Source organism: Coturnix japonica, chromosome 2, assembly GCF_001577835.2.
Source record: "Coturnix japonica isolate 7356 chromosome 2, Coturnix japonica 2.1, whole genome shotgun sequence".
Lineage (NCBI taxonomy): Eukaryota > Metazoa > Chordata > Aves > Galliformes > Phasianidae > Coturnix > Coturnix japonica.
The window spans coordinates 91,375,347-91,447,435 of record NC_029517.1 but is presented as its reverse complement, the minus strand read 5'-3'; positions in this window follow the sequence as shown (position 1 = coordinate 91,447,435).

Here is a 72,089-nt window from a genome sequence, read left to right as displayed (position 1 = left end):
TTTGATGACATAGAGTGCTTATTTCATGCAATTCAAAATCTTATAAACATCAGAGTGTGTAGAAATTCATATTGTTGATTCTTGACATTTTCTTTTTGAATACTTTTAATGATAAGTTAAAATTCCCACACACTTTAAAGCACAAAAGGCAAGTAATGTAAGCAAATGAAATGCAGCCTGGCAGATTGCATACACACAGAAAGTAAAAACTTTTTATTTTTAAATCTTATTTACAAAGATCACCTTTCAGGTTTAGTTTGGGCCTATTATGGATACAATACCTTTATGTATGGAAGATGGAGCAGAAAGACAGAAGAGTGGAAGAGTGAAAGAAAGGGGGAGAGCAGAAGAGTAGAAAGAGAGGAAGAGAAGCAGGGGGAAGGAAGGAAGGAAGGAAATAAAAATGGAAAAGAGACTGGATTCTAGGTAGCCTTCAGTGGAGACAGGGGTTGGACTCAGTGGTCCTTGTGGGCCCCTTCCAATGCAGGAAATTCTGTGATTCAATATCAAAGTGCATAAATGCCATTTTGGAAGCAGAATTTGTCCTAGTGGGCACCTTGGGACCTAGAACCTTCATAATGGAAGTATGACAGCCATGAAAGATATAAATGGCATAATCAGCACAAATTCACTAGAGTCTCAGCTCCATCTGTGGACAAATGGCCCCAGTGTTTCCTCTGATCTGGAAACTCAATCAGACATAATTTCCTTTACATTTAGCTTAAACTGCAGTAGCAAGAAATGGAAGGCCTCCTAATGCTTTTTCCCAGGCTTGACCTCTCATCGTTGGGCCTTGTAGCTATTGGAGAAAAACAGTCACAAGCAAACTCTGCTCATCACAGCTATGCTGGGAAAGGATGCACATCACCAAGAGAAGCTAACACAACAGACTCAGCTCTTTTTTGTGGCCAAATGACTTTGTCAAAAGTGCTTTATATCTTGGCTAATAGAAACTGAATGTTTGCATCATGCAGAGGGATGAGCTCTGTCCAGGATGGCGTGTCTAGACAGCAGTGTGTCACACTGATGAATTAGTTCAGGGCACAGAACTGTTACAACTGCCTCATCCTGGCACCATGCCCAGAGGCAATTAATAATCTTGCTTTGTAGCAGGACTAATTAGTCCAGGGGAAGTACGAGCATAATCATCAGCATCAAAACCAGAGCTATGTTATCGAAGGCTTTTGTAGATCATTCCACATTGTGCTGTGTAAAATAAGCACAAGTGAGTGGCAAGACTTAGTATGAGGATGGGGATCTGAATTTCACCTATATTTAGGTTCTGGAGTAAAGCAGGGTAGAATCAAGTATGACTTGTCTCTTGGGAAGGAGGAGGTTAACAACCAGGATGGTGAGAAAGAGTCTTGGAGTAGAGCTGTGTCTGGGATCTTTGCATGGAGGATGCATGTACAGAGATGAACTTAGCTGAAGTTCTTGGTCAATATGGAGATAATAAACAGCATAAGAGAAAGTTTGGTTGATATGGAACGATTTACAAAAGTTTTTCATCCAGATGATCAAACTGCTCATATAGCCTTAGGGAAGTGAGCTGAGCTGGGAGCAGGAAGGGACGCAGAGCTGTTTGTAGTAGATAGTGAGACTGAGCACCATGATTTACAGTCACAGTGATCTGCAAGGAGTGGAAACAAACAGAAGTGGACAAACTGTGGTGAACAACTTTATTTGTAAGCCTTCTAAAAGCTGAAAGACAAGAAGGTCTTTATGATTGAAATCTCCACCTTGTCATTTAAATGCGGCACTTAAGACTTTCCTACTTTCTTATCTGACTTTTATTTCCCTGTAAACAAATATTAATGTGTTTATTTCAAATTGTGACCCCAAACTTTTCCACCAAGATGTCCATGATTACTTTATTCTTAAGTGGAGATACACGCTGAGGTATACAAAAGATCAAGGAGGGCCCCTACATGTCAGCTGAAAAATAATGGATTCCATGAAATTGCAGTTAAACCTGCTGAGGGAAATGAATGGTGACTGCTAAAGAAAACTGCTGTATCATAATAAAGCAGAACAAACCTGAGTTTCAGGACCTGTAAACATTTTGAGGCAAAATTGGGAGAGACAAGAGGCTTTTATCAGCAATATAAGAGCTGCAAAGTGGGTTTATGTGGAAATAAAAGAGAATCTTAACTCTTTTATGAATCATGTTTTAATTCATTTTTTTAAAAGTAATAGTTCAGAGGTGGCAGAACTACATTAAATTTACCAGATGCTAAATGAGAAATGATACGTTCTAAAGAGTTGGTGTCACATTACAATATTTGCATGCAGGCAAGTTTATACCAAAATCAGTATCAAAATCTGTGTTCTAAAAAATGATTTGAAAAAAAAAATACAAACTTCGTATGTGCTCTATACATAATATTCTCTGTGTATTTCTGTCAGTGTTTCTGGGATCCTCATAAACATTGTATGGGTCCTTATTCACAATGTAATTAATTTCTTCTCACACTTTATGAGGATTATAAAACATATCTGGATTTGATTTCTTTATTGTCCTTAAAATACTGGAGAAAGACTACAGCAAAAAGAGCAAGCCATAGTTGTAAACTACATTCTACTATTTTCAGTTCAGTTTTAATCTCGTCTCTTCATTTTCTTTATTCACCAAGCTCCTTTGTCACACTGCAGTTTCACAGGATCTTAAAGAATTAGGACATACAAAGAGTTCAAAAATTCTGATATTAAAATTCTTGCCACAGATGTGTCTGTTCTGCAAAGATTTATCAAAGACATCACCACTGTTCCACCACTGCTAGCCTTGCTGTTCTGCTGGAATGCTTGCAGGTACCCAGAACTAGAATCACAGACAAAAGTTGCAAGATTTCTTAGGTTTTAACTATTGAATATTTGAAACTGTGATTACAGGATTCAGTATGATCCAGAAGCCATTTCAATTACGTACTGTGGCAGAGATCACAGCTGCTGTTTTTGAGCAAGAAAAGGTTTATTTCTGCTATAGTGTTTCAGAGGAGATTCTGTGCTCATCCATACCTCAGACTCTCAGAGTATGCTGGAAGTGCCTAAGCCTGCCTGCTGTTCTCAAGTACTGTGCCTAACTTCTCCCGGAATGAGATTTTGGGCAGTGTTTTTGCTATAGAAAAGGCAAGAAGGGCAATGTGTCTCACATGTCAGTAGCATTCTTATAACCTCACTTGGCAGTTCAGATATGATGAATATTGTTTGCACCTTTAGAATTACACATCTTGTAAGGAGTAGTACAAAGAGATTAAGAAAAAATGTGAATTGCAAATGGCAAGTCGTGATGTACAAGGCTATTTGCTTTCATGCACACTAATCCTCACACAGCACAAGGAAGATTTGTCTGTCATCTGCGTAGTTGTAGGGCAAGTACTGGAAGATTTAGAAGATTCTGATTCTACCACACGAATAGCCTGGGTGTCAGTAGATGGAGTTAACTGAGTTGTCACTTGATATTCTTTAACTGTGAAAAACAGAAAGCATTACAGTCAGGGAGCTATAACAGAAAAGGATTATGCTGGTTTTCAAACAGCAAACTTAGTAGTAATTACAGAAAACACTTTGGTGCTGCATGACTGTGTCAAGCCATTAGGAGCTCACTGTGACTTCACTATTCAGAGGGTTTGTTGCTTTGTGTCAGCTCATGAGTAAACTGTACTTGGCTACAGCATGAGTTTTAAACGCATTGCTAATGCCCTTTCTGAATACAGGGAAAGTACTTTGGTTTGGGAGGTGTTGTACAAGATGAAGTAAAGAAGAAATCACAATTTTTCATAAAATCGAATGTTGTCAATTTGTAGTAATAGCAAGAATTTGAACTTGGAAAGTTCTAACAGCTTTTCTACTGAAGAGATATTAACAGAATCACAGAATGGTTGATTTCCAAAGAGGAGATTCCACAGCCTTTGGGCAGCCCGTGTAAGTGCTCCATCACCTGCCCAGCACAGAAGTGATGCCTAGTGTTCAGAGGGAACCTCCTCTGTTCCAGCTTGTGCCCACTGCCTCTTACTCTGTCACTGGGCACCACTGAAAGGAACCTATCTCAATCCTTTCTGCATCCTCCCTTCAGGTATTCATGCACACTGATAAGATCCCATGTGAGGCTCTTCTTTTCAGGGCTAAGCAGCCACAGATCTCTCAGCATCTCCTCACAGAAGAGATTTCCAGTTCCTTCAGCATAGCTTTGTGGCCCTTTCTGGACTGTTTCCAGTATGTCCATGACTCTCTAGTACTGAAGGGCCCAGAACTGGACCCAGTATTGGAGGGCCTCCCCAGTGCTGAGTATAGGGGAAGGGTCACTTTCCTCAACCTTCTGACAATACTTTGCCTAATGCAACCCAGGTTATCATTAGCATTCTTTGCAGCAAGAACACATTATATACTACATTGATCATTAATATCTTGCCACAAAACCAGGTAAACAGCCCAGAAATACCTGCAAAGTAAGTCAGTTTTCTCCTGAAATAATAGTTTACTTGATTTCTTTTCAATATAATTATTATCTGGTGTTCTTTCCAATGCAGCTGTTAGTAGTTCTGTTTCTTTCAAGCACTTGTTCCTTTCCATCACCAGTTTCTCAGCTTTGGGAAGCTGAGATCTGAACACTGTGCTCTCTCTTCACTTATCCTCCTAAATCATCTCCTTAGCAGTTACAAAGAAAGGATCTTTTAAATTCTCAAAATATCATTAAAATTACTGAAGAAACATCATTAGACTTAAAGGATTAGCAAATATATATATACACTGAGGAATATGTATTAGCATTACTGGTAAATATTGCTTAGTATGGATCAGAATTATCATGACATGGGCGTGGATTCAGAAGGCAAATTTTGCCTTCCAAATGACCCTCAGGGAAATTCATCAACTCCCAGCATGTTGAGGAGATGAGGGCATTCATCTAAAGATTGTTTCCATGGTGACTGTGCCAATAGAGGGAAAGAGGAATGGACCTTCAGGTGGTACCAAACTAAACAATTCTGCAGCATCTGCTACATTTCATACAGGAGCATGTGGTTTTGGCTAGCAGAACAGCTCTGAAAGGGTTGAATCCTTAAGGAAGTTAATTGCTGTGGGGAAGATCCTATGCAATCCCATGTGCCTTCTCCAGAGTAGCAGCAAAGCTGCTAGGGATAACCTGTGCACCTGTGTGAGGGAAAAGAAATGCGTCTCTCCTGGAAAGGGTGAAGATCTATTAGAGTTGGCAAGCTAGTATTAAATATGAAGACTATGTCTGACACAAGAAGGGCCCTTTATGCTGGTGTAAAATTTTGTGTTCTACATGAAGGCCGTCATCACTGCAGGATTTTGCACAACCACTTCAGGGCAAACATTCCACCACATTCCTAAGGATTTTGTTCAAGAATAGTAAAATAACTATTTTTCTTTTGAAATAAATATTATTTCATTGAAGCAATCACTCATGTTTTGTTTGTAATGTTCATTTTTATTTTTTTGATTTTTAGTTTTTTATTTATATATATTTTTTGTGGGTTTCATTCAAAACTTGTGGGATTTTTTTTATTGCCATTCTCTTTCTATTTATAATGCATTGATTCACTCCTTTAGGGAATGTGCTTACTTGCCCATCATGAGCATGCCTTGGAAATGTTTCTGTTGTTAAATCTCACTCTTATTTCAATTGACTTAAAGAGAATGTTAATGTTAATGCTACCTTAACAATGTTAAGGTAAGCCAGCTACATTAAAAGGCTATTTCTTCTCCTCCCTTTCAAGCAAAAATAATTGTTATCTTGAATAGGAGACCAGCACCAGGGAAGAATTACCTGGGAAGGGAATAGATGGGTAAGTAGTTGTCAAATCCATATAAAAACTGAAAATTTGAGGGAAGGGGTGGGGGAAAAGCACAAGTTGGAGTTAAAAACAGGTACAACAGTTTATCTTTCTTTCCTTCCACATTAGGTTCCATCTTGGATAACAAGAGGACAAGCAGAATCCAGAAAGCAGCTGGTGAGTGCTATTCCTGCTTCCACATTTCCTGCGGTGGCGGGAGTGGGTGAATGGCTGCGTGCTGCTCAGCTGCATACTGGATTAAACCACAACAGTGGCACTCACTCAGATAGATAGATATATATACTCAGACAAAACACTGAGTTGATATGCATGTAAAGTTGAGTGAATCTGGGTCAGACTTAGATATAAGAACATGTAGCCTAGCCCAGATGCGAGCAGTTCTAGAGGCAGGTGATTTGGTAAATTGCAAGAGCTCAAGCATTTGAGGAGGGAAACAGAACATGACAAGTATACTTCTGTCCTGAAGACCAAAAATATAGAAAAGAAAACTATATCTGTGCAAACTTTATGTTTCTGTCCCATTCCATGCTCCAATATGTTGGGTGGTTTCTATGTGTTCTACATGGAACTGGCTTCCAACCAGCTTAAGAAATTAAGTAGATCAGAAACAAATAATTGAAGATTTTTCTAGTGAGTGAAATTGTTGGCATGGAGTGAAGACATCAGCAGGACCCAACCATAATGATTTTGAAAGCAGATTATCTACACTAGACAGCTGATTTCACATAGTAAACGTGACTTTATCCATCATTTCAAACTCTTATGTGGAGGATCTTCTGTGAAAGCTATTCTTAAATTGGCACTATTCTCATATTGCATTTTAAATCCCCAAATCAATATTCAGCCTTTGCCTTTTTTCCCCCTTTAGCATAAAACCATCTGTTTCAGCCCATTATAAATTTAACACCGTAGCACAGTTGCAAAGCTGGTCCAGATCAATGGCTTGTAAGTTACAGACCCTAATGATTGAATATTTTCTTAAATATTCATGAAGGAAACTGAGAACCTGCATTCCCCTCCTTTCTAGTGGCTGTAAAAGAACCAACTACATTTCACTGATTAATCATGTGCATTTCCTTGTAACAGAGGTGTACTACCTTGCGAAGCTTTTATTAAATTTTAGAGAATTCATTCACTATTAAAAGAAAATAATGGTATCATCTAGTTTTTATATATGTGGAAGTATATTAGCACCAAACATACCTATTCTTTGTAGCAGCTTTTCAGCTGTAATCCTCCATGGGATACAGGCTAGATCAGACACAGGGATCTGTCAACATAAACCTCTGCCAGTCACAGACTCCAAAGCTCGTGAAGCCTTTGTGGGAAAGGATCAAGGACAGCATGTGCATACAGAAATGCCCTATGAAGAAGGAATGTTACAGGAAATGTACTGACCGATGAGAACCATTAGGTATCTGTTGAGAAGACTTAGGATTCTGTAAGGAAAGGGTGCATACTAAGATATGCATTTTGCACAGACCACTTCCTTTCCTCAGACAAGTACATGCCCTCCCAGATTCTAAGCTGACAAAATATTTAGTAATGCAAAGCACACACTGCTAATCCTAGCAAGCGACCTTTGCCAGGAATCACTGTTTGGAATGTTGACACCCTGTAATGCCAGGAGGCTTCTTATTGTCTGCAAACACCCTGAGATGGAATTAAGTCATCCTCTTCTGCCTTAATTTCCTGTACAAAATTTTATTCTTTTTAAGTTATTGCTCTTTAAGCATCAATCTGGGGGGAAAAAAACATCAAAAGCCACAAGGTTGCAGGCAGTAAAAATATCTTCCCACACTTACCAAACTAACTGCTTGATAAAATAACTAAATCTGTGAGGCTTTGGCTGACTCAGCACTCAAAATGGGCCTGATCTGTAAGTTGTTATGCAAGCGATGATCTCCGCTGAGATCAATGAAAGCATTGCCTGTGCACATCCTATGAGATCAGGACTCATCTATGACTCAGAGTCATTCTCACTCCCCACTTTCTTCCCTTACCTCAAAAGATCCTAAATTTGTTACAGCCATAATGTCATTATGTTTAATCTGTTTCAGAACACACATCCAAAAGTTAACAGATCTCAACATATACTGCTGCATTGCCCTGATTAAAAGGTTTCACTACAGCAGCCACCCTCATTTTTGCTCTTTCTTGCTTATTTCATAGGTCAGAGCAAAACAAAAGACTCACTCCTGAATTCCAGCCAGAGGACAACTTCTAGGGAGGAGATAAAAAAGTGTATCCTTTGTTTGCCGACAAACCACAGGGTGGCTGAACTGCGACTCCTACAGAAAATGGAGTGAGCATCTGGAGCGTTCTGCAGAGCACACTCTGACCTCCTTGCTCCTTTTGATTTGCAAAGGTCAGGCAGTTTAAGATGATAAAGCACAGCCAGTAAGAATTCACAGGAAAGAATTTGTCTCAGTCGACAGAGGTAGTCTTCTCTCTAGATATGTTTGTGATGAACAAGAAGCTGCTGTTTTATAATCTAATCACATCAATAGGCAATGATTTTATAAATGGTGAACACAAACGAGGCATGGAAATGACACTGTTGTGTGACAAGTTGTTTGTCTTTCCTGCAAAAGTAAGGACTAGCTAAACAGGGCATAACTAGGAAAGCAACAAAGAGTGAGGATAAGTTTTTCACCTTGGCAGTTGCAGAAATGCCATCCAAATAAGCAGGCAGGGAAGGAGTGCTTGCATAAGAGCAGCCCACTTCCAAGCTGTGACACAGATGTTGGACACTGCAGAGAACAGCACTGTTGTCACTGAACAGCTCAGAAGTGACTCGTGCTGCTACAGGTGTGGTGGGAAGGTTATAAAAGGGTCCTGAACAATGGAAAGACCTTTTCCTTGACACCAGACAGGGCAGAAATGGCTGGTGAGCATGAGACTGCCAGCTGCTGTGCAAGTGCTTCAGGACACAGAAAACCTGCAGGATCACCATATGGAGAACAGACATATGCTATACAGCCTAGACGTAAATACAGACAGTTTATTGAATAAATGATCTAAATAAATTCTGCTTTGTTTGCTGCAGGCTGTTCATTTACGTAGGTCTGTATATATCTTTGTTAATTCAAATCTCCTGTTCATTTAGAAATGCTTAGGCTAATTTTGAAGAAACATATTCTGAGTACAGGTTGCAGTCTGGGTTAACCTAGTCTGAGTGCAGTTACATGTTGCTAAGCAAAGCCTCAGAAGCCGGAAGAAAGTAAGAAGACATTCTCAGTGCCGTGGCTTACTTAGCCCTGCTGAGTAAAAGGTTAATTTCAGAATCACAGAATCACAGAATTTAATGAAGGAGACCACTGAAGGTGTTACAGATCGTCTCTGGGGTCAGCTTCTTCAGGTATATTTATTAAGGTATAGGTTTAGACAGGTTATGTGCATACAAAAAGCCTAAGAAAATGATTTATTGGTCAGATCACACAAAAGGTTTCATCAAGCCATTATGCAAAGCTTTAGTGCAGGGATAATCCATGCCTGACATGGCAACTAAAACCTTTGCCAGGTAGGCAGGAGAATTAGGGGCATTTCCAAGATTCCATGGGACTGATCTTCACCAGAGCTGTAATTGTCATCTTTACTGGCTCCACCAATGCAGATGGCATTAATGGCTTAACCAAATAGATGACTACTTATTTTATTTCTCTGTAGAATTTCATGCCTTTTCATATCAGTGTTTTCCATATTGAATCCTTGAGTTTTTAGATTATCCCATTCCCATATTCCAATTATTTTTTAATTCAGCAGGCAGAGGCTAAACACCTGAAAGCATATAGAATCATTTTGTTTGGAAAAGGCCACTAAAATAATTTAGTCCAACTGTCAACCCAACCACACCATGCCCACTAACCCTCAGTCCACATCTCTATATTTCTTGAACACTTTCAAGGATACAAATTCCACCATTTCCCTAGGCAGCTTGTTCTAATACTTACTGATTCTTTCTGAAAAGAAACATACTCAGTGTTGAAGCCAGCAAAGAGTTTACCTCAGTGATAGTGAAAGGATCCCCTGTGGTTTTGGCAAGAATATTTACCTATGCACACAGCTTTGCATTCTGTGCTATCTGGGCAGGTATCTCTGTTTCTGCATCATTGGCAGTCTATTAATACATTACCCATCCTTTGCAATGGATTACACAGCTGGTGAGTGGGAGTGTGTGTACAAGTTAGAATTCTTGCTAAGGTGTCATTTCCAAGGTGTTCCTGCCTTCAGGCTTCCAGTCTGCATCTGAATTTCAAGGGTAATGAGTAAGTGAGGAAAATGGAGCAGAAAGTCAGTGGGCACAGTGACTGTAATAACATGCATTCTTGAACATATTTTGCATTCGATAGCATTACTAGTGTTTTACTGAAAAGGACATTTGATTTTCTATTCTTACAAACACCATTACTTTTGTACTTGTTTCGGTTTTTGTGGCATTATCATTTCAGTAATGGTCACATCAGCCTTCAGTGTTGGCAAAAAGGTGAAAAATAACATAAAGGCTTGTATGAGCCTTTTCCACAACTGCTAACATTGGACCCTATTTTCTAAACTTATTAAAACTGAATAATGTCTAAGAAAGAACTTATTTATTGGCTTTTCAATTAATTGCATTCCTCCAACTTACTTAAATCTTCACTGAGATGGATAGAATGGACAAAAAAAAAAAAAAATCTATCTTCCTGTTTCTTGACTACTAAAATAAATAAAAAAGAGAAGACTCAGTAACAAACACAGCAAGTCATAAATAAGCTGGATAATTTAATGAGAAGTTGTCAAAATTCCTTACTTGATATATTTTATGTTATAATATTTCATGTTATATTAAGCAAGTGAAATGTTCAAGGGCTTCTTATGTAAATAAAAGACTGTAAATAGCAACACTGGATTGCATAAACACAGATCTTGTCTATACTTTTGTGCAGACAAGAGTATGTCTGCAATTTTATGTCAGTATTTACTTTATAGTGTATTGCTACATCATACAGATCTAACCATGTCAATATAGATAACGTGGTAAAACATCTTCAGTCGCCTTCAATATAGACACAGCTGCTTTACTCTAAATCCACCTGCATCAGTGGAAGCTATTCCTATAAAAGCACAATGAATAAGCAATATCAGAATAGTGCGATCTGTTTTCCAACTTTAAAAAACATAATTTTAAACTTTATTTATCTGTTTATTAGATATGTGTGAACTGGGCTCAAATCCATCAATTTTCTTCATTTAATGTAGAACAAAGGCAATAATATCTTCTGTCCAGCACAAAATTAGAAATATTTTGAGTTACCTTACAATAAACAGACAAAGTTTGAGAGTATTTAACAGATCAAATTCAAATATTAATCCAAGTGCTGAAAAGACAGTCTAGAAGAGCATAAATTTAATTATACTGATCTATTTACATTAAGACTTCTTTCATGTGCTAAGGAGTTTAAAAAAAAAAAAAAAAAAAAAAAAAAAAAAAGCAGAGTAACTCATACAATTCTAAGAATTGATATAATTATGCAAAGATACTTTCAAATTTAACAAAAAGCAAATAATTTTTAAAAAATGCAGGTAAAGATTGCTTGCAGAAAGTTGTATCACTTATTGTACCAACAGCTATTTTAAGAGTTCTGAAATAAACAGAACACTGAAATGTATTCAGAACCACAGTGGTGGTGCTGGTGACGTGCTGGCACAGCTGCCCAGATAACTTTGGAAGCCCCATTCCTAGATCTATTCAAGGCCAAGACGGATGGGGCCCTGAACAGCCTGATCTGGTACACTGCAGCTGAGTACGCTTTAAGGTCTCTTCCAGCCCAAGCCATTCCATGATTCCATCACTCTATGACTCTATGATAATAAATCCAAGCTGCCTTGGGTTGCCAGACTGGAACATCTGAAGAGGTCCATCTCTTTAAGCAAAGTTATGCAAAAAAAGATTGCATTTGACCACGAATACTCCCAGGTTCTAAGAACTCCACACCCATTCAAAGCTAGTTTGGTGGAGGGAGGTCTTAGCTTGATTTTGATTTGAGTCTTTCTTTGGATCTGGTGTTTCAGCTCTCCCAGATGCACATATGAAAAAAGAAAAAAAAAAAGAAAAAGAAAAAAAAAAAGAAAAGAAAAAAAAATCATATTTCAAATCAAAAGACATATTTTGGAAACTATTTTCAACTGGTTTAAATATACACCTCTGGATGCAAGAAATACAGTAGTGCACATGAGCTAATAAAATGCCCTCAGTATGAAAAATATGCTTAAAATGAGTACAGGGAAGTAAATTTATTAATGTGGCTGTGATATTAAGATATATAGTTCTCCTTAAATCTAAGTTATGATGACCAAGAAAAGCTATAAACTGTATAGTAAATGCAAACACGTGGTGGACTCAGAGTTGGTACACAGTACAACTAGTTTCTGTAAGTAATGTTGAACATGAGAAAAAAAAGGATGATTTCATCCATGTCTTCCCCCCCTCCTTCCATCCCTTTTTCATAATTAGATGAAGTGAATTTTTATCGTATGAAAAAATGCTGGCTGAGAAACCAATATAAATCCTTATTTGTGCTAACACTGAGTGGCTATTTTAAAATGTGCTTCAAGTCTTCCAGTCAGGTGAAGCAAACAACTGGAAGCCCTCTAGTAAGCAGCCATCCATAGAAAGCAACAAATGAAGAATAGTAGAGTCAAAAGAGTAATCCCTCTCAGGCTTTAGAGAATGATTTAAAATATCAAAGTAATTCAGGTGATTCATCCAATGGATGAATTTAAAATGAGAAGCTGATTTATATAGTACTAAGATGTAGCCATATGCAGCCAGTGGAAACAAGAGAACTGTGCACATAAACAGTTCACTGCAAAATCTGGGCCTGCTTTATTTACTCATATTAATTTTGGTTGACTACATCTTTAGTAGAAAAATTGCTGCAAAACTCATTGAGAACCACACTGACTGCTAGATGGCCTAATGGGAAAGTATCCCAGATGGCTGAAGCATCTTAGGGTAGAGTTAAAGCAGCCAATAGACAGACAACAGTTATAGAATAACAGTCTGGAGCAAATGAAACCGTTAATAACTAGCTTACTTTGATATGTTTGCTTCTTTTACTTCAGCTGACTTGGCTTGACACAGGTACAAGTCATGTAATTAGAGACCTTCAGCCACTAAGAATCCTGTACCAAGTGACACTGGACTCATTTATCATGCAAGAGTCAATAGGCCATGCAGGATTTTTTTAATCATCTTTATCCTCTTAGGAGTTAAAGCACTGCAGCTGGTGTTTGATGTTAAGGATGCTTGGAGGCTTTCAAAGTCTAATTTCTAAACAAATTCCACATGGGAATATGTGATTTAAGACACACTTCTAAACAACAAACTATTGAGAATTTTGCATCACCATTGCTAAAAACATCCAGTTTTACTTACCTGTATGTTACTATAGGTATCCATCACAGGGAATAAGTATGTGGGAATTCAAATATCTGTTTCTTTGAAAAAAAGGAACATAAGTAACTTTTCTTCTTTATTTAAAGTGTTCAGGGTCAGTAGTTCAACTAATTAAATTTCTTTTTTCAGGCACCATTTGAGAATGACTGTAGGAGAAAAGGAAATCTTTTTATATAAAATAACATTGAAATTTCATCTGTGCAGTTTTCTGGTAGACTGTTAAATGAATAATCCATCTTCTGTCATTCACAGATATAAGGATATAATCCATTTTGGGATATTGAAAAGTAGCTGAGGAAAGGTCTCATGTGATTTTTACCTAGTACACATAGGGCAGGACCCTGCTGCCAAGAAGCCAATGTCAAATGTTCTTTTGAAATGTAATAGTGCAAGATCAAATCTTAGATTTGTGATTATTTGGTGAACTGTAGATTTACCTTACTCATAAGAAAACCCATCAACTAGCTAGTAGGTTTTGTTCCTAATAAAGAACAACAACAGCAAAAAGGAAATATTTTGCTGAATTGAATATATAGAAAATATGAATATGTGGAACATATGAAAAAAATAGCATATGGGATACAGGCCAGATTGACTTTCATATAAAGTTGTGCATATTATTTTTTCTTCTAAATCATTATTTTTCCACAATAAAGAGTAAAGCTTAACAAAAAAAGCTAAGAAGCTGTTTGGTTGCAGAGGATTTGTTAGGAAAACCTAGTTTATTTTACATGTTTATTTTTATATAATTTCATGCTACCGCATTGCTAATGTTTCTCTTAATTCTTCACATATTATTCTGTAAGAATGCCTAACATAACACTAAATTGTTCTTTGAGACAGTAACGAATATCCCAGTGTAGTTGAAAGAGGAAGATATAAAATATTGATGTCCTGTGGACAGTTGTTTATCTTTCAAAATACAATGCTCATGCCATTGGTTCTATAGTTCAGACACTCTCTGTTTTTCCTAGGCATAAAGAACACCAAGGTAAATGTGAATTGCATAATTCAACAGCTGTTGATGAAAACAAAAGTAATTATCTTGCTAACATCTATAAAGATTTGGAGATAAAGTCAAGAAAAGCTGCAACCAGACAGACCCAAGAAGAAATGAGAAAAGATGTTACAGACATGCTAAGATCCTCTAGTTTGCTGTCATTCAGCATAAGAAGACTGATCTCAAAACTTTGAAACTCAAAGAGTTCCCAAAACTTTTAAGCTTGCTCAGAGATCATCATGACTGGCAGACTCTGATAATGTATTCACCTGTGCAATTCTTTTTTCCTTCTCAATACATGTTTAAACTAAAAATAAAAGTTTCATTGTGAAGGTTAAACTACTAGTGATAGCAATCAAATAACGTAAAATGAGAGCATCAGAAAATTTGTAATAGGAAATTATCTCAGCTTCTCATTATAAGGTTGGTTCTTTTCTAGAGAAAGGGGAAGTAAAGCTGAATAGCAATAGAGAGGGAGAAAGCCACAAAAAGACCCAAAAGTCTGTTGGAGAAAAAGCATAAATCTCAGAGATTGAGTACTTTTGAGAACCTGAGTGTGCTGAGATGGGGCAGCATCATAGTTCAGTGAAATGTAAGTCCCCCTAAAAAAGGGCATCCTGTTGTCAGAGCAGAAATCATTAATTTGGGTTCTACTTTTCAAAATTTTGGAGAACATAGGAAGAAAAAAGTCTTGAGTTCAAAAGGAAAACACTGACATTGTCGATAGAGAAAGATCAATTAAAGGTAAGAACTTTTAAGTAGAACCTGAGAATAGAAAGCATTTTAGAAAGTCAGAAAGAGTCCAGGTGACCATTAAATCTGAAAGATAACCCATTGGAAAACATTATGGTATATATTAAAGATTATAGAAGAACCTGCTACTTTATCTTGAGTCTCACTGAACAGAAAATTAATTCTAGGAGAGAGAAACAGTGGTAATGAGTTGACAGTTGAACTAGATGATCTTAGAGGTCTTTTCCAATCTAAATGATTCTGTGAAAGGTCTTGGGCTTTATGATCTGCAACCTTCTCTAACATAACAATGATTTCAGATAGCTCACAGCTCCTGTTTCTGTGAGGTGTATTTATGATTTATGTATTTATGTATTTATGAGAAGAGCAGCAATATTTATACTTGCAGATGTACACAATTCCAGTGCATTTCCAACATACCTGACAATTTTCTCTAGCTTTTGAACTGAACTCTTTAACTATTTCAGGCTTTCTTTTCTTATACATTTACACTATGATGAAAACCTTTTTCATGGACTTGGCAAATTTATAATATAGAACAAGAAGGCAAAAAATGAAGGTATGTACCAAATAAGATTTTTTTTTCTATTTATCTAAACTCTATACTTTAGGAGAACATATGGATGTTTTAACTGTATACTGAGCCACTGGTCTTGCAGTATTTAGATATATTTTATTTACAATTGACGTATTTTATCAAGGAGGTTCTGAAAGCAGCAATCATTCAAACACGAGGCTATCAATAAACAGACTTTCTCATGTTGTAAATCTTAATAAGCTCAAGTGATGATTTAACTGAACAGTCCTCCCACCAGAAATGAATCAAATCAGATCAGTATCACCTACCTGTCATCAGTTTTCATTTTTATTTTTTCTTTTTGAAGACTGGTTGCATGTCTGTGGGCTTTTTTTCCCTGAAGCTACATCATGTCAAGGTAATTCTCCAGCTGCAGTGTTTTCCATTTTACACCAGTAAGGTCACAGGAGCTCTCCTTTCTTGGGAGAATCTGTCTGTACCTGGCTCAGGCTGGTAGTAGGACTTCAATCAAGTGTACACAGCATTCCTACACAGAGATATCACAGCTAATTATAAACAGTATGAAAACAGATGTTTTTCAAGGAATCTAAGGCTAGTCTCCTCTCATCCACTGAGGCTATTGTCCTGATGATCTCCATATGCCTGTGTGAGCCTCAGCCCTGGAGACTGAGATATCTGGTCCATCAAGAGGAGGCTGATTAGCATCTCATTAGTAAATAACTATTTTACTACAGGAGACAGATGAAATTAAAGACTTTTTAAGTAGGAAAGCAGATAACTGCAGAAAGTAGTTAACACTGCACAGTAGGAGGCCACAAATAGAATTTGAGAAACCTACAGCAAGCAAATGGTCAGAAACAAGCAGGTAGGACACAAGAGTCTGGAAGAACTGTGTTGCCGTGTGCTTCTATGATTCAACCACCCCTCTGCCCTAAATCTGGCGTCATCCCCTCACCAGGACCATCAAACACTCTCACACCAGTATGATGGATGGCAAAATGGCATTTATTATGGCACAGTTAGCACCTTATATACTTTAATCACTTCATCTATGCCCACTTGAGAGTACGTTTGAAATACGTGCCCAACATACACCATAAGGTAGGGGACGGAACAGGGGAGGTCTTACCACATCACATCCCGAATCCTCACTAACGCCTACAACAGAACTGAGACAAACATATCCATGAGCAAATTAAAAATGTTATGACTCCACTCCAAAAGTGATATTCATACCCAAGACCATTGGATTCATAGAAAAAAAGGTGGCCACACATCACAGGAGCAATGGACATATTCCAAAGAGTATCTAAAAACAAACAAGGAGTCAAAGATGCCAAGGATGACACCGCAGCCACACTGCAAAACAGAAAGTTAGCAAGGAAAGGCCACACCTTAATGTTTCTGTCACAAACAAAATGCCAATCCAAGGTTCAGTGCTTAAGGGCACAGTTTACCTCTTTAGACGATGACAATTCATCTTGCTTAAAACTTTAGTGATAAAGGTCAGCTTACTGAAATTTGATTTAGAACTAGTCACAGAACAACTTGCTCAGAAAGTCCCAAGCAGGACAACCTAGCTGAGAAGAATAATAAAGCTTAGTGTATGGAAACCATGGGCAGAACAAACACTTTAAGGGTGTTACCAGATATAATTTTTGCCCCACTCTGCAAGAATTAAGCTTGTGATCAAGGATGATGTTATACTACTATTGTACATTTTACTGCAACACTGACCTTTCAGTCACTGTGAACTATCATTCAAGATCTACACTATGGACAGCTGTTTAGTAAGGCAAATCATTTTAAACATGTTTTGAAAACTTTGCATCTGTAGCTTAGCTAATATATAATTTTACTCTCTCTCTTCTCCTTACAGTTAGTATGTGAACATGAACACCATTTAATTACACACACAAGTGCTTACAAATTGCTCCAAAAATCATTTCCTTGAACCTTTCTCTAACTCTTCAAGAAATAAAATGGAATTCCAATGTGTGTGAATCTACAAACAGTTTCCATTGACAGGAAACAAAAATCCCTCCAGCCATCATTCAGTCTTCTTCAACCTTCTTCTTCAGTTTGCAGACCTCACTCAGTTGAGATGAGAGAAGCTTAGTTTTTACAAGTAGGTATTACTGTCCATGACCTAAACTTAAATGAAGTTCCCAGCTTTCACAAAGCAGTTTGCTCCATCATGGAAAGATTTAACAATCTAATTCAAGATTTCTCCCCAGTCTTTCTTCCAGAACCATATTTTTATGGGACCACATCTGTTATAATCCAGAATAAAAAGCTCTTTAGCAGGAAGACTACTTTTGCCTCTCCTAGAATTACAAACAGCCAGAAATAAATATGAATTAAACCTGGAGAAGATGACCTTTTCATTGGCTAAAAAGATAGCCCAGAAGAAGCAGAGTCACTTGCACACTGTTTACCAGTCTTTCAGCCTCTCCAACCCCATTTTTGTGGCAGTCATCCTTCAAGATAGAGCTTCAAATCCTACTGGCCAAAAATTAAAAACTAAAAGTTTTGGGAAATGCACTGTATTTTCCTAAATACATGTTAGTATACAGAAGGAAAAGCTGTAACCTAAAACATGTCCTGCTATTGCCTAAAGCAGAAGATAATTCATGTATCTCCACGGGCATTGGACACCAGGCTTTATACAGAAACACGCAGCACACAGCAATGGGACACAAACCAGGCAAGATGATATAAAATAGAAGCAATACAGGAAGAACAGTGAAGAAACCTACGTATACTGAGAAACAACCAAACCTAGAGACAAATTATTTTCTGAGAACCTATAAGCAATACAATAAGATAAAATCTTACCCATTAGCAAAAATTAAATACATTACAGAGTCATTTCAATGCAAGTACTTCTTAGAAGAACATGACCATACTACAGCACTGAAAAATGAAGTAAACAGTTTAAGAACATACTCTTTGTAGGTGTATCAGCACTTTCCCAGGTGAATGCATTGTGTTTATTACTGCATTTGGGAGGAGAAGGTGTGAACAGAAAAATGTAAGCTTATCAGTCTGTGGAGTAAAAGCAGCATCTTCTACTGGAATACAGACACTGTAGAGCAAAAGAAGATAATAATCCACTGACTGGTCCAATGACCCCAAACAACTCAAGAAAAAGTACTATCACTATGCAAAAATAGAGCTTCTTTTGGTTGTTAACCCTTAAATAAGGGTGAGGAGGGGGTGGACCCTGTGTCCACTCCTTCCAGTCACTCAGGTGCATGGCTTGCTCCCTGGGTTAGCCACATTTTCTCACCTGGTGCTCACACATTGGTTTAAGCAATGGCCTAGTAATTCCCGTGCACAGGCACAGCACTGTCACTAGTTCAGGTGACTTATTTCACATTTGCTTTATGTACAGATAGAAAAAGACAAGTTCTTCCTCAGGATTTTGATTATTTTCTTTTTTCCCCGGATTTCTTTGTATGATTCATTAGGAAACAGTCAAACGTAATCACATAGGATGAAGACTGTTTCAGGAAGCTGAAAGGCTTCAAAAGATGCTCAGGCTTGCACATTATGCTGCTGTTATCCTAACCAGCCCTGGAGATATGCAAGGTTCCTTAGGCCTTCGCAGAAAACAGACTGTCAAATTCTTTTCTTTGCACCTAACTGCATGGACTTCCTCAGCAGTCACAACTAAATAACATGCAGGTATCACAGAAAGTGAAATTGGCCCATGCACCATAACATGATAAAGCATTTCAGGAGTGCGAGTCAGACAAAAGAGCAACTGGCACGGCAGATACTTTTTTTCTGCTCTGTTAGCAAAGCTTAAGCAGCAGCTGTTCTAACAACATTCACTTGCTCCCAGTAAGTGTTTCCCAGCAGTGTAAGTAACAGTAGTACTGTAACTCTGGACTTCACAACTGTCACCCTTAGGAGAAATCTTTCTTAGGTAACTTCAGTGCCAATTCATCCATAGGCTTGATTTGCAGTTCCTGTCACATTGACTCTCCCTTTAATAAATATCTCCCAGGTACTTTTTTTTCCCTCACTAAAATAAAGAGAGAAGGGAAAGATCCTACTGTATTGGATTTCTATTTTATCCTTTGCACTATTAGGTTGCCCAGCAGCAAATCTATATCCAGACTGGATGTAATTCAAGGAAATCCCATGGCTGACCAATAATTAGGACTGCAAACAAAGATGGCAAAACATCTGCTATTAGCAGAAGTGAACCACCCAGGAATTAATTACACATGTGAGGGGAATATTTATGAAAGTACTGACATTTTGCATCTCACTGTCAGTACAAGGAGAATCTCGACTTATTGCAGACAGCCCTCTAGGCTTTTTTTCACTTCAGAGAGCTCCTTTAGGGTCACCTTTATGGCTTCTTTGGTATTTCCTAAGTGTCATGGGAAGAAAAAAGAATATATAAGAACATGAAAACTCTCTGTTTGCAGCTTAAGCAAAGTAGAAAAGTCCTTCCATGGCCAACTCTTGCTGCCGCAAACAGGCTGGACCAATTCAAACCTGGAATACAAAAATTATTTGTAAGATGGAATTGTGCATTATTTTTAACCATTGATTTGTGGTTTCCTTGACTTAACCCCAAGAGTAAGAAACTGAGAATGGGCTATGTGATGCCTTATGTCCTTGATGATCCTGATTCACACTCTTAACTTAGGGACTCATGCCATCTGTCTCTACAAGTCTCTTGATATCGATGGTGGAATACAATAGCATGATACCTGTACTTACACAGCTTGGTCACTACAACCTTCATCATGCTTTACGACACTTCTCTCCTTGTTGTGGTTTAACACAGAAAGCAGCTGAACAGCACACAGCCTTTCACTCACCACCCACCCTCACTCAGTTGGGATGGTGGAGAGAATCAGAAAAAAAAGAGTAGAACTCTTAGGCTGAGATAAAAACTATTTACAAAGAGAGAAAACAAACAGAGAAATAACAGTAATGGTATTTATGTATATAAATATATATGTATATATATATATATACAAAACAAGTGATGCACAAAGTAATTGCTCACCACTAGCCAACCTATGCCCATAAGTCCCTGAGCTGCAACTGCCCCCCAGCCAACTGCCCTCAGCTTTATGGTTTTCCACATGACATCATCATGGTATTGAATATCCTTCAACCAGTTGAGGTCAGCTGTCCTGATGGTAACCTCCTTGCTAGTAGGACAGTACAAGAAGCTGAGAAACTGAAATGTTCTTGGCTACATACAGCACTGCTCAACAACAACTAAAACATTGGTTTGTTATCAACACTGCTCTTCTCCTAAAGCTAAAACACAGCATCATACCAGACACTAACATTGCCTGAGCAGACTTGTCACTTTTTATGATGGCATAACTGTCAGTGGACAAGGGAAGAGCAAATGATGTTATCTATCTGGACTTCATTAAGGCCTTTGACATCATCTTCCATATCATCCTTCTTTCCAGATAGGAAATATTTAGATTTGATGGGTATCAAACTGTGTGGTGTAGTTGACACATTCATGGGATGGAATGCCATTCAGAGACACCTGGTCAGGCTCAAGCAGTGAAACCAGCTGAACTTCATGAGGTTCATCCAGGTATAAGGCTTTGCAGCAGGGTCGCAGCAACCCATGATTATCAGTATAAGCTCAGGGATGAAAGGATTGAGCACAACCCTGCCAAAAATTAGTCGGGGGGTACTGGTGGATATCAAACTGGAAACAAGCCAGCACTGTCCATTCAAAGCCCAGAAAGCCAACCATATCCTGGGCTGCATCAAAAGAAGTGTGGCCAGCAGGGCAAGGGAAGTGATCCAGCCTCTCTGCTCTGTGCTAGTGATACCTCACATGGAGTAACACGTCCAGGTGTGGAGTCCTCAGTACAGGAGAGATATGGACCTGTTGGAGTGTATCCATAGGAGAGCCACACAAATGATCCAAGGGATGAAACACCACCCCTATGAGGACAGGCTTAGAGATCTAGGTCTGCTCACGCTGGAGAAGAGAGGGCTCCAAGGAGACATAATAGTGGCCTTTCAATATCTGAAGGGGAGCTATAAGAAACAGAGTGACAAAGAGACAGACTCTAGATCAGAGTCTGTTATAATAGGAGAAATGGTTTCAAACTGAAAGAGCGGATATTTTGGTTTGATATAAGGCAATAGTTTTTTGTGATAAGGTTGATGAGGCACAGGAACAGGTTTCCCAGACAGGTGGTGGATGCCCCATCCCTGGAGGTGTTCAAGGTCAGACTGGAGGGGGCTCTGAGCAACCTGACCTAGCTGTAGATGTCCCTGTTCATTGCAGGGGAGTTGGATCATCTGACCTTTACAAGTCAACTCAAAATATTCTATGATTCTACACCGTGAAGAACATCAACTCATTCCCAGCTGAAATCAGCTAAATCACAAGAAATATCTGAGGTACTTGTATATAGAAGTTTTAGCTCAAACTCCCACTTAGGTTTTTGACTGACTGTCTACTACCTCCATTAGCTCATTAGAAAAGTTGTATTCTCAAAGTGCATCCTGAATCTTGCTTGGGCACTGTGGAGGCCCAGAGCTTCCTGAGGACTGAGGTAGTGGGCGCTCCCCAAATGGGTGAGGACAGGTCCTGTCAGCCAGACCCTGCTCCCCTGCCCCAGACAAGTGCAGGACAGCCAGGTCTAATGACACCACTAACCCCATGCTCCAGCATCTGGCCAGCCAGCATTCCAGGAATGGCAGGGATGCTCTCCAAGCCCTTGCAGAGGTTTAGATGGTCTCTTCAGAGAAAGGTCTCTGGAACAGAACCTCTCGAGGACAGAGACCGTTTCCTTATCTGTGCAATCCATCCCAGTTACATGCCCAAAATGCAGTAAGGAGGGCTTAGGCCACTGTGGCCTCAGGCAATGTACAGAGAGCACCATGGCACAGCACAGAAGCACAGAAGCACCCAGGCCTGATGCATTCAAACTAACACCCAGTTTTTGCACTGCATTGCTCCTGTGGGTTGCTTTATTTTTTCTGTGTGGAAGATTTGTAGCAGAATAAAGAATGCATAGGGGTTTCTTGACTGCATAATTCAGTCTTTGCACACTGAAAAAGATTATTGCATTGAATTCTCTGGGAAATATATCAGCAAGCAGACATCCAGATAGCTCCACTGATTTCATTTTCTGAAGACCTGGCCCCTTCCATTTCATTTATGAAATAAGAAGCATCATGAGACTTCAGGTGTCTTGCAAATTTGCCAAGTGTTTGCAAAGATCACAGAACTTTAAACTCCTCTGGATTTCTCCATTTATTAATGTTTGTTTCACACATGAGGAAAAATCTTTGCTGTTTTATTTGGCTTATGCAAGCCTAGTTTTGTTCAATAATTAAATAATATTTGGAAAGAATCCAGAGAGTGAATTATTGTTTGAGATTTTAATATAAACTGGATTAGTTGGGGGACTAAAAAATAAACTTATTTTGTGATTGTGCTGAATATTAAGTAGGTGACCCTATGTTTTCTGAGAATTATTCTGAAAATACATAATTTTTTTTAAGGATCATATTGAGTTTGGGAGGACTAGAATAAATCTGTGTCAATCCTTTCTTCAAAAGGGAAAGGAAGATCTGCGGATCTACAGACTAGTCAGCTTTGCAGAAATGATGGATCCTGGAAAACATTTCCAAGCACATAAAGAACAAAAAGTTTATTGACAGTAAGCAACACAGACTTATAAAGGGGAAGTCATGCCTTACCTCCTAGGTTGTGGTGATGATGAGTGGAGAGCAGGAGATGTTATCTTGACTTCAGGAAGACTTCCATCAATGTCTCCAATAACTCCCTCATAGAGAAGCAGACAGTAAGGTGGACTGAAAACTGGTTGAACTAGTAGGCTCAGAGGGTTGTGTTCAGCAGCACAAAGTCTGGCAGAGGCCAGACACTAGTGGAATGCCCCAGAGCTCAGTGCTAGATCAAGACTGTTTAACAGATTGCTCAGAGAGACTGTGAGTGCCCTGTCTCTGAAGGCATTCAAAGCCAGGTTGAATGGGGCGCTGGGCACTCTGCTCTAGTAGTTGGCAACCCTGCCCATGGCAAAAGAGTTGGCACTAGATATTTAAGTTTCCCTCCAACCTAAGCCATTATATACGATTCTAATGTTTAACCAGTTCATTAATTACCTACATGGCAGAGGTGCACCCTCTGTAAATTTGTAGACAATACGAAATTGTGAAGAGTGACTGAAATACCAGATGGTACCACTTTCAGTCAAAAGAACCTCAGCAACCTGGAAAAAAGTGAGCCAACGGGAATCTTGTGAAGATGAACAAAAGGAAAGGCCAAGTTAGTATAGCACAGAGTCAACTGGCTTTTCAGAAAAAGACCCGGGGATCACTGGACAATACTTTTACTGCGAACCAAAAATATGCCCTTGCGGCAAGAAAGGACAATGACATCCTGTAGTTCTTTAGGTAAAGAGCCACCAGCAAGTTTAGGAAAGTGATCTTTCCTCCTACACAGTATGGTGAGGCACATCTGGAGCTCGGGTCCAGCTCTGGGCTCCTCAGTACAAGAGAGATACGAAGTTACTGTTGTTCAGTGATGGTCAGCAAAGGGAATTATGCGACAGGAGCATATGAGGACAGGCTGAAAGAACTGAAACTGTTCAACCTGGGGAAATGAAGGATCAGAGGGATCTTATCAGTGCATGGGAAACCAGAGAAGACAGAACCAGGCTCTTCTCAGCAGTACCCAGCAATAAGACGGGAGACAATGGAAACAAATTTAAATACACAAATTCTGTGTAGTCATAAGAAAAGAGCTCATTTAACTGTGAAGGTGACTTAGCACTGTCTCAGGCTGCCCAGACAGGTTGTAGATTCTCTGTCCTTGGAGATGGATCAGAATTCCATGATTATGTGGTGTCAGGATAGAAAAAAGTATAAAACCTGGGGAATTAAGCTGATGCCAAAAATGGGAAACCAAATATGGAAGCTGAACAAGTACAACAGAAAAGATATCCACTATGTGGCAACACTCTGCTTGATGTTCTATAAGGGTTATAAGCTGACAAAGCTTCAGGAATGCCAAAGAGGTTGCATATTTCTCTTGTTTACAGGCAAATGAGAATACAGACAGTGGCACGCATGGGCGCAAGGATTCCAAAAATCAAATTTGATCTAGTAAGTGATCAAAAGAAAATGTCATTGAGAGTCAAGGGAGAATACAATAAGATTCAAGGTGAAGAACAGAATGAAGCATAAGAAGAGGAGTTTAAGACTGCATGTTTAGTTTGCAGCTGCCTAATTTATATATTTATTTATTTATTTATTGTGAATATACACACTCCCTTATTCACTGTTAGACATTCCCTTGGTAATTCAGCATAGTGTTATTTTTATTGCATTTACATTATTACCGTCTTGGTTATTTCCACCTACCCTGTTTTCTTTGTCTTCCCTCAACAGAGATTACGTCTATCTACTGCCAGTTGAGACACCTGAGGGAAGTAAACTTACTACAGATTTAATGCTTTGTGTTTGTGACAGACGGCCTTATGATTTAAGATATTCACCTATGTTTGCACAAGGACTTTCAGTTTCTTACATAAACCTAAAGAAAATCAGATTCAACAAATCCCCTGAACACCCTACGTCTTTGAGATATTAATTGTATTTATTTCTCTCACTCTACAACAAAACAAAAGTCAGCCATAAAAATTATCTGTGCACTTGGCAATTGATTGAATGTGCACTGATAAATAACCAAACTCATTATCCCTCCATGTAACCACATATATATAACCACATACTTATAGTAGTATAAGGAATTCTCATGAGGCCTTACTCATTGCACTGCTCAATCTTGCTCAGGATCTCTTAGCAAAAGAAGCCTTCCTAACACTGTCAGACTCTGGCCAAAGAAGGAAATTAGTCCCAAGAGGATGCTAGAATAAATTTATCTTAGTGCTAAGTCATTGACTGATCAGCTGGAATGTAAATGAAGATGAAGCAGGATAATTATTTCTGCTTAAGATGATGCATTATTTAAATTACTTATCAGCATCTTAAGTTTGAAATTACTAAGTGCTTAAAATTAAAAAAGGACTTTCTGAATCCATAACCCAGATTTATGGAAAACAATACCTGAAATCAGCCAAAATGTTGATCCAAGTTATTATTCAAAAGTACGTTGATTTATTTACTTTTATGCAGCTCTGATATGTACACAGTTTCAAAGCTAAGGACATTTCAAAAATGGCTGGAGGGCACAAATTCTGCTTTTCCTTGTAGAGAACAGAGCCTTTCTCCAACCCCTGCAACTGTGTAATTTCCTTTTTTGTTAATGAAAGCAGCTGCACGCACTAGAGAACACAGCCTTGAAAACCAACCAAAGCCTCATGGAAACACTTGTTTTTTGCCAGTGCCATAATTGCTGAGAGGAAGAAAAAAATCCCCCTTCTTTAAAGACGCTTCCATGTGAACGGGATCTTGGTTTCTTGAGACTGCTGGTTTCTCTGACTGCTGACCAGATTCTCTGTGTGACCCCAGACTTGCCTCTATCCTCAGAGCTCAAAGCTATAGTTATCCTAATGTTAACGCAGAATAGCTACTTAATGAGGAAGCAGGAGGCTATGCTTAGAAACCACGTCTATTTCCTTACTGAGGGTCCTTCCATTCCTGGTATAACGTAGGCAATCTGATTGAAAAGTTCAGCTCATTGATTTTTTTATACGTCCATCAACATTCAAGTTTCATCAATGCTTCAGACTATTATGTTTGAAAAGTCTGTGTGTTCACATTTCAACCTACAGTGTCTTGTTCAGTCCTGTTGGTCCTTTTTCACTCACCATTGCTGTCCCCTTCAGACCTTTCCACCTGCCGCCTCTTAGGAAGACCCAGGATCCAACTCAGATAGGAGATCCAGCTCTTGAACATTACAGGATAATTTATATACTTACATTTTCAGTGTTGCCTTAATGATTTTGATTAATTTACACTTTCAGACGTAGATGATGGATGATTTTACTTTTTTTTTTAAATTTCTGGGGGCTTTTTTAGTACTAATGTGTTTTAAAATGTCTGTCTTATTTTACGCTTTAAGAGAAATACCTACTGAAGTTTTATATTAAATGTTTTATTATGTTATAAAAGAAAAAAAAAAATCAAGAAAATGGTCATAACACCAGCAACCCTTTCACCCTTTTATTTTCACCTGACTATAAGTGTGTTTGCCTCCTCTTCCTCCTTCCTATATTCCACTTACATGAAGTACCACACTGGTTTGCCTTGTAAACTGTGCCAATAACCTCCTTTCTTTGCATCTTAATAGAGAAATAAATCCAAAGCATAAAAAGGCAGTTTTGAGGTCTGGCCTGGTCCAGACAATCAAAGTCATGAATTAGCATTTTCTAGTTGCTAGGAAATAGCATCTCAGCACATCTGACAAGCAGATGCACTTAGGATTGTGCTCCATGACCAGAGAGGTTAATTCAATTCCAACCACTTTCTAATAGAAGGTGAATCTATTGGTATTCCTGTGGCCAGCAACAGCAACACAGGCATGTCTCTTGGCATTTCTTCTTAGACACGGGACATTATTTTCATGAACTATCTATTAAATGTAGGTATTAATATCTAAAATTCACAGTCACCATCTTTAAAATTGAGAGACACCTTCAAATTGCTTTATCATTAATCTGTTTGTCAAAGGGAATAGCTGTTCTACACCAACAAGCACTGATCAGCTTTCCTTGGTATTTACTTAAAAAGAATTTTTTCATTACTCCTTATAAATAATCACTAGAGACATCAGGGTGCATTTCTCATGTTAAATTACATTTAATAATTGTTACTCCATTACACAACTGCTTCAGAATTTATCTTTTGCTTTCTGAGAGTATTAAAGAAAATAAACTTTGAGGCTGTTGAGAAATGAAAGCCCGTCTAGGACCATCTAATGAGTTTACCTGAGGCAGTACAACTTCCCAAGGAATTATTAGTCTTATTTTTAGAAAATGAGTCTAAGTGTTATTAAATGAAGAACTGATATAATAAAGTCACCTGCTATATTTCCTCTAGGGGAAAGCTGTATATAAACTGTGTGAAAAGCATTCCAATTCATGAGTAGATGTTTGTTGAGCGTGCTTGCCAAAATCCCAAAATTTCCAAGATTTTCCTTTAGAAAATGATCTAATCACTGAGAATTAGCACTAAAAACACACCAAACCAGCAAACAAACAAAAAAATTAAACTCATCAAGGAAATTATTTGGTACTTGGGTCTCCAGCTAACAGTCTAACTAGGAAAAAAACAGTATTGGGGACATGCAGGATGAAATACAGATTCACAAATATCTGATGAAAAGCTTTTCATGCAAAGATTTATTAGTAGGATGATTGGGTTGTGTCTTTCCACATCTCTGCTTGAAAATAACCTTTTTTTACAAATGAAAGATGACCTATAAATAATGTCCTTTGGCTGCATTTTTATGTCCTTTTCATGGTTTAATTATAGCGTCTGTCCTTTACCAATTACACATTAGTACCCAAACATGGCTTTTTCATAACCATGAGGTACAAAGTCACAAGTGTGACTTTAGATGCAAAGAGCAACTTAAATTTCAGCCATCTTTTGAGAATGAATCAATGCATTATTTAAAACTGAGAAACAAGCATGATTCAGTCCTGCTGTGTAGTGACTGTTCACTTTTATAAATGCAGATTTTTCCCATTAATTATTTTTTCAGTGTCTGGGGGAAAACTGCCAGTTTCTGCTTTCACTGAGTAGAAATAAATGAGAGAAAAAGAAGCAGGATGAGAGAAAGGAGGGAAAAAGAGGCTGGGAGACACTTATGGTGGCATCTAAATTAACTTTCTTCTGAGACCAGGGACAATGCTCAGCACACATCTACTCAATACTTCAAATACTTTTCAAATCCAAGTCCACAGCTTCATCTTGCTGGATTTTTAGTATCTCCAGCAATGGAGATCCCACAGCCTGGCACCTGCCTTAACTTTCACAAGTGCAAAGTACCCCATGGCTCCACAAAGCAGGTGACCATATGCAGAGCCAGCCTAGGCTCCTCCAGGCTTCTCCAACTGCAAGTCCTACAGGCACCAGAGCATGCAGCATTGCCACATCTATTCACAGCAGCTTGTGCCCCATGATGGGGGTAGCTGCAACTACAAGGAGCTACCTAGTGCAGATGTGATTAGAGATAATAATGAATACAAAGTAGAATAAAGAAATTTACATTTAAAGGGGAAATTAGAACATATCAAGAGGAAAATGATGCAGAAGGGTTTGTGCCAATACCTAAAAAGCAAAGCATAGTCTCATCCAGCATCCACTGACTCACTAGACCAGGAGAAGGGAGCTTATCCAGCTGCAGCATTCACACCATCAGCCCTCCTAGGTATTCTCCTTTGAACTTAGAGCCTAATTTTAAAGAATTAGAGGGACGGGATTAATGACCCAAAGACCTAAACCCCATCAAAAAACATGTGCATGACCTCCAACTAATAGAACCTCTATGATTCCACTGAGGCCAGAGAACTGGTGGAGGATCCAAAACATTTCTAAAAATGACCTGGTGTGGGTAATCAGAACTCAGGGTAAATGAGTATGCGTAGTTCACCAATGCAAAATGATATGAGTTAAAAAGGATCTGGAAGAAGGAAACACTTTGAACCAGCTCATATGCCCAATTCAGGCAAACATATTATGTAGGAGGCTTGTAAATGTCATCTTTGTCTGACCAAAATAGTTGCTCAACAGGGACAAAGATTGACTGTTATGAATTGTTTTTGCCATCCAGGGAAAAATTCATTTTATCTTTTAGTGTGACAATCTGATTATACCCGAGAAGTTTGGGAGGAAGAAATTTTGTATATATGCCCAAAGAAAGGCTCCTTTGTAGTCCAGTGAAATAGTTTCCTTTTGCCTATCCACCTGGTGAAATCTATCTCAGGCGATTAAGGCAGGTGTTGAATGGGCATCCTGAATGTTCATATCAAACAATTAAAGCAATTTTTAAATACCCACAGTTTCTCTAGTGTTAATCACTTGCAGTGCCAATCTAGTTCTCTGAAAAATTGTTCCTAAAGTAGCTGTCTGCTATAAATCAACATTATCTTCAGCAGATGACACTAAAGCCTAATGTTCTCACTGCAGAGGCACAGGGACACTAACACAAGGGAGAGCGGGCCTAATAAGAACAAAGAAGTAAGTAATGCTCTTCTTTCCTGCAAGTTCTAGGGACTTGAAGAACCTTAATTTGCTGTTAAAAACAGTAAACACTTGTCAATCTGCAAAGTGTAATTGGGTCAGATTTTAAAAAATAATAAGTTTTGATGGGGGACAAATCTTAGAGTTGATGCTGCAGCAAATGTACCCATTTGGTGAAACAAAGAGTAAGTCAGAAGTGCTACATTCAAGGAGAAGACTATAGAATGGGTTTAGGAAAACAGATCGATTAAAGTGAGAAGGAGCAAAGTTTATATGCTTTCCTTAGTTAACAATGCAGCAGCAAGGAAGAGAATTTCAGCAGACACCTGCCAGGACAAAATTTGAAGCTATATACAGAGACTCAAATATTAGCTTAAGGTACTTACTAATTATCAGCTGGATGTGGGCCAGATAACCATGATAGTCAGAGTTACAATGAGAAAGAGAAAAGCTGAAATGAGAAATGCTCAAAGGGGAAAGTTGGAAAGTTGCTGAGGTTTAAATTTGCCTTTGAAAAAAAAAAAAAAAAACATTTGTGTTGGGTGTGTGTGGATGGGAGGCAGAGGTCAGACAATGTCTGGAATGATGCACTTTTTTCTTCTTACAAGAAATAGTGTATCTATGGAAAAGAATGAATATATGCCATATAAAAAGTAAGAAAAGTAGACTACAGAAAAAGCAAAGAAACATATCGGAATTCCAGTAATTAAAAACTACTAGTAACATTTAAACTTATACATAAAGACAAGAAACATGACAAAGTAAATCTCACTTAAACAAGAACCAAGGCCAGAGCCCAATACTGTTGCTGTAAATATTATTGATAAAACTTAAGATATTTAATATAAATTCAACAGTTATTATTTATTCAGGGAAAAATATACTGATTCTGTACTATCACTAAAACAGCATAGGAAATTTAACTGCCTTCATATATGTTATTTATATGTAAATAAATACAAATTCTGGCACAGAACCAAGAAATAATCATTAAAAAACATGAAAGTAATCCTTGTGACATTCTTCATATGTAGAGAACTATAAAGCAGCAAGATACACTCCCTGTCTGATTGAATGGGTAAATTTTCTACTATTGCCAGTTGATGAAAACAATAAATATGTAAAGCATAATTAGATAAATTCATATTTTCATATATTCTTTGGAGGAATCATATCCACATCTTATATATCAACCCTTCCAAGAGGCAGGGAGAATGTTCAGAATTACAGGATCACAGAATCTCAGGAGTTGGAAAGGACCTCAAGAGATTATTGAGTCCAACCCCCCATGCTAAAACATGGTTCTCTCCTGACTCTCACACGGTCACTTCTTGAACTATTGGTTCATTTTGGCTGGCTGCTGGCAGTTCACTATTAGCTGGTATGGGAGAAGTATGTCTGCAGACACCAGGGCATGGCAGTGCTTCTGGTATGGGACCTCAGCACAGAGCCGCAGAGGCAGTGGGCTGTGTTTGTACTGCTTGTGACACCTCTTCATTAATGAAATCAAGTAGTGCAGTCATGCAAGAAATCATACCACAGATAAGCTCAGAACAAGCAGAAATCTTTACAAGAGAAAAGTTAAATTTTATTCTGACATTCTGTCCTTGAAGGTACCTTAGTTCACTTTTCTGAGCTACACCCTACTTGGCCACTGTCTGTACTCCACCATTCCAATGCTCAGAGAAGACAATAGGAGGTTGGTATATAGGAGGACTCTGGTAACATAACAATTCCTGGCAAGCACTGCATTCATGAACTAGGCTGTCCTGGCTCAGAACGCTTTCCTAGATCCAGACCAAAACCAATGGCAACTTGAAGGGACTTTTCTCATTGTTTTTATTGACCCACTTCAGGCTGCATGGGGCCTCTGCAGACAGCTGTGTTGGAGCATCCTGAAATAGAAGTCAAGAGACAACTCTTTTTCCATTCACCTCTCTGAAACAATGTGAACTGTCAGATCTGTGTCCCCATCCTTCCTCTCTGATGAACCTGAAAGCTTTTACTTGCTTTCAAAAGCTCCTTTTTCTAGCAAGAAATTTGAAGTTTTTGTTTTTATTTTGTTCTAACATTTTGAGCTCATTCTTTGACCTCATTTAACCTCCCTCATTAGATTATGTTGTAATTACTATATCTTGCTATTTATATACTACTATCTTGTAACACTTTACTATATCTATAGGTTACTGTATTTATACTGCATCTATAGCTTCAGTTCTACCAAACTGAAGGGATTGAGTTAAGTCACATGTCCAGGTACACTAAAGCCACCTAAAAGCTTCTGCCTTATGGCCTTTGACCTGGGTTCTGCAATGTAGGTAAGTGAAGAAAACAGGGAAGAAAGGGACGAATTTTATCCTTAACTGTAGAATCCAGTAGGTTCGCCCCCACATGAGAATCTTCCTCTAAGCTGTGCTCCTTCCTCTGACATTCTTCATTAGCACAGTTACCAGGGGACAGAGTCCTGCTGGTAAAAACAGGCTTCTGTTCAGTGGCCAAGAGGAGCCCACTGGGGGATAAGGCATCAAAAATCAGTGTTCAGTCGGACGTGTACGACAGCAGAAAGTCGTGTCTTGTCAATATCTGCTGTGAGAGGCAAGGCTCACAGGGTTTAACTCCACACTTCTCTTAGCTGTGTTTGCTCCTGAGCACCTGGGATTTAGAGATATATGTGAAAGCACAGCACTGACTTATAGAAGAAGAAAACAATCAATATGGTGCTTAATCTGATCTGAAGAATATATGGCGTGTTCACTTTCAGTCTATTGATTTAGCTTACACTGGAGGAAGAGGTAGTGCTTTGTATAACATAACACCAGCCCAACAGTGTTGGGAATCTGAAGTTTCAGTGTGAGCTTTTGCAGGTACAGCAGGTGGGGTATTACCTGTGTTATGGATGAAAAACTAGATATCCACTATTGTAATAATAAGCACAATGCCAGAAAGATGGTGATGTGTTTGTAAGAGATATCTCCCTGAGTGAATATAAAACAAGACCAGTGTTTTAGAGGGAAAATGAATGAAGTGGAACTCCATATTGCTTTTAGGGGAATTGGGCTCTTTTAAATGTCACCATATTCTCTAATGGTCAAACAAGAAAGTCTATAGTGTTAACAGAACCTTATTAATAGTAACCAGATGTGGAAAGATCAAGATCAATAGAAAACACCTATACTACACCAGAATTATTTTTTTTTTCAAGCAGTCATTCGAAGTCCAGCAATGAGGGCTGCTCCAAAAGTAATGCCTCCTATTTTATAATGTTAGCAAACAATTTCAGAGGCAAATGTTGAACATATGGCAGCAGAGCTTGAATCTTCCCACCAATATTCCATTATATTCTGTTGCCACGTGACAGATGGCAGAAGAGGGACAGTCTGACAGAATGGTGTCTCACATGGAAGGGCATATGAATCAAAAGCGTGTCAATGAATTCCTCCATGTGGAAAAAAAATCATTCATTTACATTCATTAACACTTACTGAATGTTTCTGGAGACCAACGAGTGGATGTGAGCACAGTGAGGGATGCACAGTGTATCTCAGCAACAGTGACAGTGGGTCCCCTCCACTGGTACAAATATCTACATGAATGACACACAAGTTCTTGTTCATTGCTGGTGAAAATGTATAGCTAATGGTAGTTACTATGCTGAAATAATAGTGTTTTGTAGCTGAGTATTTGCTCTATCAAACAGTATTACTGTGCTCTTTGTAGCCATTACAATTTCCATGGAAATACATAGAAGGCATTACTTTTGGAGCATCCTACATACATTAAACAGCTCATCTCTCCTGGTTTTAAGCACATTCTGAAAGATTCTACTGTATGTAATGACCAAGTGTTAGTGAAGCAGCCATGCATTTTGAAGTAGAAAGTTACATGGATTTATTCAACAGAATGTAGGATGCAATGTTGCTCCTAAAAAGCCTTGAAGAAAGGATAAAACTCAACACATAGGACAGTACAAATTTTGGCACAAAACTGTTTGTTTTTCCTCATAAAATAAACTGATTTTCCTCATAAAATAAAACTTATGTCTTAAACTAGGAGGAAAATGTGGCTTCTTTGTTTCTATCACCCATCGATATGGAGTGGGATGAAGGAGAACTCAGCTGAAAATAAGAAATTATTCTAGTTGGCATGGAATGAAGACTTTCAAGCAGAAACAAAGTTAACAAAATTTCTATATGTTAAAAATATGAAAAAAATGGGATGACAATGTATGAAACATTTTTCCTGCAATTTCTCTGAGATTAGGAAAAATTGCACGAGTCTGTTTCATATAATAAAAGACTATTCACAACTGAAGAACCCAAATTTTTAATAAAGGAGTGATGTCAGAGGCTATTTTCATTTAACATCACTGCATGTCAAACAAATGTTGCTTTGTTCCTAAAGTCAGTAGGGTTATCCTCAAGTATGTCAACTACATTTATTCAGGTGCAAATAAGACACTAAACTTTTATAGGAACCTAATGACTGACTGACTGATGAAAGACTCCCTCTCTTATTAGTGACTCCAGTCTCATGAGTTTGTGTAATCGATTTTTGAAAAACAGAAGGTATTTTGCTGCTTTCTTCATTATTTTTCAAGGTCCCAGACTGCTATTGATTATTCCAAACTCTTCCTAAGATTACAACTGGACATTTTCCACAAAGCCAAAGCAGTGAAAAGTCAGCAAGACAGAGAATTTTAAAATTATTTAAATCCCTCTCCACTTCATCATGTCAGAAGGCAAATCTTATTTACATAACGTCCTTTGAAGAAATGCAATTATGTCATTAATCAAAAGCAAACCTTGAAGGCAAAACAGCTCAGTAAAATATCCTTTTTTATCCTTCATATTCATAGCTCTCAAGAGAGAGCGTGTTGACTAGGAATACAGTGGACTGATTAAAAGAGTCAAGGAGCAAGTAATCATATTGCAATGGGACTGTGGTTCATATTACAGTGTAGGACATTCCCTTTGCAATCCATGCCCCCACAAAGAATCTGTTTTCTAGGATGCTCTGCTCTCCCCATTTTCTTTGTGTGGTAACTGCACCTGACACACAGTGAGTAATTGGAGGTCTGCTCCACTGTTGGGTGTGCTTCTGATATTAATGTAGCAATTAAAGAGGCCATAGTATAATTTGGTGACTATGTGATATAATTCTGCTTCCGTCATTTTTAGGTTTAACTGCTGCTATAAAAAAAAATACCCTGGACTTATTATTATTCATAAAATTTGCATAATAAAACTCCTCAAATCTTCATCTGCATCTTTCTGTTGATTATCTAGAAATGATTTTATAATAAAGGTTCCAGGTGTATGAACTCTGTTCCAGCGGAAAGACAAGCAAGAAAAGATAGCAAATATTTTCTCTTTGGCTCTTAACAGTAAATAAAAGCAAATGAATTGTATTTGTGGAACTGAAAGTCTCGAAAGATGCACTCCTATTCATTGCTATGGTAACTAATTTTGGTAAACCTTCTTCACTTTTGCTTTCTTCATCAAACAAGCAAAAGAAAACAGTCTTGAAATTAGCAAAATCTTCAGCAACATTAATTTTTTTTTATTACTGGAGGAGTAGAGGCAGTAGTTTTGTGGAAGCTTGCCCAAAACCAATGTATGTAGCATACATAAATTCTGCTTTGTTCTCTTCCAGCACATGGTCCCTTTCAGTGCATTAGTGATGATGAAGTCATATGACATAAAATACAAGAATTTTATACCCAAACCAATTTTTTTTTTCCCACACTGTAACAAAAACCCTCATTAATTTATAGTCAGTTTTACAGCCGAAAATCAGGCTGGTTGAGAAGTGTGAAAAAAAGGCATTTACTAAAATGAACTTTGACTCTTCCAGTGCAAGTTAATTTGTTTTCAGCAAACATTTGGAAAAATGATAGGAGATAGGGGATGTGCTGGCTTTGCCTGAGATTTGCACTGTGCTTACAATAAGCTCTTTAGACAGGAATCCTCTTTCGACCAGTGGTTATAACTGCAAATAGCACAACATCATACTGCTCTGCAAATGAGGCTCATAAACATTATAGCAGTGTGCCCCCTATGCAGAGGTCTAGCACAAGGCTGACACAGCCTTTCTGAACTCCATTCCCTGGAAGCGCTTCCAGGGAAAAGGGAGTATCAAGGTTCCCCTTGACTAATGTTTTGTGATCCTAATGTCTGCTGGATGCCATTTCCTGGAGACTTCAAGAAGCTGCTATAAGCAAGGGCAGTCCTCAGCGGTGTTTCTTGAAACACTAAAGGCAATGCATAGGTATTAAGGTGATATGAGCATATAGCTGTTGAAGTTTTTGCAGATTTTAGAGATCAAAAGACCAACTTGGCATGATTTCCAGAAGCGTGTCAGTCTCTCTTTACTGGCTACATATTAGAAGTGGACTGGTAAGGAAGCCTGAAAAAGTTATCATCATCGTCCCTGTGAAAGTTGTTTGGGCTGAACACACAGCTCCTGTTCTCTCCTCAGATGTGAATGTGGGGTGTGTGTGGTGATGAACGCTGCCATGGACCCACAACACAATCTGCCCCCAAGGAAATGTTTGCTTGGGTTGATGTCCATTTGAGGTTCCTATTGAACATGAAGCAGTAATTTGCAGAGTGCTTCAGGACCTCTGCATGATAGGTAATTCAATTGCTTGCAATAAAATTCTGCCAGCTCAGTGTAACCCCATGGAGTGATAATGAGACCTGACAGTGTCCAAAGGGGCAGAAGATCTCAGCTGTATCATCAGAGCCAAATGCAGATGCTCCTACCAGAACAGCCAGTCCCAGACTCTCACACCGTTGCCTCTTCCAGCTGTGCTGGCTTTCAGCAGGGCACAGAAGAAGGAGGTGACTGAGGGCTATTAGCCTTCTCAATCTCTTTTTAAATATCAGACTACCTAGATCTTGTTGAGGAAATATTACTTTCCAATGACATTCCTGGTGTGTGACAGAATTGCTGAAATTGAAACAAACCGACGTTTTGTTGTTTTTAGGTCTGGAGCATGTTTGTATTACGTGGTCCCCTCTGTAAAGGTAACAGCTCAGAAAGGCAATGAAAACGCATGATTCTTCCAAGCTGTGTTTCTTTGGACTACTGTCTTTCATGGTGCCTGCTGGTAGCATTTCAGTAGACCGTAGGTGACAGGAGCACAGCTCCTGTCACAAACTCAAACTGACAAGCATACACTTTGAGCTCAGCTGCTGTGAGACAGCTGTTGCTAACAAAAGACATCATGCCTGGCCGTACTACTGTGCAAGCATTCTCACCACCTGGTTTCTTCTTGCAGCAACACTTCATTACCTCATTTTCATACTATTCACAGTAGTGCGTGGCTGCACAGCACTGTCCTTCAGGGTACCTACACTCTCACCTCACTCTATGGGCGTGGGAAGGCAAATCACTGCAGGAAACCAGAAGTTTTCTGGAAGTCAGAAGAACAATGTTATAATGTGCTGAGAGCACTGATTCTAAACAAAGTTCAAATGTTCTTCAAGGACTAATAATCTATGTACTAAGCTATGAACTGCAGTTCATAACTCTGTGCTCTCTGTTTCTCATCTATGGCCATTCACAAAGCTACCCAAAATTCATATGCAAACACTGGAAGTTCCTATAACATAAGCTTCAAGCTGAGGGAATTTTTCAGTCAAATTTTGCCAGGCTTTCATCTCCCACATTGAACCTGATTTTATTTTACCTTATTTTGGTGCTGCAGAAACCTAAGCTCATGTTCCCCATTACTCAGACCTTTTTTTTTTCATCTAACTGGGATGTCCAAGCCCAGACCGATACCTCCACCTTTTGCACTCTTCTTCAATGCAAGGAAAGATAGCAAAACATATATCTCTTATGAATATATTCACTGCACCTTCAAAGGATTCTTCCTTGCAAGAGAAATCTGGTATCTTGGAGGCTTTGGAGTTCAATATGAGAAGGATTTGTAGCCTTCAGTGTAATGTAAAAAGAGATAGTCCTTCTTGTTAGCAGATTGCCGATGTCTGCATAGCTGAGCTTCACCTACTTATTTTACCTACAGCTCTGACATACTAAGCAACAGACATAAATAACATGTAGTGCAAGGCAGCTGTGTTAACTTTAGTGCCTTGGAAGCACGTTAATCAGGGATGCTTCTCTGTTTGACAAGATAAATGCCTCAGTGGATAAAGCATCAACAGAGGACTGGAATGTATTGTCTTATCTCTATCACTGGCCTTATCTGGGACTCCTGTGTAGGTCATTTACTCTCCCTCTTCACCTCAAATGTGAACAGTGGTAACTCCCTGTCAATTGATGGGCTGGCTTAGCCTGGTTCCGTGACGAGTGGGGTGCAGGGATTTCACAAAATCCACGCCTCCAGAAAAGGGAAACAGGGGACCCCAAAATAATTAAAAACAGTGGCAACTATCTGAAGAGAAACAAACTAATTTACTAAATATGGTATCATAATGCAAGATAACACACTATAATACAATATAATTAGAACTGAAGCTAATAAATCAAATATAACGAGAGAGTATCTGAAAGCTGTAGGCCTTACAGTAATACTGAAGTGATGCGCACAGTCAGGATGGGCAGCAATGAGAGAGAGGTGAAGAAGAAGAGAGAAGAAGAGCGCAATCAGGTGACCTTGCCAGGAGTTCTATCCTCTCCTCTCTGACCACAAAGTCCCCTTAGGAATGTAGTTCTTCTTCTCTTTCATACAGGTACTCGGAACTGGAGCATAAACATTTTAACTCCCAGTACCCTACATGATGTTATGATGTAGAATACTAGTAACCAAAAATCATCAAACCATGACACCATCAAACCAGATGGCGAACACATTAAAAGCTATGAGAACTTCAAGATGAGAATACCTTTCTTACTACTGTGTGCTGCCAGAATCACCTGTATGACCCAACAGGTGCTTGACAAACTTATTTGTTGTAAACTGACCAAAGCACGCACAGGACTTTTTTTTGCCAGCATGGCAGTATTATCCTGTCTACATGAAAGCAGATTGGTTTGATGGGTATGAAGTAATGACCAGGTGGACAATTACGATTCATTTTGAAGATGAAAATTTAACCCATCAGCATTTCCTGAATTTATTTGAGAGAGGAATATGCCCCAGGTAACTATCTTGTGTTAAGAAGCCAAAACAACTTTGATCCTGTAGCAAAAGTCTGGACACAAGAATTACAAAAAGCCAAAGGGATCATTAAGATACTGTGGGCCTAAGCTGTATAAAGCAAATAAATGTGAAAAACCAATAGTGAAATATTGCTTGCACTGATAAAATAATAATAAAATAAAATAAAAACAGAAGAAGAAGAAAATGAAAGTTCAAAACCTACGTTAAAAATTATATTTAGTGAGGTATTTAAGAAATGAACTATGTTTGAATGAGAAATAATTGCTAATGCCTCTGTGGCCCAATTAGAAACACACACACAACATAAGAACATTTTAGTATGCATTATCATAAATGGATTAGAAATTTTCTTCTACAAGGCAAAGTACTATGTGAATAGATACATAGTCATATTGCCAAGTGAAGGAAGGATTATTTAGCACTATGTAAATGGAGAAACAAATTAGAGTTAAATACACATTGCTACCTGTAAGGGTAGCTAATATAAAGATGCTAACAAAGATGATAGTAAATAGTCAAAAGTTATTAGCAAAGGAAAACTCATCAATGTCAATGCCTTGACCAGAAATCTAAGGCAGTCTCCAATGGGGAGCAATCTCCAAGAGATACTGCCTCAGTGCTGGTCAGCCCTTAAATGAGGTCTTAGAGGAGGTGGAGTTGAGTTCCACCCCTTCCGGGAGCACAGATTACTCTCACCTGTGCTCCCACAGCTGACCCAACACTTGCCTCAGCTGATTAATCAGAGTTTCAAGCTGTGATTTCCCATATAGTGCCCTAACTCATTTATATACATTCCCATGATAATTTCTCATCTTTCTTTCTGTTGTGGTTTTACATGGCAATTTGGCTGAATATCACACAGACTTTTGCTCACCACCCTCACTCTCCCAGTGGAACGGGAAAGAGAATTGGGAACGAAAGTAAAATTCATGGATTAAGATAAACCTATTTACTCCAGGCGAGGCCCCATTTGGAATACTGCTTCTAGGCCTGAACCCACCAGCACAAGAAAGATGCATAGCTCTTGGAACAGAACCAGAGGAAGGCCACTAAGATAATCAGAGGGCTGGAGCACTTCTCCTATGAGGAAAGTTTGAGGGAACTGGGCTTCTTTACCTTGGAAAAGAGAAGGCTTCGGGGATACCTCATTGTGGCCTTCCAGTACTTGAAGGGAGCATATAAACAGGAGGGAGAACAGCTGTTTATGAGGGTGGATAGTGATAGAACAAGGGGGAATGGTCTTAAACTGAAATAGGGGAGGTTTAGGTTAGATCTTAGGAGGAAGTCTTTCACATAGAGGGATGTGACACACTGAAACAGATTGCCCAAGGAGGTTGTGGATGCCCCATCCCTGGAGGCATTCAAAGCCAGGCTGGATGTGGCTTTGGGTAGCCTGGTCTGGTGGTTGGCAGCCCTGCACATAGCAGAGGGTTTGAAACTAGATGATCATTGTGGTCCTTTTCAACAAGGCCATTCTATGATTATATATGGTTTTATGAAATAATTCTATGAACACTAGGACAGAAAAAGAAGAGAGAAATAACAGTAATGGCAGTATGAGCCATGTCTCACCACCTGTCAACTGACGCCTATCCAGTATCAGAGCAGTGGCCTAAAGCCAATCATAGGCTTGTTAAAGACTAGTTTCCTGTAGAGTACACTGACCTGCTTTCATCAGACTGCTATCCTTTCAACACTGTGACTTGAAAATATCTGTATCCCCTCCCTATGTTTTCGTATGAGGTTTAGTTGAACCTGCCCTGAATATGCTACCTACTGGCTTCAGTCAGGCTGGCTGGAGGGTGCCTTTCTGTTAAACTCTAGCTCATTCTGCAAAATTTTAGGATAAAAGGGGCAAGGAAGCTGCTGGATGTTCAGACACCTATTGCTGGCTCCCAGGACTCTTTCTCTATATCGCAAGGATTGAGAAGAGTTAAATGAGCAAAGAGTAAAGGGAAAAATAACTGGTGAACCTGAAATGTTGTCTTATTGAGTACATTACCAGATTACTAGATATCCTTATGGGTCTGTTTGGACTCACGCACTTACATTTTTTCTTTCCAATGGAGTAGCATTTATTGGAGAGGCAAATAGATATAGTAGGAGAAGCAAGATATCTCATTTAGCAGCTGATAGCTAGGATGTTTCTTTGCTTGCATTGGAAAGTGCCCCAAGGAACCAGATGCTGATCATACTATAGCTGTGATTTGTGCTATGAAAGGACAATATTCCCCTTTTCAGAATAAACTGCACTTCAGCAGTGAGGTATGAATTGCATAACAGCAGATGGCAGTGCTGTGAATGAAAGCCTGGATTTATTGAAAAAAAGAAAAGGAAAGTAAGAAAAAGTTAAAAGAAAAGAAAAAGAAAAAGAAAAAGAAAAGAAAAGAAAAAAGAAAAAGAAAGAAAGAAAGAAAAAGAAAAAGAAAAAAAGAAAAAGAAAAAAAAAAAAGAAAAAGTGTATGAAGCTCCACTGAACAGCATTGGTCTTCCTTGAAAATATCCTCTGTTTAATTAAGATGTCCTACCAAGTACTATGAAGTACTATGAGGTGTGGAGTTCCGTCAGCTGCTTTAAGAAGAAGAAAAAAAAAAAGGGAGAATGAAACAACTTCACAGAATTAGCTGGTGATTTCAGCTTGGAAGGAAGTGATGGGCAGTTTTGCAGGTAAAGGAAGCTTTCACTGAATCAGAAAGTTCACAGTCAAGAGTCACATGCCACTCAAGCAGTCCAAGGACACTGAGATTTAGGGAACACATTCCCTGGAAATAAAACTCACAGTCTGTAATTATTTTCTGGGCCTCTGCTTCAAATACCCATGTTCTCAGATATGTAATAAACAAGGAATACTCATTTCCGTGTTTGTCTTTGTACCCATTTATAGGTTCATGTGGGCAACAGAAGCTAAATCTGTTTCTTTCTGAATATTATGTTAGCCTTCTGCCCAAGAATGTAAATTGTCTTGTTTTCCTGAAATTCAACCTCCCTTTCATTGAATTTTAGTATTAAATTTAAAGTTGCTTTTACGGTGTCGTGTAATTTATTGTAGTACCAAGTACAGTAAAATATCAAAGATATGTGACTGTGTATTTATTGATCTGTCTACTGTTCAGGGCTCAAATAGGATTAGGCCCCATGGCATTTCTAAATATTAGGCAAACTATCAAATTTAGGCTTTCAGAACAGTCTTAAAATATTTCAACATGTTTACCAGCTCAGAGATCTCAAACCTTTAGGTAAGGTCACATCAACATAATAATAAGTTCCATAGAAAAAAAGCAATCCATTTTTCACACTGATGTAGTATAGAAGTGATAAATGTAACTTTTTCTAGGCAAAAGATTACTCTGAAAAATTATCAGTGAAAGGAAAATGATATATAGATTTTAAGCAGCCACATATTGGAGAAAGGTCTTTTTTTTACAAAAAATAGTGCTTACGCCTTTATAGTAATGGGCTGTCATTGATCAACACTATCATAGCCTATTATGTTAACATCATTATTGAACTGTGGCATCAGTAATTCATCTTTACATTTTTGTCTCACTTCACTTTCATTTTTCACTAAATAAGGATATGGCAAATAGGAAGTGAATGAAAACCACTGACTTTTCTGAAATCTGGATGAGGTCCGTAACACAGCAATATGTTCACTTTCCTTAGCAAAGAGCAAAGAGACAGAAAGAAAATCACCCTGAGACACATTCAGATTGAAAAAGGCAGGCTTATCCTGCAAGTTTTAATTAAGAAAGCACTGTCGTTTTATCAACAAGCTTAGATTTTTATACTGGAGCCTGACAATCCTTTAATACTTTCACTCTGCTACTCTCATTTGAAGGATCTACCCCTTCTTCAAATAGTTCATGGGGGACAAAAAGAGAACAATAATGCAAAGGGGAGAAAATATCTTCCTAAACTTCCTTCTTCACAAGCTAAGCTAATAAATATCCCACAGAACTAAAAGTCTGTTCTGGATTTTGGATTAGATAGTTCCATAGAGTCCGAATTTTTAAACGAGGTCCCCCAGCATAGGAATCACACCAGGACACTGCACTAGCACATTCATGTCTAGAAGGATGCCTCAATCAAACACAAGCTCAAATGACTACAGGGAAAAAACTAAATTGATAGTTCTAAAGGTCACAAGCAATAAATTCAGGTCGGGAAGGAAGGTAATCAAAAAGGTTCAATACAGAAACGTTGTCATTCTTCACCTTAATGAGTCCTTTAGAAGAGTAAATAAGCAGAGAAGAAGGAAAGTAATTGCTGTCATTGTGTTGAAATAGCTTTGGTTGTGGTGCCTCCTCTGACAGCAGTTGGTAAAACAACTCCTTGAGGCTTACAGGAAGTGCTGATTCTCGTTTTGAATAGTCTTTCCCTGGTTTCAGCTACAGAAGATGGCTCCTTTAGGGTTGTATAACACCAATATGAACAGCACTGCTGTTTTATTCAAGTGGAAAAGAGAAATAGTGCCTCCAGTGCAATTTTTGTGAGTGTGTATGGACTTTTGCTTAGATACCCATATGACCTGATAGGGATGGAAAATATGAGAGACTGGAAATAATCGCATGTGAACCTCATTCAGATAATAACAGTGTTTTCTTACATGTCTTTGGTTCAGCCCAGGAAAAAAGAGATTCCTTGTCCCTACAAATAAATACCCTCTGGCCCCTCTTGTTTGGTTTGGTATTCTGTTGTCATGACTTTCAGATGTTCTCTTTGAGTCTGGGAATAAAATGAGACAAGCAATCATGAACTGCTTTATCTTGCTGAAAAGAGGAGATATGACACGCTGAGGTGTGTGGGTATGTATCTTTCTCATGCTTCCACTGACAGAAAACATTTCTTTGGTTCACCTTTTTTCCTTTATTCAGTGGAATGGCTAATATGGAAAGTGTTGAGAAATGCTGGACTAAATTGTTTAGATAGAGGCAAAACTTCATCTGATGCAATTAAGTAAATCCTTAACATGCTAATTGAACTAGACTATTTATTACTAGCATAAAGGCTATCATTTCTACAAACAGAAAAGTTTTAAAGTCAGTTGACTCCAGTCTGCTTTTTTTGCAGGCGACACAATCTCCCTGTATTCTACTTAATCCTAAAATGTGGATTAATGATTTCAGAGAGTTGCAGCTTCATCTTCACAGAGTACAGGAAAGTAGCCTGAAAGCAAATGCAAATCCCTGTTAAACTGAGTGGATGCTGTATTAGCTTTGCTAAGAGGCAAAACTGACAATGTAAGGAAAGCTGCTCACAATGAGGGGTACACCTGCCCTGGTACGACCTGAAACTCAGCTGCAGATCAATACGGTATTTTGTCTGAACTAATTAAAGGTAGATCTATTTTCTTCCCAAGCAGGTAAACTCAGATGAACTCACTTCAGATGACATCATAAATTTTGACATGTAAAAATGACCTTTAAAAGTGTGGAAAATAAAAAGATAAACCTGACAAGCCCTGCAAGCTGCACACCATTTACACAAGAACTCTGTAGAATTTACTCTACCTGAGCCATCTGCTTATGGTAGTATCTAGAGGGCTATGTTCTTCAGTGAAAGGGCAGGGTTGACAGAAAATGGTTTTCTTCATTTCAGAAAAAGAAAGATTCATAGAAAATGGCTGAGATGCTTTCAATCATGTGTTACATACCTTCTCTTCTTGGATAAGGTTAGAAAGAGGCCTACTGGAGAAAAAGATGTGACATTTCATAAGAATTGAGTACTTGAAAAGTCCTTATCCATGTCATATTGGAATGAATATTCAAACACTGTGCAGCCTGATTTCTGAATTATTCTGATGCAGGAGCATCAAAAGAAATTGAATTGTCAGTGCTCTTACTCTTTGCCCTGATTTTCACAAATAAAATAAAATAAATTCAAATGACATAAACACTGTCATTAAAAGATCCAGAAGGGAAAAGAGGCAAAACAATTTTTGGACATTACTGAATCAGAAATTTGGAGTGTTTTGAAATGAAAAGTCAGAATAGTTCAATAATTGGCCATCACTAATCAACAATACTATTATATTCTTCCTGAGCAGATTTGTCTCCAGAAAGAGCACTATCCACCATAATCCTGCACCCCTAGAAGTGTTTCTAACCCAAACCTCCCATGGTATAACTGTACAGTGCTGTTGTACACAACACACGGAGCTTAGAAACACATGAGCAGTAGGGCGTATTTCTGATTGGGTTGTTTAGCTTAAAGGTGGGCTTAGTTAAGCCAGTTCAGCCCATTGGCTTACTGGTCATGAGTAGAACTCATGCTGGTTCACCCAGTGCTGCTGTGGATCTGTAGCAGGGCATTCCACTGCATTTCTAAGATCTGCACATTGTTTTCTGACACTTACTTAGTCTGGTATCTGAAAAGCTACCTGATTAGGCTGAAAAAAAGAATAGAAAAATTTTCCTCATCTCCCATGTATTCTTATCTTTATTGCAATAATTTCCTTCATTTCTTTGCCCAAGTATTTTGTCTGTTTCTTTTCTTGGTTTCATTTTCACAGGGACATCACAACTTTTTCTTCAGATCCCTCCTCCCAAAACTCCCTTCTTTCCATGACTGCAATGATCACAAACCATGCCTGGGCATCAGCATACCAATGTTTTCATGCCAATACTGAGAGAGAGATTTTTAAAAAAATGAAAACAGAAAAGGAAAAATAAAGCTACATAAACCTTTGTATTAGCTCCTTCCTCAAGCTTTCTCTGGGCATCTTATTTTATCTTCATGTTTCTTTATGATTAATTCTCCCAGTGGCAAGAACTGACTTTACTTGTGGTGAATGCAGTGCTGAATATCTCACCTAAGCTTAACAATATGTAACAGTAAGTCTGTAAACAGAGACAGCAGGAATTTTGAAATGTCAGCAAGCTCACTGACTCCCAGGATTTTGTTGTTGTCTTCAGATCCTCCAAGACTGGAATGACTTTTCCATACCCAAAGGAAAAAAAAGAAAAAGAAAAAAGGAAAATGTTGCAATTAGAGCTTGCAGTTTGTAACTCCAATACTTCACACATGTTAGATAATTTCTGTGAAGAATTCCCTGGGAAGTAGATATGAAAGGCTACTTGGAGGTATATCCAAAGTGCCTTGGAGAGTTTGGTGGTTTTTGTAAACTTACTGAGAGCTCAGGAACAAACTATCCTTTTGCAGAGGACAACTGGGAATTTCAATGAAAGGTCCAATTGCTGAGCAGAGACCCTCCCTGAATTAAGATACAATAAAAAAAAAGGACATATAGAAAGTGGAAATAAGGACAAGCAACCAAGGAGGATGTAAAAGCATTCTTCCAGCACTTAAGGACAATATCAGAAAGGCCAGTGCTCAGATGAAGCTAAAAATAGTTAGAGACATTTAGGGGAAGAGATTCCACGGGCTTGCTCAGAACAAAAAGAAACTGAAGATATGTTGACAAATGAGAAAAAAGCAACCTCATGTTGGCTGACGCAGAAGATGCTAAAATGTTTAAGGCCTATTTTTCCTTAGTCTTAACAGTCATAGCCTTCTTGCAAACATCTCATATTCCAGCTTGTGAATCACAGTGGTAGCCAGTAGTGAAGAGCGACAAGGTTAGGAGTGGCATAAGAAGGATGGATGTATTCATTTCTCTGGGAGCAAGTGGGATACAACTGAGAGTGCTGAAAGAGGCACTGGTGTGCTGACGTCTGTGGGAAAAAGAAAAAAAAAAGGGGGGGTATTGGATGAGGTTTATGCAACAATAATATGATGTCCATCTTTAAGAAAAGCAAGGATCTAGAAAACTACTCTCCACCCTGCAAAGAGTCAGGGCAAGTTTACCACAGGCAGGGCATGGTTCATCAGCTTGATAGCCATCTACAGTGAAATGTTTGGCAGTGTAGACAAGGTGAGGGTGGTGCACATAACGTTCCTTGACTTTTGTATTACTTTTGACATTGTCTCCAACAGTTTTCTCAGTAGGAATTTGAGAAAAGTTGGGCTGGAAAGAATGTTACTTGGTCTGAAAATCAAGTACAAAATGTAAAACATCCAGCTGATGGTTAGTAATAGGCAATGCGCTTCAGACATTGATACTGGGGCCAGTGTTGTTCAGTATATTAACTGATGAGGCACACAATGAGACAGAATGGAGATCTGAGAAAACTCCCTCTTAAATCACAGAAGCATAGAATCACAGAACGTCTTAGATTGGAGGGAGCCATAAAAATCAATCCAGTTCCAACCCCCTGATGTGGACAGATTTGCCACCCAAATGATCAGGCTGCCCAGGGCCCCATCCAACCTTACCCTGAATGCCTACTAGGATGGAGTATCCACAGTTTCCGTGGGCAGCCTGTGCCAGCACCTGACTACCCTCTGAGCAAATAATTTCTACCTAATATCTAACTTAAATCTCCCCTCCTGTAGTTTAAAGTCATACTACTTTCTCCTAATGCTATCAGACTACATAAAAGTTGCTCCCCTTTCTGCTCATTATCTCCTTTCAGGTACTTCTGTCTTTCTGGAGCCTTCTTTTCTCCAAGCTGAACAAGCCCATCTCCCTCAGTCTGTCTTCACAGGAGAGGTGTTCCAGCCCTCTGATTATCTTCATGGCCCTCCTCCAGACCTATCCCAAGAGCTCCACATTCTTCTTGTGATGGGGTCCCCAGGCTTGGATGCATTACTCTAGATGGGACCTCACGAGAACAGAGTAGAGGGGGGCAATCATCTTCCTCTCCCTGCTGGCCACCCTTCTTCTGACACAGCCCAGGATTCAGTTAGCCTTCTGGACTGCATACACACTCTGATGGCTCATGTCCAGCTTTTGTCCACCAGAACCCTGAGTCCTTCTCTGCAGGACTACTCTCATTGAATTCTTCTCCCAGTCTGTACACATATCTGGTTTTACTACAGCCCAGTTGAAACACCTTATATTGGGCTTTGTTGAACACCATTAGGTTCATATGGGTCCACTTTTCAGGACTGTTGAGGTCCCTCTCAATGGCGTGCCTTCCTTCTATAGTGTCAATGGCACCATTCAGTCTGACGTTACTTGCAGTCCAGGTGGATGGCATCAGTTGCCCTTTTGTTCACTGATGCCATTACTCCATCACAGAAACACAAAGAATGAAACTTCCTTCTGAGAAGATGCAGAACCTCATAAAGTTGTGCTGTCATTTTGTGATTGAATTCATACATTGTTCTTTGTAATGTTAGAAATCTGATTTACTGGTGGAATAATTTAAACTCTGCTGCAATATATCACCAGTTTTAAAATAAAATTATTCTTCAATGTTTGTTCTCTTTCCATTTTATCCTGTGATTCACCCTCATCAAAACGTTTGTCACCCTTTAATCATTTCATTGGCCAAAACTGGACTATCCCTTCTGAGGTTTTAGATGTTTGCTTATGCACCAAACTGTGTATTGTATGTTTTTCCTTGAATGTAGTACCATCATGATGAATATCATTTTTAGATTCTATCCTTTGAGTTTGCTCTTTTCAGAAACACCCAGTTTGGTCTACTTCTTCATGTAACTGTCTATCGCCACATGTCTAATTGGCTCCCTCTTTGTCAAGGTGAACTTTTACAATGTCAAGCTAATTTCCAAAAATGTGTATTGTTTCCTTTAGCTTCTGGAGCCTGAGGAGCCTGGGGTGAGTTCTGTATCAGCTGCCAACTTTTTTCTGCATAAAAGAATAATTAACAAGTCCAATAGTTTGAATAGATTGGTTTTCTGACCACATTAACTTGTTCTATGCTGGAAGCCTGCAAAGCATTTAAGTATGTATATAAATTGAAATGCATAAGGATATTCATTCACTAAGAGGTCTAATTACATGGTAAATGTTTCTGTCTTTATGCCTTTTATGCATTTAAATATGCCCTGTGAGCAAAGAAAGAAGTTTAGGATTTAAAGTAACCAAATAAATGGGAGATGAAAATATTATCAAACAAACACTGATTAGAGTTTTTAAGTGTTTTATTATCAGCTGTGGACAGTGTTGCCTAATTTCCTTTCAGCACATCTCCAGGAAGACTGAAATTTTCCCTTCTAGTGGCACACTATGTGTGAAGAATTAATTTCAGCATCAACATCAATTACAGCATATAACCCAAGTGTTTTGCTATCACTACTCATGCTCTAATTGTATCTTTCAATCTTGCTTCTTGTTTTTCTGTAATAATTTATAACAATTGACTCTTAATGGATTTTCAATGGCTTTATCAGAGATTTCTTGGAAAACATGAAATTTCAATCAAAGCATTAAAGAATTTCTTTCATGTTAGTTTCAGTCTGTTCTTTTTCACCCTTATTAAAGGATCAAACCACCTTGCCTGTACCTTATTTTACAACAGCTGTAACTGATGACATTTTTAGACTTCTGAGAGGAGCAGTCATTATTCCTTAGAGCTTTGTTTGTACTCTCAAAGAGTTTTCTCAGCTATGGTCTTTGTTATAAATGCCATTTCTTCTTCCTCCCAGTTCTGGTTCAAATATTGTGAAATAAAATTGCTCAAAAGGAGCCCAGCCCAACATTTGCAGTCAAGAGAAATTCATCAGATTATGAAATAAACTAGTATGAGGGGGGAAAAAATGCCATTCTGCTTCTGTAATGGTATTCTGTAGCTGGATCAGCCTTTCTTTTCTCTGTCTCAAATATGTTTGTGTGCTCACAGAGAAACACAGAGAAAAATGGAGGGTTAAAGATGTAGCTTACTCTTTTCTTAATGTAAGTACTTCTCTCATCACTGGAGCTCCCTATTTCAAAATTTTAAGACAATACTTCAGGGAAAATATTCACAGAAGCCAAATATAACCATGGATTTAAATAGTACCATAATTTTCTCTTAAGCATAGAATTATGTTTTACATAAGTATGCAGATTTGTGTATAAACAATAGCATTGACTTTCTGGGAATACATACAATATAAACAAACATACAGAAATTTAATAAAGATTAGAAGAGAGCATGGACAGCTGTGTAGGGTAAGTGTTTTTCTCCCCTTCTGAATAGAAGTAAACATTGAATATTTCCCTAAAATAATCTTTCACTGCTCTTAACATCAACTTTGGCCTTGGCCTCAGACATCAGAAAATTATGTACCACTATCAAAATGATTACAGTAATTCTTTAAAAGTTTGTATTTATAATGTCAAAATCTCCACTGAGATAAAACAACATACTAAATGTTCAGGAATATTGTCTAACCAGGACAGTGAATTTGATTATCTCTAGGAAAACTAAAGCTCTTTGAAACAGTAGGTTTTCTTTAGTGGGGGTTCAGTCATATCTAGCAAATAGAGCTAGATATTTGAAGTACCTTCTTTCCACTAGTCTGCTTTAGCTTAAGGAGTTTAACATGCACAAGATGTCTTTTCCTTGTGCCTGCAAACTAAACTGAACTCTGTTTGCAGCTGCAGAAGCATGACACTGAGATACAGTAAGTGAACTCAGAGGGAGTGTCTCAAAAACATCAACCTATCAAGTTCAATTCTTAGGTGCTAATAAAACTATAATGGGTGTTACTATGTACTTGATGCACAGAAAGCAAGGGAGATATATCTGCTGCTTTACAAACAAATGAATCTCAGAAAGACCTGCATCTCCAAACCTACTGAGATGTCATCATGTTAGGATGCTCTGCTTTACTTTCAGCTACAACAGAGCAAATCAGGAGGAGAGAGGGTGCCTTCTTAGGCAACAGCCTGCATCTCTGGAAAACTGTTTAATCTAGCAGATACTCATGTGAAACAAGCTTCCAGGAGTGCGTTGTGGCCAAAAGAGAGAATTTTATGAACACTGGATTATAAAGCATAATTAAAGATTACATTAAGTCTGTACATGGCATTCCTGCAGCTCTTATTAAAAATAAAGACAATTTAAAAAAAAAAAAAAAAAAAAAAAAAAAGTTGACTTGTTTACACAGCTTTAGAAGCATGCTGGAGTCCAAAATCCCACTTTGTTCATATTTTGAAGAGGATGGTTAGGTTATGTTTCAGACTCATCCAAAAATTGTACATAGAAGTTTCAAGGTAAAAGATCTGAGGCAGGATGTGTTATATTGTTGCCAGAGGTCCAGCTGCTGAACATGAGGAACTTCAGTGAGTGATGCTCAGAAGAATAGTTGACAAATTTTTATAGATAACCCATATGGTGATAATAGTTGTGATGTGAAGATGGAGCCTTTTCAATCAGGCAAGTGTTCAGAACAGCACTGTACTGGATATCATGCGCATCAGTGGTTACAGGATGTGTGCATTTCTTCTGTCAATTCAATTAACAGCTTGTGAACACGTTCTTTCCACTCACTGCATGTATGACTTGATAATAGCAGGGCCACAAAAAGCACTGGAAGGCTATGAGTCTCATGACTTATTTTGCTGTAGCACAGTCTGTAAGTCTTTTCAGCAGTAGATATATCAGTAGATATATCTCATCTTCTGGTCCTGACATCTATTTTTACCAGGTAGAGGTGTAGCACGACTTCTATAGTTGTTGAACAGTGTATGTCTACTGACTGCTACCTCTGCAGGCAATCAAAATTGTGAGCTGAAAAATATTTGATATGATTACAAATAGCTTGAGAGAGAGTAGGGATTAGTGAGAGCAGAATGAGGCAAAAGAAGTTCTGCAGACGACTCGGCTGAAAAGGATGTACACACGGGTGTTCGCTTCAAGGCATGGATTGATCTATTTTGTGGCAGTATAACAACCCAGCACCTCTCTCAAGCTGTTATCTTCTTCTCTGATTTCTCAGCTTTTGATATCTTCTCCTTTTTTCTGCTTTCTCTCTCTCTCTTCTCTCCCTCCCCCACCCCCTTCCCCCGGCCAGTGTATGTTACTAGCATTTACGGTTGTTAAAGAAAATGTTCAAAAACCTGCTGGTGCAAAGATCTCTGTATGAATTTTTGGGTAACTCAGATGAAGACTGACAAGCAAATCTTGAAAGCCCACAAGAGCCAGAGGAGCCCATACTACCATTCCTTCACAATCAGTTCCAGGTGTTTCAACGGATGCCTTGCAGGGATAAAAGAGACTGTACCTCTATTTTCTCTGCCTCGATTTGACTTTTAGTTCACTATGGACCATATTCAGCACTGACTGAAGCCAAAGGCCAAATTCAGATCAGCACTGAGCTAGAGTCTTAGTACTGGGAAACAGGATAAATCTTTAGTAGTCTGGTATTGCTGATTTCTCTTCTTAGAGACTTCTTCACAGACTTCTTCTAGCTCATTTTGTGGTACTAGAAGCATTCTGGAGCAGATGTAGGTGTGTTCATAACTCTGAGTTAGAAAATCCTGTAGTATTAGATATTGTGCTCTCAAGGTTTCCTGTTTCAGGACCAGGCACTGATGAGCAGCTAAACCTGGATTTCAGAGTCACTCCAGACTTCAGGAAACTCTAGAGGTGGCAAACTTGAGAATGTTGTCCTGATGAAGCAACCTCAGAGCCACTGTAGTGATAACTCTGGAAAAGCCACCAACAAAACCAAGCAGAATTATCACCAAGTTTTTCAGAACAGATGGACCTCCTCAAAATGCTTTTTCTTTTTCTTTTCCTTTTTCTCTTTATTTCTTTTTCTTTATCTTTTTCTTTTTCATCTTTTTCTTTTTCTTTTTTTTTTTAATGAACAATTTTCTGGGGAAAATGAATCACTTTAGTCTTAGTGCTTTTGGGAACCTTTTTAATGCCAAAATACCACTAGAAAAGAAGTTCCCTATAGCCTAGCATAGCAGATTGTACACTGAAATGGAAATGACCATTTAAGAAAACATAACAAAACACATATCAGACATTCATTAATCCAAGCACTTCAGCAGGCCCCTTTCCAATTCAACATTACATTAGTTCCCAGTGGAATCTCATGTAGAATATAAAACTTGAATGAACAATACAGGAAAAGTATCACTCATTCTTGTCTGGATTTTAATTTGCCAAAGAAACTAACTGTATTCTTAACTTTACACACTATCTGTAGATCATATTTGCCTCTTTCCAAACCTCTGCTATCCTGAAACAGCAATGATGCACAAAAACACGACTCTTCTGTGATGTGCATTGTGCTGCAATATGGCTGCATGGCACACTTTAATTAACATTCTTAATTCTCTTTTTTAAACCCTTCATGAAATGAAAACCAATTAAAATGAAGCTGAAGATTGTCTTATTAAATTGTAGTCATGGAGTTGTTCAGTAGGCACCTGAATTTCACCTTTGCAAGTGAAGGATGAATTATTATTCAGTAAATCACATGTGCTTGGATCACTGGTAACCAATACAATCAGAGTGATACAATAATAAGATTTAATCATAAGAGTTTCAATGTTTTTATGTTAACGGAATGTTTAAAAACACTTATTTTGATATGATTTTTATTTTTCCTTGAATAACTGGAAAAAAACATAAGAAGAATAATCAGAAAGAGTAACTTCAGATTTGAATGGAAATTGGAAGTGCAGAATTCTGGCTTAATCTTTTCTCAGACAGACTTTTGCTGTCCCTGAGCTGCAGCTGAAAGATGGGAAGCATTTAATGTGGATTCAACATTTCATAATATTCCCAATATACAACCTAACATCCATTAAAACTGAAACTATGTGTCCACTGAGATTTTTTCTTTCTCATAACATAAGAGTACAAAGACATTCTCTAAAGTGAAAGGTAATAAGAGTGTATCTATCACAAAGAAACACTCCCGTTAAAATGCATGACTGGACTGCCAAACTCATTTACCGTGCAATTTTACTTAGCTTGGTCACAGCAACCTTCTAAAAGATTTAGAATGCCCAGACTATTTTGGTGATATATATACACATGGAAAGAATAACAAATAATAAAAAGGAGAGGAACATTTTTATTTTCAGTGCATAAAATAAGGAGTTTCATTCAGGAAAGCTCCCCCGGATAACATACCCTTATGGTTAATTTTTTATCATCTTCTGAAAACCATGGTACTTAGTGCAGGTAGGAAGGAGCCACTGGGTTAAAGACCACTCACTCAGATCAGACTGCTGGTTTCTATTTTGCTGATACCTGTCTTTTTGTCTTACCTAACAATTCATTCAGTGAATACCTGAATACCAGTGGTACTTCCATCCTACTTGGTGTCTTTCAGCTTATGGTAGATGGGTTCCTGGGGTCCACATACTGCTTCTGAGGGACCTCAGGAATTACACACAGGAACACACAGGAACAGGCTTATAGTTGTTGTGTCTCCCATGGCAAGTGCACAGAAGGTTGCAAATAATCAGAAAAATACAAATTAGTAAGTGAAATTAATAGACGGCTATTATATGGTTTAAAAGCTCTTAGATCAGTCAAGGGAATAGAATCTCCATTTTGTAATCCATGAAGTAATAATGCTTTCACAGTTGTTAGGACATTAAATGTCCTTATTGTAATGAAATCTATTTCAGTGGGGTTAATTTTTTTAGATTTTTTCCATATGCCTGCAGCAGTCTTACTCACAGATTTCGAGTGACACAGGTATTAACTGCACTTCAGCCAATTTAAGTTATGTACTTTTAAAAATACCTAGGAGAAATGTTGAAGGATGTTCTATGAGCAAGAAGAAAAAAAAGAACTGATGTCTCCTTTTTCTTGTTTCTTCCTTGTTGCCTTTTGATTTATTTATATTACTGCTGGAACTATACACATTTGACTGCTTGACAAATGGCAACCAATTCCAGAGCTGAGGAAGCCAGAAGGCTGAAAGCACTGTATTATTTCAGGAAATAATACAGTAACAAAAAGCTTGGCAGCCCTGGAATGTTATAACTTAGAGAGGAAGGCTTTGGACAGATAAAACTGGCCTAAGCAAGTACATTTAGTCTGGGGGTGTTGGGGGGAGTCTTATGTATTTGGCTCTTGCCATTTACTGTGCCTGTGAAAATCTGCCAAATTCTATAGTCCTTGGATGAAAAAACATAATTCATGTGAGGAAAACAAACAACTACTGTCAATGAAGAATGGGCACAAATGGACTAGAAAGACACCGTGCCTGAATAATGACAGAACTGTAACTTCTATCCCAGTCACATCAAAGACAGAGTGAATATTTATGTTGGCTGTATACAGGGGACACCCTCAGGTAGAGGCTTTATCCCAGATTCAGAGCCTGCATTTTCACCAGCCCAGACATCTTAATTTAAGTACCAATGGCAGTATAAAATTCAAAAAAAGACACTCAACCAGAAAAGAAGTGATACAAAAGATCAGACAAGCTGGAGCGCAACTGAAGTGCTAAAGGATTAAAAACAACAATAACAACAAAAAACCTTTTGCTTTTTTCAGTATTCTGAATTCACTGGATTTTTACCTTTTCAATATCCTTCCTCTGGTTTCCCTAAGGATAAAAGTTTGTCACTTTGTTAGCATTACAGTTGTTGAAAAGTATAAATATTTTTGCTGCTGCTTGAACTGGAGCAGGGCTATCACTTTGCTCCGTAAGCACATCGAGATGACTTGCAACCCCCTTCCCCATTACTCCCATCACAACTGGTTGATATTTCAGATTTCTATCAGCAGGTGTGAAAGTACAGTCACAGCCTACGTGGTTCTGATATCCTCAGTTATTTCAGTGGATTTTATTTTCTTGTGAAAGATAATTACCATTCCAATCTAGGAAGTCAGAGCTTTACTTCGTGTAACTCAGCAAGGCTCAGGGGAAGTCTGAGGTAATGAACATAAGTCGTGCCAGGAGAGTTTCAGGTTGGGTATTAGGAAACAGTTCTTCCCAGAAAGAACAGTCAGGCTGTGGCACAGGCTGCCCAGGGAGGCGGTGAAGTCACTGACCCTGGAGGTGTTCAAGAGCTGTATAGACGTGGCACTGAGGGACATGGTGAGTGGGCATGGTGGCGATGGGATGATGGTTGGACTAGGTGATCCTGGTGGTCTTTTCAAACCTTAATGATTCTGTGATTCTATATGGACACTAAGTCACTGCGGCCACTAAAATTTACTCCATATTTGGCTGCAAGAGTATAGTCATTATGTGCTAATGCAAAGACTTTAGAGCTTTTCTTCTAATATGATCTTTATTCTGAACTGAATAAAGGAAAATATATATATATATCTGTACACAGACAAAATAAGACTATGCACTGCACTGCTGCCACTCTTAAATGGTTCTCTGTACTACCCTCAGCTGCAGACAGCCAGTTCCTCCACATTCAAGGAGTCAGCCTAGTGAAAGTGTAAGCTTAGGGGTCTTTCTCCTTTACCAGCAGTAATGAGATACAGTGCTGAAAATGAATGGCAATTAAATATATCCATCTCTCCAGACATTGAGTATGTTAGGAAGAGGAAAATGAGATTTTGCTCATCATTGTGAGGTTAAGAGATTTATACATTTTGAAGGGAAATTATATGGCAGAGTTGCCCTGGCAGACTGGATCTAACAAAATAGCAAGAGAACATTTGTGTTTCCAGAACACCCTCCTTTCCTAGGCAGTATCTACACACATCTGCAGATGTACGCACTAACTTGAAAAATGGTTGAGAGCTATACTTGCCTCTACTTTCTTCATTTTTATGAACTTTCCAAGGCTATGAAAGAAGGAACTTCTTGTGATTTAACCTGGAAAGTAGGTAGACACTACAGAGTTGTTACTCACACTCCTGCTCCTAGAAGGGTGGGAGAGAGAATCAGAAGAAAAAGAAAAAATAGAACTCAAGTGTTTAAATTAAAACTATTTACTAAGCCAAGAAAGGAAGAGAAAAGAAAGATACTAGTAAAGACAATTTTATGTATATATGTAATATACATATACATATACTTATACAAAATAAGTGGTGCACAAAGCAACTGCTCACTCTCTGTCAGATGATGCCCAGGCAGTCCTGAGCAGTGGCTGCTCCCCCATCTGACTCCTCATCATGGTTTTTTTTGCATGACATCATTTGATATGGAACGTCCTTTGGTCAGTTGAGGGCAGCTGGCCTGCTGCTGTCCCCTCCCAGTTTATTGTGCTCCCACCCCACCAAGACCCCTCAGTGGCTGGACAGTATGAGAACCTGAGAAACTGAAATGTCCTTTGCTTTGTACAGCACTGCTCAGCAACAACTAAAACAATGATGTGTTATCACGATTGTTATTCTCCTCAAACCAAAGCACAGTATCATACCAGATACTATGAAAAAAAAATCAACCCTGTCCCAGCTGAAATCTGAACTGATGAATATATATCATATGTATATAAACATAGGTTGAAAAAGTTAATTATATTACAGTCTCAGGAAAGCTTGTTATCCACTCTGCTGCCAAAGAGGGAATGGTAGCACAAATATAAATATTTTATTCTTCTCCTTCATCTGTAATTAAAATACATAAAATGCAAAAATCTAGCATGCTTTAAATTACCATCATTATGAAAACATGAGCTGGGTTTTCTTTTTCCCCCCCCTGCCCTCCCTCCCCTTCCCTCTCCCCCCCTCCTTTTTTTTTTTAGCATGAATGCACTGGATTTGTTAGACTACAAAACAAGATATTAGATTGTTAAGTAAATGAGATACTTTCCTACCAGTTCTGTGACTTCAAGAGCAAAGGATCATGAACTCACAGAAGCTCCTAATACAAGAAACAATCACTGGTAGGAGAGAGTGGGGGGAGGGGGAAGAAAAAAAAGAAAATAAGAGAATAAATACATAAATAAACCTGTTAGCTTAGAGATCTCGCTATGAGGTCATTCACTCACACTAAGCTGGCAATAAGAGCCTCAGGTTCAAGTGGCTGCTCTGAATCAGATCTAGTGATGCACTACATGCTTTATTTGAGAGATCTTTTTTCACACAAAAGAATAATGAATAATGAATAATATGTCCGGATAATCTAGTGAACTTTACAATGCAATTACTGGTGGGCTTCAGCCCACTAATGGTGAGGTCTTCTCAGCCAACATAAACACCTGCAGAGGGTCACGAACACTACTGAAGTGTCTGGGTAGGGTGCTGGGAGCCATCACATGGGGATCTGCAGCAGAGATCCACAGGATTCATGCTACGTATGATGAGGACATACCATATTGTAGATGAAACAAGAAATAACTGTGCCTACACTGTGCATTGTGGAAGACATGGTTTCTTTTTCCTCAGGAAGATCTGTAGCTCCCTTTCCAGCCAGTTCTCCATGGAGACTCAAAAACATTACATGAAATAAATGCCCTCGAGGTTTTATTCCTAAACGGATCCAGTTAAAGATTTCTGAGACTATCAGTGTTCAGGAAATTGGCACTTTGATGAAATGGGGCCTAGGGGGTGCACGTGCTAGTAGAAACAAACCAGTCAGCTGCCGAGCAGATGAATCCTCCACACAATGTGTATATATGCCAAGTGAGGGCTCTGCAAGGCAGAAAAAGGCCAGAGCACTTTGTATGTGGGAGCAGGAGCTGGATGGCTTAATTCCTCCCTCCCTGACATCCTGCACAAGCAATCAGTGATGCAAGTCATAGAACATCATAGAATCACAGCATAGTTAAAGTTGGAAAGACCAATAAGATCACCTAGTCCAACCATCAACCAACCATTCCCACTAAACCATGTCCCTTGGTGCCACATCCACACGCTTCTTGAAAACCTCCAGAGACCTCAATCACCTCCCTGGGCAGTCTGTGCCACTGCCTCACTGCTCCTTCTGAGAAGAAATTTTTCCTAATACGCAACCTGGACCTCCCCTGGGGCAACTTCAGGCCATTCCCTCTCATCCTATCACTGTTACCTGGCAGAAGAGAAAGATCTATTTGCAACGACATCCTTTCAGAGAGTTATAGAGAGCAATAAGGTCTCACCTAAGCCTCCTCCAGATTGAACAATCCCAGTTCCTTCAGCCCCTCCCTATTAGACTTGTGCTCCAGACTCTTCCTCACTCCATTGCCCTTCTTTGAACACATTCCAGGGCCTCGATTTCTCTCATGTAGTGAGGGGTCCAAAACCAAATACTGTACTTGAAGTCCATCATAACTCTTCCAAGGAGGAGATAAAATTGGTAATAAGCATTACAGAGAGTTGACCCAGACAGAGTTTGGTACACTTTCTCTGCTGGAAAGAACATTCAACATAAACCTTGGTCATGTGCATCTTATGCTTATGCATTACTGGGAGCTGCGCAGTTTCTTTTGCCCACTTGAATCTAGAAATTTCTGTGTCTTAAATGCCTGGGGAGTGTCATCTGGAAGGAAGTTATGCCAGAATTATAAAAGCAAAGGGAAAATACATACCTTGAGTAGCATTTAGCTCACAAGTGTGGCATGCTCATTCTTCCTTTCTCCATAAGAAGAAAGACATTGAGCTCCTTCTCTTACAATAGGATTGATGTATCGAAAATGTTCGGAAATATCACTTAGGCAGAGATCATTGAAGTCACAGCCTGATACAAGCCTAGGACTCAGTACAAGCTCCCAGTGCTCACACATTTATCATCTTCTTGTCTTACGTAAGTGCCCAGACTGGCCTCTCCAAATGCCCCGAGAATGACCCTTCAAAAATTCTGCATTTAGCCTTTCTGAAGTCTTTGTCTGCCTGTAAAATGTTATAACCTGATTCATTAATGCCTATGTGATGCATTTTGATGAAAGAGATAATGGAAATACACAAGGGTTCTTTTCCTTTATTAGGAAATAATGCTTGCACTCCCAGTTTTCAGCAGCCCAGTGCTCCCTGTAGCAAGCATTGTCAGAAACTGGACAATACATAATTTGCAATGAGGATTTTTTTTCCCATTTGCCATCTCAGATTATATTAGCATGGTCTTTATCACACTCTCAGTCTGTCTATCAGATTCATTAAAAAAAATTCCCTGTAGTATGGTTCATGGGAAAAACATAGGTCTGCAACAACAGGAAAACCTGTCACACATGTAAGACCAGCCATATGCTTGATATAACTGAGCAGCCCTACCAGCTTTGTCAGCTTGTCTGGAGGACAGTCTGTCACTGAGCAAAAGCAAACAGATGCAGAATAGACACGCATTTCAGGTTCATCCAAGACCAGACAGTTTTTATCAGCTTGTGCTGATTCATAATGTTTTATGGTGACTGCTATCCTGCCTGGAGGCCCACCAGTGGCACTTCCTTGTGGACATGCTGGAGACAGTGTTGTAGCAGACATTAACTCTTGCCCAGCCCCAGCCTCTATTTTACATCAGCTGTGCTGATGTAGTAGCTGTCAGGCTCATGACTTAAATTCAGTTTTTGCACCACATCACTCTTCTCAGCAAAGAAGATGACCTCCATCCTCACACAGCAATTATGAAAATTCATTGCATCTTCGCAGTGCACTTGAACTCAGAGCTAAATTAGCAGGGCAAAAGCATGAACAAGAAGTGAGATCACAGTCATAATTCCTCCAAAATATAAACCAAGCTCACCAGGCTGTTGAGGTTACTGGTCCCACTGAAACAGCATCAGATGTGGTGATGTTTTCAGGCATTCAGAAGTCCTGTGTCATGTAGAGAAGACTCTTGTGACTTCCTCTTGAGTAGGTGGGAATTGTCTCCATCCAGTTCCTTAGGCTTTCAGAGATCTCTGCTACCGTAAGAAGGCAGCCTAAGGTGAAAAGAAGTTTGGTACTTTTCATGGAACTGGAGTTAATGCAAAAGAGGTGTTGCACTTTGTTTGTTTGTTTGTTTATTGTCAGATACCAAGGAATGCATTTTTTTCTTTGTTTTATATCTTGGTATTAAAGTCTTAGGCTTGTAACATCAAGAAGCAGAAGGAAGTAATTTGAATGAGACCAGCATAAAGAGGAAACAATATCCAGAGAATAACACAAGCCTGCTTCATTCTTTTTTCTCGAGAGTTTTTTATGAATCTATAATTTTATTGTTTACCTAATATACCTGAGTGACATTTCATGTTGGTATATTGTGTCCTTGTAACAGCCTCAGTATGACTTGCTGTGACTTTTGCACTGAGGTGTTGCTGTAAGAACTTTGTTATTCAACCTCAGGAATGGTGCCTTTTGTTATTTGCTATAACGTTTTCTGATTCACAGCTAAGTGCTTATAAAAGGAGGACTAAAACAGATGTACCTATATTGCAGTGGCACTTGAGACAGAGAGGCCAAAAACTGCAGCAGCCTAAGCAGCTCAGCTGCCTCCATGAAGCATGATACTCCAGGCAGCAAAATCTACTTGGAGAATATCATCAGCAGGTGAACATTATTCAGGTGCAGATCAGCACTTCTATGGGGCTCCACATTGCTGTGGGGCATTACAAAGAATAGGACTGGCCGGGACACCCGTGTCATTATATGACCAAAACACAAAAATGATGCAAGGGATGGAACACCTCCCCTGTGAGGACAGGCTGAGAGATGTGGGGCTGTTCAGCCTGCAAAAGAGAAGGCTTTGAAATGATCCGCTAGTGGCCTTTCAGTATCTAAGAGGGAGCTATAGAAAAGAAAGCCCTGGAGTGTGTTCAAAGAAGGGCAACAAATCTGGTGAGGTGTCTGGAGCACAGGCCTTATGAGGAGCGGCTGAAGGAGCTGGGATTGTTCAGTCTGGAGAAGAGGAATCTAAGGAGAGACCTTATTGCTCTCTATAACTACTTGAAGGGAGGTTGTTGTGAGTTGGGGTCAGCATCTTCTCTCATGTAACTGGTGATAGGACTAGAGAGAATGGCTTCAAGCTGTGCCAGGGAAGGTTCAGGCTGGAAATTAGGAAATACTGCTTCTCTGAAAGAGTGGTCAGGCACTGGAATGGGCTGCCCAGGGAGGTGGCGGAGTCATCAACCCTGGAGGAATATTTGGACGTTGTGTTGAGGGACATGGTTTAGTGGGAGCTATTGGTGATCAGTGGATGGTTGGACTGGATGATCTTGTACGTCTTTTCCAACCTTGGTGATTCTGCGATTCTGTGAAAGAAGGGAACAGAGACTCTTCAGCAGGGTCTTTTGTGAAAGAACAAAGGGGAATTATTTCAAACTAAAAGAAAGATTATGTAAATTGGATATAAGAAAGAAGTTGTTTTACATGGTGGTGAAGAACTGGAACAGGTTGCCCAGAGAGGTGGTGGATACCCCATCCCTGGAGACACTCAGGGTCAGACTGGATAGTACTCAGAGAGACCCAATCTAGCTGTAGATGTCAATGTTCATTGCAGGGGAGTTGCACTAGGTGGCCTTTAAGGCTTCCTTCCACCTCAAATGATTCTATGATTCTGTCATTCTATGAATAGCCCTAGAAAGTTGAAACATGACATCCTTTTCTCCAGTCTTTCATATATACTTGGATGGATTAGACAAGAGTAAAATCTTCCTATCTCACCTTTCTTGCCTGTGGCTGACTGAATTTGGTACTATTTTGCTGATGCGGAGTGTATATTTTATGTGGGCAGATGATGGAAAGCATGGGATTTATAATATTTGTAGTCTGATAGCACACAGGCATCCAAACATGCATCATAAAGCACAGTTGCTCAAGGCAAGATCTTTTAACACTTGAGCTCTTTCAGTTTCCATTTTTCTTTTTTTAATAGGACTAGCACACTTCTTTCCCAGAGCACTATGCTATGTCACTGTCATTCATTCAAAGTGGGATCCATGAAGATGCTTAAAAATGTCCTCTGTTCAAAAAAGAAAATATTTTTTTCCAGCCTGATTCTCTGTTCCACACTCCACACAGCAAATATGGAAGAGACAATAAGTGAATTCCATTTGTCTCCAGTCTACTCAACCATATTTTCTTCATTCATGGCACCATGTAGTATTCCTCAGCAAAAACAGTTTTAATTCAGGAAAAATACCAGCCTTAAAACCTGAACATCAAAGGGATTTTGCACCATGTTTGATTCAAAGAACACAGATATATGAAATATTCAGATGCAAGCCCAGCCTCACGGGCAGGGGTAAGACTGAGCCAGAGCCAAGTTCAAACAATGCCAATGTTTGAGTCACACACTCCATACAAACCTGCTCTTAATCAGAGGCTTCCTGCCCTCATGTTTGTCCCCTTGTACTTAATAATGGAGCAGCAGGAATATTTTAAACAGCTGCAGCTCTCTCTTTATTTGCATTTTGGGGATCATTAAGTGCTACAGAATGCAGAAACATGGTTGTCTCCCTAATTAACTCCTCAGGTGAGCAGTGGAAATGGAAAAGGCTTTTATAGAAACTTGGTCCAAGGCACAGAGCCAACCTACCTGCCCCTGGGCTGACTCATTAATGGCTCACCCTCGATTAGGAACTGCCAGCAGGGCAAAAACACCTCCAAAGGTTTTCCTTCTTTTTCCTGGTAGGGGGACACAGACCCCATTTCCCTGCCCAATAGAGACTGCAGCTTTCAGAGGTGGCTCAAGACGCTGTGACTCACATCTGCACACCAAAAGGAACACATGTCCCCCCACCAGGTGCTGCCACAAATGCCATGGCCATTGTCATGCCCATTGTCATGGCCACCACAGTCCCACCGATCCTGGGACTTGGTGCAGGGCTCGCACACTATTTATAACCTGCACATATTTTCCACTGAAATCGCTTCCACAGAAGCTTTTCTTTTTCTGCAATATTGCAATTCTGTGTTGATGATGACTTGGGGAAAAAAAAAAGAAAAAAAGAAAAAAACTGAAAAAAAAGAAAAACATGAAAAACTGTAAAACAAGAAAGGGGAAAAAATAAAACTGTATAATTCTGTCAGAGTTATATTTCAAATGGTGCAAAAGCATCCATGAGGGTGCTTCCTCACAACAACAACAAACCCAAAAAATTCAGACTTGTAAACGATTAATTAATTAATTAAAGGTTATTCACCTCCACTGAAGTCTTTTTTAATTTAAATAGAATTGTTTCTGATTAAAATATATGTATATATGTGTGTTATCCTTTATAATAGGATGTGAAAAATATCTTATTACTATTTATTTGTACTTCCACCTGTAACTTTAGCTTCAGCTATTACAAGGCAAAAATTGTGCTTTTGCAGTTTTTTGGGGTTGTTTTGTTTTGCGTCTGTGTGTGACTTTTTGGCTTTTTGCTGTTTGGGGCTTTTTTTAACCTTAATATCCACAGCTACAAATTTCCAGTTAATGATTCTTTAGAAGATGTGCTAATTTTTAATCTGTTACAAGAACATGTGAAAGAAAATTCCTTAAAAAAAAAGTCACTCAACTTATAAGCCAAGCACCCCAAAGTAAGCTGATGTCTGATACAGCTACAAAACTTTTTTTAAGTGGGAATTCAGCAGCATTTGGTTTGGGATTTATTTCTGTTGTGTGGGAAGGAGGACAACCCAAAACTGCATCTCATAAAAAGAAATATCAGTAGTTGTTGACATTGGCTTTGAACATGACTAGACAGCAGAAAATAAAAAATAAGAGAAAAAGACGAATCATCATGACAGGAAGCAAGATTGTGTCTCAAGATTTTGTGTTCCTACTGGTTTTATTTAATATATTTACAGTGCTTCTGGAGAAAGAAAAAGGAAAGGAGGGAGGAAAAGAGGGAGGGAGGGAGAAGGGAAGGGAGGGAGAGAGAGGAGAAGAGAGGGAGGGAGAGGGGAAGGGAAGGAGGGAGAGGGGAAGGGAGGAAGAGAGGAAGGGAGGAAGAGAGGAAAGGAGGGAAGAAGGAAAGGAGGGAGGAAGGGAAGGAAAGAACTGTCACAGCAGCACTACAGTATTACTACGTTATTTAGCTTAATTGTGCCAAAGCCCTTTTATCTACCTTTTCTCCCCATGACAGACAGCTCTCCTCTGCAGGACCTAAGAGATTAGAAGAGACAGATTATAAAAAACAAGAATGGCAGTGCAGCCCATGTTACAGATAATACTCATTTCTTTTCCCTCAGAGAACTATAATTTTATAATTTGTCCAAAACTGAGCAATATTAGACCAAGAAGAACCCCTACTGAGATAAATTCTACTTTCTGGAGTCAGAGCATAGGCCTCTAGGATGCAACAGGAAATAAAGGAAGCTAAAAATTAAAGCAGAGAGAAGTGTTAGGTTTTGTGATTTTTCTGCCTCATCTCTTTCTATCAAAATTAAATAAATAAATAAATAAATAGATCATAGCTGAAATTACCCAAAACAATGTTGCTTCACATACAAAACCAGCACAAATAAATTCAGGCAGCTAAAGCTTAGCTAAGATGAAAAGAGCTGTACACATAGCCTGGTAATTGAAAGCACAGTAACTGCAAGTACAGGACCTGTGCTAACAGGGATGTGAAATAATTATACCAAAGGAAGGGAGAAAGCTCCTTTTGCTGATACAAGTTGCTTCTCTTTAGATTAATGCTGGTGGTATAACTATTGCTTTAGGCATTCCATACAAACCCTCTCAAATTTCAGCAACTCAATAGGAGCGCTTAATCCTGCAGGAAAACTGTACATCTCACTTTATGGGTTGCTAGTAACTTTCATAACATCTTACAAAAGCCCTTGTCTCAGGATTTTTGAAAGAGAAATTCTTCATTCCTCATTATTTTGCTGAGTAGTCTAAGTTATTAAGGGGTTAAACAATCATACATTTCTACCATGAAAGTCCTACTGGTATCACCCAAGATATTTTATTTTGTAGTTGTTTCATTCTCGATTATTGCTTAGTATTTACTCAGTACTAACATAGGATTCACCAACATATTATTCCTAGGATGTTTTGAAAGGAAATGTGACATTCGATTCCCCTGCCCTTTCTACGAGTATTAGCTCATCTAATGACCATTTCCCTGGCTGCTAAGACAGCTGCACAGTCTGACATAGCACAACCTTCACAGAATAAATATTCCTTTGCATTTAAGTCAGAGTTTCAACTGTTGTTTGTTTTAGATTTAATTATTCCTTCAATTCCAGAAGCTAGGGAGATATTGTTCTATGTTTATTATATTTCATTAAAACTAATTACAGAAGCCTGTTTTCCCCTATCACCAAACTAACTCTTAGTCTGGACTTCCCTCTGTGCACTTGCAAAGCCATTTTCTTTTAGAGAATCCCAGCTTAGCCACTGCAAAACCCATTGTCACTATTTCTATTACTGGAGTTTATTTTCCTCATATCTGGGGCTGATGTTTACAGTCTGGTGTAGTTCCCACAGCCAGGCCAAGAGACAGCGGGCATGAACTGGAGCACAGGATGCTCCCTCTGAACAACAGGAGCACTTCTGCGCTGTGCAGGTGACAGAACACTGGCACAGGGTGCCCAGAGGCTGTGGGATCTCCTCCTTGTGGATCTCCAGAAGTCACTTGAATGTGGGCCCCAGCACCCTGCTCTGGCTGGTGCTGCTGCAGCAGAGGGTGAGCCCAAGGACCCTTCCAGCCTCAGCAGTTCTGTGATTCAGTGATGAATAATGAACACTATTATGGCAGGCATGGATTTGTCATGAATAGAAAACTGATAGAGGCTCGATGGACAGAGAACAGGTAAAGAGAAAAATACAGCAAGAGTGAGCTCCAGCTGAAATGGGCGATGAGTATTGCCTGCTGCCAGCACAGGGGGCTCTTGAATGCAATTAGCTCTCATGGATCAAGGACCCTCCTACCTCCTGCTGCTGGTTACAGCAGCTTCTGGAAGCTGTTCTTCGGTGGCTAACACCTGAGTATTCATAGCTCAGTTCAGCTTAGGGAAGTTTAAACTGCTACTGAGTAACATCTGTCTCAATACTGACAGCAGTATATCTGCAGTTCAGACCTCTTCCAGGTTTTGTTTTTTAAATCTTGTTTACTGCATGTTGAATGAGATGTTAGGAGCTGTTTTCATAGCGACATCACATTCTCCTTGTTGGTGTTCTTCAGATGTGTACCTTGGCCATATTTTTTTCTTACCTCACAGAGATGCCTACACATTAAAAATCAGGTTGACTGTTTCTTTCTGGTTCAAATATGTATGTATTCAGAGGACAGTAAACTTGTTATCTCCCTGGTTTCAGTGCCACATCTTTCAGCTCTGCTATCGCTATGTTCTGCAAAGATGTTGAAAACTGTAAACAAACCATTTCCCTTAGATTTTTATTTTGCAATGAATGTTACCTAGATCGTAATTGCTTTACTTCATATTATCAGTCAGCTGAGCAAACTGCTAAGAAAATATTTCTATTAGCATCTCAAAGGATAATAAAATCTGTCGCAATCAGTTTAGACTTTTAATGTTCATAGTTTTCTTTCTGACTTTACGCCGCATTTCTACAGCTGCTTGATGAGGTGAAAAACCTTGCTGCTCTTCAGCAACGATCATCACAACAGCCATCATTTGCAAAGCAAAACACACATTGTGTGTTAAAAGGAACAGAAAAGCACAAAAAGATTGGGCCAGGCATTCAAGCCCAGGCAGACCACTCTGCTCTGAGTCTGGCAAAGGCTACATAAGGAGGCTTAATGGGGCACAAAACAGCCTCAAGGAGATCACCATGTTTTCTTCTCAGTACTGAGACAGCCCCATGGAGACGCTGCTAGTTACTAAAACACATGAAAGAGACATGACTTCTACCTTTCCACACCTCTGCTTTGGCACGGAAACTGCAGGCGCCAGGCAGCTGTAAAATTCTGATGGTTCCACATTTACAGAGATCTGCTAGTAAAATAGATGGAATTAACAATAACCTTCGGCATCAGACACTCACTTCCCTATCTGTAAAAGACAAATTATCTTTGAAACAGGAGGAATCTTCTACTCAGTGCAACATGGAGCAGTTTTGTCAGCTGCAGCTACTTTCATAGATGATTTTAGGCAACTGGGGACAGACTGGAGCTAATATCATTTTTCCAGACTTGGATGTGAAGCTCTATCAGCCTGTCCCAGCAGCAATTTACCCCCAGGCTGCCCAGCTGCATGTGGCTTCACAAGGAAGGGCAGAGCAGAATCCTCTTGCTGTCCCCACTGCCCATATCACAATGAAACCTCTCCAGCTGGATGGGAGTCAATACTGTCAAAGAAACAAGAGCCAGCAAAGTTTTTGGCTTGCCTTTCACTACACTGTTAATTCAGAAGCACTATTGCTTTATAAAGTGGTAGGAACTGTGATGCTGTGAATGACATAAATCACAAAGAGCACAGATCGCTGGGCTTCATTTGAAGCAGCCTTATTTCTGGACATTCCAGTTTTTGATTATAGTCTGAAGCTGCTTTTTCTCTTTTTCCCAGATGCTGGGACACCCAGCACAATCATTTACCCTCAACTACATTTCAGTTGCCAAACAAACACCACATTGTTTTCGACTTTATGAGCAAAAATGTTGCAGAAGGTAAAGATGCATTAAATAGAAACATAAAAATCAACAAGGTGTAATTTTCCAGATAACTTGTAGAGTTGCGGGGAAAAAAAAACCTGCATTGATACAGCTTAAAATTCAGCTACATCAGCTTGTCTGTCAGCGCCCCTTCATAACACTACACTACAAAACAGCAACAGGATAACCGGTGTCTCTCATTTCATAGTTAAAGAATATTTTTCCATTCTCTGTGTTCCATAATTTCCAGTCTTTCAACAAGTTTTACAAAAAATAATAAGGAAAAAAATCTGCAAGTCCTTGATAATAATGAATAAACAAAATCATCTAAAAAGTTACAGAGTTGTAGCTCTTTTGCTATGTAACACCCCACACATGCTCTAGCCAAGCCCTCAGCAAAACAGGCAAGAGTTATGAATAGACAAAAGTCAAAAGCTTCAGAAACACAGAGAAAGGAAAATTCCTCATAAATTCATGTGTTTGAAAGGTATACTTCAAGTATAATTCAAAGGGTACACTGGGATTCCATCCTAACATTTGCATCTACATCTTGAAAGTGGAAGTACTTGGAAAACAGAGGAAGTTAAAATCTGTTACAGGCCTCAGGGTGCATATTATTCCATTTGCAGCTTAGCTGTGGGAGCTCCACTAGACAATAACCTTTCTCCAGCAAAATAAAAGGTTAAGATGAAAGCAGATCTCGTTGTTACCCAAATGACAATTCCTGATTTTAAACAAACCACACTTCACAGAATCACAGAGTCACAGGGGTAGGAAGGGACCTCAAGAGATCACCAAGTGAGAGAAGAGAAAGACCATTAGGCTCTTTTCCTCCCTGTGCAACTTTCTGATGTTAGATGTGGTGGATCTACTTTCTCACTACTGCATAGGGCTGTAAATATCTGGCTTGACAAAAAGCCTGTGGAAATAAAGACTAAAGTTTTAGAAGGAAAATAGCATTTCTGACACTTTCTTCCAAAAGCTTCCCGAGTCAGGACCTGTCCAGGCCACCATGAGACTGGAAAATATGTTTTTGGAGTTTTTATGCTTTCAGAATAAGAAGGAAGTGTTGGTAAATTACATCATGATGTAGCCTGTGTGTCTGCTCTGACCAGTTCATCCTTCTCCCATTCAACACATATTTTCCTTGTCTGACACCACTGTCATTTAAAATGACACACTTTTTTGCTTTATTATTTCTGCTATGAAACAAGCTAGCCTAAGCAGTTCTTTCAAAACCTTTTTCTCTGGCATTTACCCCTTCTTCCTTTACTTTCCTTTAATACAATATCTTACTTATTGTTTCAATCTTGTATTTTAAGTAAATTTCATCAGATTATTCAAATAGATCTGCCTCACAAACCAAATAGGAAAATTTATTCTTAGGCAACACAGTGTCATTTTATCTGATGTATAAACTTGCTCTGATTGATTTCCTGAGCTAAAATAATAGACCTTCAGAAATGAATGAAAGCAAGAACCTAGAGTTACCAAGGCAGCAGCACAGGTAGGCTAGCCAGGTGCCTCCAGGTAAGTGGGGTATCAGATGATGCCTTCCAGAGAGAACAGGACTCTTGGTAGTCTGGGCTGCCTTAAGGGCGAGCTCATTTCCCTTCCTCTACTGCCTTCAGCACCCAGAGACCAAAACACCCAGCCACCAAATTTGGGCATCAAGACAAGAAGCTCAGTGTTAGTGGAGGTCCACAGCCTCCCAAACAACCACACCTCTGTGGGGATAAGAGGGGGCTCTGATAACCATTTTTTGTGGACAAGTCAGAAAAGTCCATCTCTAAGGAGTCCTTGCCTTCTGTTTTCAGATTAATATTTACTCTATGGTTTCTTTGTCAGAAAGCTTTAACAGTGTAGCATTCTCATTCTCATTTTAAACCATGCAAAACAACTTAGATGCACAAACACTGTTCTCCAGTGGCAGCTAAGCTTGGAAAAGGGGGGGGGAAAAGGTATGTAGATGGCTGCAATTGCTCTAGTAGCTCAGTACCTAATATTAATAAGGTCACATGAATAATGGTAACAGAGAAAAACTGATTTTATTATACATATATATATAGATGTGTGTATCTATGTGTGTATGTATATGTGTGTGTGTGTGTGTGTGTGTGTATATGTATATATATATATATGTATATATATATGCATAAAGATACATCTCAATTTTAAGTGACTTAGCCCTGCAGGAATATGAGGAACAAAAATTATACAGGACATGGTGTATGTTTTGTGGATTGACTTCTGTGTCCTTAAATACTTCCATCTCAGAAGAGAAAAATAAATATTTTATCTCTTTCATCTTTCTAAAATAACTTTCCTCCACTTATGCTTTTGTTGTGCACGCAGTTTTCTTTAAAACTTAGGGGCAGATAACTCAGCTTCTTCCTGGTTCAATGCATGTTGAAGCTACAACTTTTCTTCCAAAATAATATATTCTATTTTGAGCTGAATTTTGTGATGAAGGATAAATTTCTTGGGAAACTTGTCAATAAAAATGGCTTCTTTTAAAAGTCCACTTCAAATTTATGAATGTTTAATTGAGTACTTCAGGAGTATCTTCCTACTTCAAAGGGATTTTTTTGCAAACAAATGTGTTTTTACTTCAGTTAAAGACAAGGGAAGTTTAGCATATTTTTCCCCATTTTCTCTTGTAATTTTTAGGCTTTGCAAGGGATGTAAATGGGAAGCAATCCTACTTTTACTCTGGCTTTCAGCAATATCATCTCCTTCTGTCTGACAAATAGGAAATATATCTTGTTAGAAAATAAGCATGCACGAGACTGAAAGAATAGCATGAGGTTGTTCCCCTTAGCAGGAACAACCAGAGATAAGAGAAAACAAGGAAAAAGTAAATTCCTCTGCTTTCTTATTTTGTTATCTTCCTCCCTGAACAGCTGCAGAAAATATGCTTCTTCATTCCCATCTCATCCTCAGTGTTACACTTTGTTTGAGCTTGTGCTGTTATTAATTTCCCCTCTGGAGAAAGCACTGGGCTGATTTGCACAAGGAACTTCTAGACAATTTCACTTTGTCAACTGTGTCATAATGCTGCACATGTCTGATTGACAAAGCTCACTGAGATCAATGATGTTGCTTTAAATAAGTCAGTAGGCTTTGCATTAGGCCCAAAATGTTTTTCTCATCTGAAAAAATGACTGGAAATAACCCCAAAAGACCCTATGTTTATTGTCTCTCAGTGATTTCCAAATTAAATATGTTCAAGCTAAAAGCTAAAAAAACACAATTCTTCCTTCCTTCCTGACTTGAAATTTCTTCCTGGAGTCTGAAGTCACCTTATGTATCTTCTATAGCTGTTCTGACATTTGGTTAAATTGGATCATGACAGTAAAAACACAAAGTTTTGAAAGACAAAAGCATTCACTGCAGTCTCCTCTGTAGTCTGTTGCCATGAGGTCTCCATGTGAGTGACAGAACACAAAATTATCCGTGTCTTGTGTGCCAGGAAGAAATCAGAAAGGTGTGTATTCAGCAGAGCTGAGCAGCTCTACAGTGGGTACAGAGAAGAGTGCCAAAAAAACCATGCCCTGTATCCTGTCCTAGGGGCACTGGCATGCGATATAAGATGGCCCACTCCATCACTAAGATTATGTTTGCAAAAAGAAGACTACAAAATGCATCAGGAATTTGTGAGGCAATGTGATCATACCCTTCAGCAGAGTTTTATTAGAATGCCATAAATTAAGTGAATTAAAAATTAGGAGAGATGATGGTAATAGAAAATCAAAGTAAAGAAGGGAGGTGGAAAGAAATGCGATAAAAAAGAGGCGCAGTTGAAAGAAGAAACTTGTTTGAGAGAAATAAGAACGGCTGGCATTAGTTATATGGACATACTGCAAACAAATCTCTCCTTAGCAAAGAATTATGAGCACACGTTTAACTGAAGTAATGTTATCTTTGACAGGCTGACAGTCTTGGTTCAGTGCTCCCCTAGGCAACAGCATATATTAGGAAAGAAATTGTCTGAGAAAACTCTCACTGACTTTTTCCCCCATTTTATTCAGATACCACCAAAGCCTTTTGCAGCATTGTAAGTTTCAGACTAGTAAAGCTATATATAATGAGCTTA